Consider the following 72,089-nt stretch of genomic DNA (forward strand, 5'->3'; position numbering starts at 1 on the left):
ACATTACTGAATGAATTACTAACGCTTATAGAATTGTCAGATATTTTATTTTCCCTTGGTTGGAGTATTAGACTCTGAACTGTCTGTAAAGCTTCACCAAGCCAAACAAAAACAGCAGTGTGCTCCAGCAGATGTAACATCATTTTGGTGTAAGCTGCCACGTGACAGGACATTCTGGACATTATGATTCCTTTAGTTTTAGTCTTCATCTTTCACATCCTTCCCTCCTATGAAGTGTTCAAAGATGGAATGTTTTGTGTGTCTGCAGTCTGTCAGGCTGCCTGATCACAGAAGAAGGCTGTACTTCTCTGGCCACAGCTCTGAGCTCCAACCCCTCCTATCTGAGAGAGCTGGACCTGAGCTACAATCATCCAGGAAACTCGGGAATGAAGCTGTTGTCGGCCGGACGGAAGGATCCACGCTGGAGACTCGACATTTTGAAGTATTGAGAGAATGTCTGATAGAGGAGGAAGAGCTGGAAACATTTGCTGTGTCCTTCACTTTGTTTGTTTTTTATATCGATGTGAAATGAATAATAACACTGAAGAAATATTTTCAGGAATAGAAACACCAATCTATCTGAATGATTAAGATATTAATGTAGGGGAGTTTCCAGGGAGACATTTTTCAACAACAATAACTCTCTTTTGCTCTTCACATATTCACAATTTGCATAGATATCTGCATGTTTACTAGTTCAGCAAGAAGAAAAAGAAAGAAAAGAAAAATCATCTTCTGTTTGGCCTGATTCAAATTAGATTAATCTCTCTACAGAAACATGCTGCTGACAAGGTCACACTACAATAATACAAAATACAAAACCCAACAAACATATGACCCCCTATGAGCAAGCACTTTGGCGACAGTGGGAAGGAAAAACTCCCTTTTAACAGGAAGAAACCTCTGGCAGAACCAGGCTCAGGGAGGGGCGGGGCCATCTGCTGCGACCGGTTGGGGTGAGAGAAGGAAAACAGGATAAAGACATGCTGTGGAAGAGAGACAGAGATTAATAACAAGTGTGATTCAGCAGAGAGGTCTAATATTAAATGTTGAGTGAGAAAGGTGACTGAAAATGAAAAACTCAATGCATCATGGGAGTCCCTCGGCAGCCTACGTCTATTGCAGCATAACTAAGGGAGGATTCAGGGTCACCTGGTCCAGCCCTAACTATATGCTTTAGCAAAAAGGACATTTTTAAGCCTAATCTTAAAAGTAGAGATAGTGTCTGTCTCCCGAATCCAAGCTGGAAGCTGGTTCCACAGAAGAGGGGCCTGAAAACTGAAGGCTCTGCCTCCCATTCTACTTTTAAATACTCTAGGAACAACAAGTAGGCCTGCAGAGCGAGAGCGAAGTGCTCTAATAGGGTGATATGGTACTACAAGGTCATTAAGATAAGATGGGGCCTGATTATTTAAGACCTTGTATGTGAGGAGCAGGATTTTGAATTCAATTCTGGATTTAACAGGAAGCCAATGAAGGGAAGCCAAAACAGGAGAAATCTGCTCTCTCTTTCTAGTCCCTGTCAGTACCCTTGCTGCAGCATTTTGGATCAGCTGAAGGCTTTTCAGCAAGTTTTTAGGACATCCTGATAATAATGAATTACAGTAGTCCAGCCTGGAAGTAATGAAGGCATGAACTAGTTTTTCAGCGTCACTCTGAGACAGGATATTTCTAATTTTAGAGATGTTGCGCAAATGGAAGAAAGCAGTCTTACATATTTGTTTAATATGTGCGTTGAATAGTGATGTGCGATACCACTGATTTCTTTTCCGATCCGATACCAAGTAATATTCAGGGTGATATCGACGATAGTGATCCGATACCGATACTTTGTACAAAAACTTATTTTATTTCTTGTATCTCAAATTATAGCATCATAATGATTACAGGACATCAAATTACTTGTTCTTATCACTTAATAATGCAGAGTTCATCATATAGAAATAAAAAAAAACTGATGTTGTGCTCTATTTGAACACCTTGCCAGCCTGCAGCACTAAAGGACTCCGTGAGAGACATCTGTCTCGCCCTAGCAGCACCTGTCCCTCTCCTCCTCTTCAGTTCACCTCAACATACGCTCGTCATATTCTGTGATATTATTTACTCTCTGTTTGACAAGGTTAGTGATGTTGCCACAACCATACATGCCAACCCTCCCGATTTTTCCGGGAGAATCACAAATTTCAGTGCCCCTCCCGAAAATCTCCCGGAGCCACCATTCTCCCGAATTTCTCACGATTTTCCACCCGGACAACAAAATTGAAAAACCATATTGCAGAATTCATGTCTTTAAGACATTCCTGCAGTTTAACTAATTGGTGTGTGTTATCTGGCTTCATGGATAGATAGAGATGGGTGCCATCAGCATATCAGTGAACATTTATGCTATGTCTTCTAATGATGCTGCCTAGGGGAAGCATGTATAATGTAAATAGAATTGGTCCTAGCACCGAACCCTGTGGAACACCATAATTGACCTTAGTGTGTGAAGAGGACTCTCCATTTACATGTACAAATTGGAGTCTATTAGATAGATATGATACAAACCACTGCAGCACAGTACCTGTAATACCTACAGCATGTTCTAATTGTTCTAATAGGATATTATGGTCAACAGTATCAAACGCAGCACTAAGGTCTAGCAGGACAAGCACAGAGATGAGTCCACTGTCAGAGGCCATAAGAAGATCATTTGTAACCTTCACTAAAGCTGTTTCTGTGCTGTGATGAGCTCTGAAACCTGAGTGAAACTCTTCAAATAAGCCATTCCTCTGCAGATGATCTGTTAGCTGTTTGACAACTACTCTTTCAAGGATGTTTGATATGAAAGGAAGGTTGGAGATTGGCCTATAATTAGCTAAGACAGCTGGGTCTAGAGATGGCTTTTTAAGTAAAGGTTTAACTACAGCCACCTTGAAGGCACATAGCCGATTATTAGAGATTGAAGCATTAATTAATGGCAGGACTTCTTTGAACAGTTTGTAGGAATCAGTGTTGGGGAGGTTACTTAAAAAATGTATTCCACTACAGATTACAGAATACATGCCCCAAAATGTATTTTGTAATGTATTCCGTTACATTGCTCAATGAGAGTAACGTATTCTGAATACTTTGGATTACTTAATATATTATCATGCTTTTTACAACTACGTGAATGTACTATTGCTGTGTGATTAATAGCTATCACTGAAGGTAATATTCATTTGCAGTTCTCAAAGCAATACCACCTGCTTTTTAAATCTTAATGTAAAATGAGTAACAGTAGGGCGGACATTAGATAAGGCTGCACTTATTTCCAGCGATCTCATATAAAAAACTATTCTGCGTGTATATAAAACAGGTCCGCGGCTCCGAACCGTAGTAAACGGACCTTTGGCTAATATGTAGGGATCTGTGTCGGGGTCGTAGCCGAAAACTAGCTTTACTTTTTTGTCCAGAGAGAGGCATTGAAAGGTTGCTCCAGTGGAACTTCTTGTTTTGGAGGAAAACACGAAAAAAGTGTACAGTCAAGTCTTAATAGCTTACTTACAACTGGGCTCGTCAGGAACTCTTTTTGGCTGCAGTGGTGTTACTTATTACTGTTACTGAACGTTACTCGCCATACCAATACCAACTAGATGTTTAAATCTTAATATAAAACGAGTAACAGTAGGGTGGACATTAGGTAAGGCTGCACTTTTTGCAGCGATCTCGCATTGAAAAGTATTCCGCGCCTTCAAAAAACAGGTCCACGTCTCCGAACCGTAGTAAAGGGACCTCTGGCTAATACGTTGGGTTCCGTGTCGGGCTGGTAGCTGAAAACTAGCTTTACTTTGTTGTCAGGGTCAACTTTGCTAGCGAGAGAAAGAGAGAGGCGTTGAAAGGCTGCTCCAACGGAACTTATTTTTTCAGAGGAAAACACAAAAACAGCGTACAGTCGAGTCTTAATAGCTTACTTACAACTGGGCTCGTCAGGCACTCTTTTTGGCTGCAGTGGTTATTATTATTTTGACATGCTTCATGTATGCTATGCGATGTAGTGTTAATAATATTTTTTGAGTAATAATTTTAAAAAATATTTCTTCAAGTCATTATGCGAGCTGCAAGTAGAGGTGACATGGGCCGCGAGATGGAGACACAGACATTAGAGCCTCTTAATGTGTGTTTTGTTTGGGTTTCCACCGGCGTGGCATTACCAGAAATAGAGAGAGCATAGCCTAACATATGAAACAGGAAAAGACCACAATGTTGAACTGCTCCTTTATCAGTGTCTAACAGTGTGTGTATGACAGCCATGTAATGTCCATGTGTGCATGCTGAAAGAGACTGTGCTGGTCTCCTTTCAGGGTGGAGCCTGCTGGAGTCCGATGGTTGACACCAGGTCTGAGGAAGTGTAAGTGTGTTTTTATGTGATTCATGAAAACAAAGCAGCACAGATTCAACCATCTTCAAACTGTCACATCACTCATTCACATCTCTGATGTCAGGAATCATCCTTAAAGTGTCAATCAAAGAACAGATGATGGATCAATAACTGCAGCTGGATTGTGTTTGTTCTCTCCATCAGATCCTTGTCAACTCACAATCGACACAAACACAGTACACACAAACCTCCAACTGTCTGACAACAACAGGAAGGTGACACATGCTGAGGAGGTTCAGTCATATCCTGATCATCCAGACAGATTTGATGTTTATGAACAGCTGCTGTGTAGAGATGGTCTGACTGGTCGCTGTTACTGGGAGGTCGAGTGGACAGGAGATGTTGAGATATCAGTGAGTTCCAGAAAAATCAGAAGGAAAGGAGACAGTACTGACTGTTTGTTTGGATGGAATGATCAGTCCTGGAGTCTCATCTGCTCTGGTGATCGTCCTCGTTCTGTCAGGCAAAATAAGACAGAAAAATCCATCACCTCCTCCTCCTCCTCTTCCTACTCTGTCTGTAACAGAGTAGCAGTGTATGTGAACTGTCCTGCTGGCACTCTGTCCTTCTACAGAGTCTCCTCTGACACTCTGATCCACCTCCACACCGTCAACACCACATTTACTGAAACTCTCTATCCTGGGTTTTGGTTCAGGTCTCCTGGTTCGTCAGTGTGTCTGTGCTGAGTTGAATGTAAAGAAAGTCCTCCTGTTGGAGAAACACTCTGACTGTTGAGTAGTAAAGGGCGTGTGCAAACAGTGTGTAACTATTGCAGTGTTTACAGTGTGTTAGATGGAGGAGTTGTACAGGGAGATGGCTGCGGGCAGGAATGATTTCCTGTGTCGTTCAGTGGTGCTTTTCTCACTGAACATGCTCCTGTGAGTAGCCAGCATGTCATGGAGTGGGTGGGAGGTATTATCCAACATTGTTTTTATCTTGGACAACATCCGCCTCTCAGACACCACCCTAAGGGAGTCCAGCTTCATCCCCACAACATTACTGACCTCAACATGCTGCCCCGGCATGCAACAGCATAGAGGATAGCACTGGCCACAACAGAGATACAACAGGATATGTGTTTGAGCAGTTATGATAACAGGGACAATCTAGACATGTGTGACAATACTGAACATGTCACATGACACACCTTAGACGTCATGTGATCCACTATCAGTCTGCACTTTCATTCATGACTTCAACATGTTGAAATGAGCTTTGAAGAAACATTGAGTGAAGTAAAGTTTCCATCACAGGATTCATGTGAGCACCAGATGAACTTTACGAAGAATCAGTGGATTTATCTTCTGTTTGAGATCAACTTTTATCACTTAGAGCCATCTTAAGTCAATTTTTTCCACTTCTCACTCACTAACATCTCATATGATTTCAGATCCCTGCTGTCCCCCACCTGCCCTGTAGGTGGCCTCAATTTGTTTCCACTGTAAAAAAATAAACAAAAAACAACAAACAGAATGAAATGACCTGAAATCGCTTCAATCTGATGTTTAATGAAAACAGTTCAAAGTCAGCAGATCAAATGTTCAAACCGGAAATTTCTCTAAGTGTTGAAAAATTATTTTTTGATTTTTGATGCCAGCAACATGTTTCAAATATTTGGCTCAGGGCTAACAAAAGGCTGCATCCTCATTGGCCGACCTGCCCATGATCCTTTAATGTAACCTAGACACTACCATATGCATGTTTGGATATTAACCCACATAGCAGCAGGTCTGGCCTGGATCTGGTGTCAAGCTGGCACTGCTGGCTGACTTCTGGCATGGTAAGTGATATGTCATCCAGATATGGGTCAGATTTGGTGTAGATGGACCGTTTATGTGATGGCATGTCACATCTGGCCCGATTGTGGTTTAGTTATGTGGCCCAGGCTCATAGAAAACAGGTCTGGTCCGAATCCGGCATCAAGCTGGCACGTCTGACTGACTGGTGTCATGGCAGAGTGTATGTCAACCAGATGTGGGCCACGTCTGGCAATGATGGCACTATTTATGTTCCTATTTTCCTATTTTATTTGGATGTGCCAGATGTGTACCAAATGCCATGTTGCAATACCACTTCACTTTTTTGAGAAGAGATTTATTACCAGATATAAACCAGAGTGGATCCCCTCACAGCTCGTGGCGTATCGTTGGCGTTTTGTGTATTTGATAGTGACAGAGATTTGAAATTTAATGAACTGCTTCTTCATCCAAGCAGCCTAGCATAAAAGGTAGGTTTCCATCTCTATGGGAACATTTTGACATGATCACTCCCAACAAAACTGTCAGTGATGTTACTACTAATGTTTTATGTTTGCAATGCGATGTTCTGCAATAATAAGGGATGATGAATAAGGAAGATGTGTTTGGTGATAATCTATGACAGATGTATTAAATTTTACCTGCAGTGAAATGGCAGCACTTACAGCCTCTAGTATTTTTGACAAACTGTAGACAGGCTATCATGTGTCTTTTCCTGAGGTGTGGCTTCCATCTGACCACTCTACCATACAGGCCTTGTTGGTGGAGAGCTTCAGAAATAGTCGTCCTTCTGGAAATCTGTTTTCTCTCCATAAAGCAAGGCTGGAGCTCTGTCAGAGTGACCATTGGATTCTTGTCCACCTACACTCAGCTCAGCTTCTACCATTGCTCACATTGGTTTGGCAGCCAGCTCTAGGAAGAATCCTTCAGACTTCTTCTATTCACAGATGATGTCAACCGCTGTGCTCTCTGGGTCCTTCAGGGCTGCAGAATTTTTTCTTTACTCTTCCCCAGATTTTTTCCTAGATACAGTTCTGTCTCAGAAGTCTACATATACTGTAATTCCTTGGACTTCACAGCTTGGTTTGTGCTCTGGCATGCACAGTCAACTATGGGACATTATCAAATCATAATTTATACAAAATCATCACCAATCAAATGAATTTTCCACAAGTGGACTCTGATCAAGTTGGGAAAGATCTGAGAGATGATCAATAGATGCACCAAAACAGGACACATGTGAGCTCAATATTTTGTGCCACAGCAAAGGCTGTACATACTCACCTGTGAACAATTAAATGAATCCATTTTGTAATAAGGCTGTAACATGACAATATGTGGAACAAGTGAAGTGCTTTGAATACTTTCTGGATGCTCTGTGTGTTTTTGTTTATTGTTTTATCACTTTTAAAACATTTAAAATTATTATAGATGTCAGGTTAAAGTATAAGAATGTACAGAATACAATTGTCAGCAAAATTCAGTCTGTGACCAACAAATATTTAAATATTGTGAGACTAACAAGACAAATACATGTACAGCAAATATATTAAATATCTGTTTATCATTTCCTCAACCTGCGTTTTATAGTTATCTCTGTGTTGCAGCGCCACTCTGTGGAATGATGATGAACTTCAGTTAAGGCTTACTTTAAATCTCAGAGGTATATGTTGGACAGCAACAGGCAATTAAATCATCAATAAAATATATTCATGTGTTTAAACTCAGACTTTTCTGATTGTCTAATCATATTTGCCTCAGAGTTTTGTTTTTGTTTTGTTTTTTCGGTCACCATCAGCTCACAGTGAAGCAGATCAAAGTAGATACAAGCACCAACATGTGTGTTTGTCCCGCAAAATAAAAAAGCAAAACACACACACAAAACCACACTTTAATTATATTTATAAGGACTTTAATTAAGTGGATCAAAACACATCAAAAACATCACTCACCACAGGTCATAGTTATCAATGACCATTTTTAAAAGTCACAAAAGAACAATACGAGGCTGCCAAATCTCTCCTTTGCTGTTTATTGTCCATGTTGAACGATTCATTTCATTTCATATCATATCCATATTATAATCTTATCAAAGGTGCAGTGTTCTACTAAAAAATTACAAAACAAGCTTATATAGAGATTACAAGCAATTCTAGGATCAAACTTTTTCAGGGACTCAGTCCTCAGCCATAAGGTCATGTATTCACTGTCTTACCATTAATGGTAGTTGAATATGATACTTGCAAATGAATCCAACCTTAAGCACATAGAGGCAGTCCACCAAATCATCAAGCAGGTAAAACTGCCAATCCATACACCTGGACAAGAAACTGTGGCTAGTTCTAAAACTGGATTGTGGCAAAGAAATGCAGAATAAATGCAGTTTATGTCCTCGTCATGTAACACACGACCTGATCTTTATCCTCTCAAGAATATTTGAAGGTGTCTCAGAGTTTGCCCAACCGGTCTTTAAGTGTTTTATGGAATTGAAGAAAGCATTTGACTGTGTCCCTCGAGGTGTCCCAACTGCTGTGGGAGTATGGCTAAGCTTTACAGTCTATTGTAATGCAAACTTTATTGAAACATGTGTCTTGTATAAAAATTAAAGATGACCAGATGTGTAAGAGAGACACAGGTTTATGGATTTGTCAGCTGTTTCTGTGGAGTTGTTCATCATGTTCACCTCAAATCATTTCTCTTTAGTTCTGATCTCACTGCTGAGCTGCACAACAAACCAAGGTCAGTAACCTTCTGCTGTCACAGTTTAAACCTTATAAATGCTCACTGATATGTTTGGGTTCATGTTTCAGAATGTAAAGTATAACAGATAATCAGTTTTTCAGCAGCTCTCAGACTTTTAAAGGTGACTTTGTGTCTCTGAGCTGTGAGGAGGACGACAGCTCTGCTGGATGGACTTTGAGGAGAAACACAACAACAGACACCAGACCAAAGTGTGGAGCTGGGTTTGGAAAACCAGCTGGTTCTTCCTGTAACATCAGCTACATTTACACATCACACAGTGGGGTTTACTGGTGTGAGTCCAGAGAGGGTCCCATCAGTAACATGGTTAACCTGACAGTCACTGGTAAGCTGAGTGTGTGGAGTTAGTGTTGATGAAGCTGTGTGTAAATGGATGAAATGCTGTAGTTTGTCTCTGTGTTGAGGTGGATCAGTGATCCTGCAGAGTCCTGTCCTCCCTGTGATGGAGGGAGATGACGTCACTCTGCTCTGTAAAACAAAGACCACTCCCTCCAACCTCCCAGCTGCTTTCTATAAAGATGGCTCCCTCATCAGGAAGCAGCCTACAGGTCACATGACCATCCAGCATGTTTCCAGGTCTGATGAAGGCCTCTACAAGTGTGACATCAGCGGTCATGGAGAGTCTCCATCCAGCTGGATCACTGTCACAGGTGACACACTCACCTGTCTGTGTTTCTGCAGCTTTCAACATTCACAATGTGACGACAACTTAATGACTGTGTTTGCTTTATTTTAGAGGAACACACCACCACACCTCCACCTACATCCACACCTTCACCTACATCCACCTCTCTTCCTGGTTCCACCTCCATCATTCATCCTCCTTTTTTCTCTGTGTTGCTGTTTTTTGGGTCCATCTGTGTTGTGGTTCTACAGCTGTTACTGGTTCTGTTGGTCAGAAAACCTAAAGGTGAGACGCAGTCCTCTTGACTCTGATCTCACAGCTTGGACCTTCGATTAGGATAATACATTCTACAATCATAATAAAATTAATGTATATTTTATTAATATTTTTGTTAATTTTGGATCATTTTAGAAATTAAATTAAAATCTGGAGAAGATGACATTACACAGACTGCCATCAAAATAGCAAGTCATCAAAAACAGCCAATCAAAAAAAGAGTCTTTCATTTATGAGATCATAGATCTTTCATTAAAAATGTTCGTAAAGGTGTTTTTATTGTGAGGACGTGCTAATATATAAAGCCAACAGTTTGTGCCCCCTGTTATTGCAGCAAAGATGTATATCAGTCTATTTATTGTTTTTCTTGTATTGTTGTGTTTAGAACATGAACTAAAGTCCAAAAAGTTTAAAAGTCTGTTACTAATTCAATGTTCTGTTGTAGATGTGCAATACATAACTTCACAGTTCATACATACTGTAGTAGAAGTATAAAGTATTATATATGCAACATATGTATTTCATTCAAATCAGGCACACCTGCATTTTTTGGTACCTATTTGTCTTTAACAAACAAAAGCTCAGCCTCAGGTCCAGATGTCGGGTGTGTTGAGAACATTAGTAGTGTCACAACAGAGCAATAGCAGCCCTGATTGGACCAGCATGTGTTTAACGTCTTTTTTTCTTGGTACAGGTTATGTTATTCTCTCTATGAAACATTTAAAGAAACAGACTGAATATTGTTTTTAATATAATTAATAATCTTGACTGTTTTATTTAAGTTCTGCACGTAAAACCGCAGCATCGACTTCCTTTTATTGAGTTTCATGTGAAACAGGTGAACGTTGTCACCACACTGTGCTCTGGTTTGGCTAATAACAGTGTTCATGTTGTGAGAACCTTTTATTTTGCTTATGTTTTCTTGATTTCTGCAGGATCTCCCTTGCTTTTCTCACATGGTTCTGTGGGTTTCAAAAAGCTCTCAAATGAAAAACTTGATATGTTAGAGTTTGGGTGTGGCTAACCAACACATGACACTCTTCAGTGCAGAAAACGATGAACATTGAACCACAGGTGCAGACTAAAAAACAGCAGGGGCGTCATTCAGTGGCTGTACGATGCACAGAAAAGCTTCAGTACAGGATATGTGTGTGTTTGAAACTGAAGAGTTTATTTCTGCACTCACTTAGAAACCAGTGAGCAGCAGCTGACATAGTAAATACATGAATTTTTTATTGATAATTTCTTTTAAATTTTCAAAGTAAAAATAAAAAAAAACATCCCAAGTAGCATTTATTGCTTTTCCTGCATATGAAATATCCAAGTGAAGCTTGAAAATGTCTTGAATGAACCAGTGTCTGTTTCAATCTTCTAATAATCCTGGGTGTTACATCAGAGAACCTGCATTATAAATGTAAATAAATACATTTAACCTCTACTAGTTTGTCATTGAATTCATTTATGTTAAAGTTAGGTTTCATGTAGCTCACAAGCCAAATAAGGATTTTCAGAAGTTGGAGATGCTGTGTTACAAATCAGTTCTGTTATAGGACGGCAGTCCTACCAAACTCCAAGGTGATGTAGGACAGTGGGCACACGGCACATAGTTAAAGGTCTTAGGAGTCCAGCACATGGAGAGGTGGAGGTTTCATTTCAGGCACCAACTGAACGAGCAGACACTTCCCTTACTTGTGTAGACCACCAAAACACTCCCTGTAGAAATTACATGACTGAGACTTGGGTGAAATATAATCCTGCCATTGTGTGTGCAGTGAATTACTTCAGAGTTGACTGTGGAAGGAACATATACACTGTTAGCAAGGTCACTTGTAGGCTCACAGTCATCTTGTTGGGCTTCACAGACCATTGAATTGGTCTTCCTGTTTACAGAGACCGGAGGTTGGTAAGATGACCCACTGGAAGCACCTATAAGGTGAAAAATGTTAGAGCATCTGGCCTCATTTAGAGGTGCCGGGCTCTTTATTATAAATTAAAATGCTTAAATACATATTAGTACATAGATGTGTGCTTGTGTCTCATAGTGCTGTATGCATGTCTAACATCTCATTTTAAACTAGAAGAACTGCTGCTGCTCCCATCCTCAGGCACTTCCCCCCTCAGCAGTCTCCACCTTTGCTGCTGTATTTTGCTGTAATGCTCACATTTAGAGGCGATCAAGTCAGACAAAGCAGAGTGCTGCATTACCCAATAAGGAGATGCATCACAGCTACTAATTTAAACAGGGTGTTTCACATTGTATTATATTTATCTCAGTATACTAGCAAAATAGTTTTGGGATAGTCCACATACCATGAAGAGGCCAACTTTGAGTGGGTTTAGAGACTGATGAACTTCTTACAAAGTTCACCAAACAGTGAAAAGTGTATAAGGTTGTTTAGATAAGTAGGATGTCGGTGTCTAACATGTCTTAATAATGAAAATGTATGTCATTCAAAAACATACACTGCATTATGTTCAAATACTAGCTTGCTAGCCAGTTCTCTTAAGCAGTAAAGTCTAAAGTCTCTAAGGTCTCAAGTAAGATTTTTTATTTTATTTTATATTATTTTATTTTTAATACAGTTATGTAATGTTCAATTATGCCCAGAATAGCATCTCTTCGTAGTTATCCACACCAACCACACCACACCACATCCACACTGGCAGAAATTTGTGCCAGTGACCTGGAGTAACCCTCTTTTGAGGCGAAGCCATACCTCTGGGCCAATCACAGTTGTTCTAGGATCAGGCATTCTGCCCTCAGCCAATCAGCACTTTTGTATTTTTTCTTTCCCACTTCCTCATTGAGTTTCTCTGGGGTTTTTTTTTTTTTTTTCAGTCTTCTTGATCAGTGTTTATATCACTGGCAGCACTAGTTGCCTTGTTTTGGGTTTTGCCATTCAAGAAATTCTTTTTTGTCCTAAAGCTGTCCTGAGGAGTTTGGGAAGAAAAGCTACTTTCCATGTTTCTTAGATTACCATGACTTGGATGACTGACAACCTACACAGACATATTTCTCCTAAAGCTTTTGTCTTTGTGTCTTTTGAGTGTTTTTTTTTTTTTTAATTATTGTATGGTGTAAACTAGTCGTTCATTCACAAAGTAAACATTACAAGGAGAACTCCCTCATCCCCAAATCGACTGCTGATCATATTGTGATCAGACTTGCTGGTCCTGTGAGCAACACGAATCTCTGAAAAATATATATTATGAGCTCAGACAGGCCTAAATCTTGATTTTTAAAAAGTAAAAAACAAATAAAACTATAAGATATCCACCGTCAAACAAACAATTTACTTGAGAGTAGTTCTGAAAGTCCTGGATGAAGTAGTAGCATCGGTGAGTGGTTCAAAAGTGCTGAGCATTTTAAATTTTTGAAACCAACTGTTATTTTATACTCTGTGCACAATGGCAGCTAAAACAAACCTGAAATGATCGGAGAGGACAAAGGATTTACTCTGAAGCTCAGCCATCAGTGATTCATTGTTGAACTTCTTTCTCAAACACTAAAGTCAGGCTCCATTTCTTTCTGTATATTTGAGAGTAAAAATAAGTTTGATGGTGAAATGACTCATCACAGTCACGTTCTCACCACAAACTCAAGTTTGATTTGACAGAGGGGTCTTTGTTTTTATCACGCGTTCATTCAAAGAGAGCACAGTGTCAGAGGTCAGGGATTAAAGGTTTGGAGGAGGAGAGTGAGGAAAGGGTCAGGGTTAAGCTTAAAAGTGGCATGGAGACTACTTCAGCTACACAGAGCAGGAACATGTATAAACCTGCAAATGAATTTAGCTTGAATGCTAATGTTAATGTCCCTTAGAGAGGTTTTCCAAGTGATTACTGTCCTTTGAGCGCCTGAATAGGAGCTGAGAGGGAAGTTATCTGTAAAACACAAGAGCATGGTGCCTCACACTTTCTTTGATCATTCTTTTGAAATATATAAAAATGTTACAGTATGTTTTTTTAACTGTTTTTTTTAACTGTTTTGATGGAAATAAGTCACCGTTTCCTCTGGATTCATGATGAAAAGGCAAGACAGTTATACTGAGTAAACATTTACACAGAAGGACTGTTGCTTATGAGAATGTCTTTGTAGTGCATGTAGGTTCTCATCCATGCCATCATTCAAATCTCAGTGTCAATGACCTGGAGTAACCCTCTTTTGAGGTGAGGCCATACCTCTCAGCCAATCAGAGTGTGAATCGGAAACCCAGCCTCCACTTCCTCATTCACGTTCTCTGGCTCTTTTTTCATTCAGTGTTTTATGCCTTGGCTTTATTTATTTTGGTTGTCTGGTTTCTTTATCTCTTGTGCACTAACTAAAATGACCCTTGTTCTGATATAAAAATATATCTACTGCACTCTGATATTATTATTATTAGATTAGTGCAAATATATATATATTTGCACTAATCTAATAATAATAATAATAATGATAATATTAAACTTGCAATGACACAGATATGAATTCAAATTAAATTCAGACACTTTATGAGCACAAAAACAGAAAAGAAAAGTTGGAGATTGATTTTCTTTAATTTATAGGCTTTATTATATAGGTTTTATATAACAACAATAACAGTCATATCAAGGCATGTGATTTTTGTGGTATAAAAACACTTGTGGAGTAAAAACAGGGACGTGAAGGGGGAGAGCTTGGGTAGAAATAGCATCAACAGATCAGAAAGTTTCTGATAATAGAACCAGGAGGCTCATGAGTACAGAAAAAAATCCCAGTCATCTTCATCATTGCTAAGATTACATTCAAAGTGGACATTTGCAGGAGAGGGAATGGGAATATACTGGGCCAAAGATGTTGAATATGGAGCTGCCAGACAGGAGGAAAAGACCTCAGAGAAGATTCATGGATGTGGTGAAGGAGGATGTGCAGAGGGGTGGTGTTCCAGAGGAGGATGCTGGAGACAGAGTGAGATGGAGGTAGATGATCCGCTGTGGTGAACGGGAGCAGCTTAAAGAAGAAGGAGATGTTGATGTGCTCTTTAACAGTACAGGTAGTGCTTAGAATACATAAATAAATAATAGCTTCATACAATAAACTTTGAATACTCTGAATTTAAACTATTTAAAATGTAAGTACAGCCTCTCAGCATTCTTTTTCAAATATGAGGATTTCCAGCTGGTGTTCATGAAGCTCATTGAGTAGACAGTGAAGAGCACTTTGGACCATTTTTCAGATATTTTACAAATAATGCTGTTATGGAATGTTCAAACTTTAAACCTGAAAATGTTCGCTGGACAGATCATTGATGTTTTGCACCAAAGAAAAAAGAAAAGTTAAGCAATTATTTAAAATTTCTTTTGGGATGAATAAATCTTTAGTTTAAGTTCTTTAGCGTGCCTTAAAGGACAGGTTGAAGTCTTTCACAAAGATGCTGAACACCAAATACACAATGTGATGGATAATTTCAGTCAACACTGAGAGGTTGAAACACCATTAAGGTGTAAAAACCTCTCAGGCATTTCAAACATGCTACAATTTATTCATCATTTCTCTGTTGCTGTCTTCTGTACATCAAAAAAACAACAAGAGCAGTACCAAGAAGCAAAGCAGAAACTGACAGACCAACTTTCAGTCCAACAGATCCATCCTTCTTCCCTCCATCCTTCTTCCCTCCATCCTTCTTCCCTCCATCCTTCTCCCCTTCATCCTCCTTCCCTCCATCCTCTGTGTGTCCTCCTGTCTGACCTGCAGGTGAGAAACAGGTGTGAGGTGTCAGCTGTCAGGTAGGTGATGAGTGAAGAACAGAACAGAATCCATTTCCTCTTCAAACTGCTGTCAGACATTATCTACTGCACTCTGATCACATCACTCAGACCAGCTGCTTTCTACAAAGTCTCATCAACAACATCTTTAGAAACAAACATCAACAACCAGGAAGCAGCTTCACCTCTGATCACACACACACTCAACTCTACTCACTCACCTGGAGGATCAACAACACTCAGAGTGATGATGCTGATGGGGTGAGTCTTCAGATGAGCTCTCTTCCTGCGGCTTGTTCTTCTCTGAACAACACGACATTCGTATGTTCCAGTGTCATTTATCGTCACATTCTTCAGAATGAAAGAAACGTCTCCATCCTTCATCTGTCTGTCCTGCAGATCCACCCGGTTCTTAAAAGATGGATGCTGGTCCTCAGGATCAAACTGCCCATCCCGGTAGGAAAGGACATAATCATCTTCCAGGTCAGCTCTGCTCCACTCTACAACTATGATGGGAATGTCCTTGTCTGGAGCTCGACATGGCAGAGTGACATTCCCTCCAGACTCAGCTGGGATGACTTTCTGGTCTGAAAGAGGGAACACCACACAAGCAGAGAGGTTAAAGGGATCAAGTGTTCACTTCTACAGCAGAAAATCACAGCGAGGATCAGAGAGAGAGAGCACTAGTCTCTGGTTTATAGTGGTTGAATCCTTTAAACCTGACCATCAGACCTGATGCTGACCAAAATCTCATATACTAAGTACAGAACACAAATGAATGAAACTGAGCTCCAAAATAGCTCCTAAAGTCTGCAGTAAAACTAATGTAAAAAATACATATTTCAGGCCAAACGAAGTAGCTTCATGAACCTTAATGAGGACTTTTTTTTAGTATGCACTCTAGATATAAGAGTGTGTAAAAACAATACAGACAGGAAAGTGTTACAAAGTTTCCTGCCTTTAAACACCTTTGTGAAAATGTCTTAGAAATATATATTTTTTAAAAAAGGTATTACCTGTTGCGCGTGAAAAGAGTTGATAAGCACACAGCAGGAAAATCCACACTTGAAATGATCTTCGAGTCATTGTGTGAATGGATTAAAAGCCTCTTGAGGAGTCTTTGTAATGCTGATGCAAGGAGGTAGAAGTGAGAGTGCGACTCTATGTTTTGATACTGTAACGTTATTAAAGTTCACACACGCTGATCATCAGACGATGTGCTGATTGGTCAAGCCCCATTTGCCGGAAGCTGCTGATGTTAGTGGGGCGTGACTTTCCTTTTTTGTACGTGTGGTGTGTTTGTGTGTGATACAATCTGGGTCCCGGGTTGCATCACACACGTTCACGTTTTATCGCCTGTCTGGACGTCGAGTAAACACCGGCGGTGCACGCGCGGAAATAGCGGAAGTAGGAAACTGATGAAGAGTGCGGCTAGGCTAAAGAATACAACCACTCCACACCAATGACTGTGGAAAACACACACACCAGATCACAGGTAAACTCGAAGGACTGGAGCTGCTGATCGCTGATCGAACAACTTTATCGTGAGCTGCAGTGGTTTAGTAGAAACCTGCTAATCCCAGACACCACCGTAGAGCTAACAGACAGGGCTAGCTACCGACAGGACAGTAGTTTAGAGGAGTTGGTTATGCTACCGTCTATCCTCGACACAGCGAGGAGTGTATCAGCCGCTGGATCGTAGCCAAACATGGATCCCAAGGCTCTGGTAGTTGTAATGGTCAGTACCACCAGTTGCTAATGCTATCACTGAGTCGTTGAATCAGCACGCAGCCGTCATAAACAATCAGCTTCTAAGCATGACTTGGACCAGGTGTCATCAGTGACGGTGAAGGGCCAGTACTGGACCAGACACAGTTTGATAGATAGATTTGACAACTTTTTAATTATCAAATACGTGACGCTCTGGCGTGCCAGGAGATCAATGCACAGACAGCTGGGTACAGTGCAAATATGCACTGAATGTTCATATTCTTATAACGACAATGCAGGAAATGTTGGTATTAAGTAAAATCGATACCTCATTTAAAACACCAAAGAAATTTACAGTGGACAGAGAGATCACATGTTCATTTCCTTTGAAAAAAATAAGCTAAAATAAAAATAATGTAAATACAGGGTTCAATTACCCAGGTTATTATGCTATGCAGACCAAACGGCACCTTATTTTTTATGACTCAGGTATTACTCTCACATCTGGTGTGAGGGACACGAGCACTCCTCTGATACAATTGCGGTCAAATCAGATTTGGTGTACTCAAGAGTGCCGCCTGTTGGTCAGAAAGTGACATTGCATGTAACGGGACGGGAGGGACATTGAAGGTAGAATAACAAGGAACCAATTTTGCTCATTATACGGGATGTCCCGGCTTAAACAGGACAGTTGGCAACTCTAACAGACAGTGACAGGATCCACAGGGATGCAGAAAATATGATTCCAAGGCTCAGGTGCAGCCACATGGCCTGCTGCTGGTTTATTATGTGAAATGAGGAGCTGCACAGTAGTTTAGATTGTCAGATCAATGTTTTCAAAGTGGAAAAAAGTAGTTGGAAAGATTTTTTTTAGCAAATAATTTTACATCACATTACCACAGGGGTGGAAAAGCGCTGACAGTCAAAAGCATTAGGAAGAGAGAAAAAAACACATGAGATCATCAGCAGAAAAGTTCAGTTTCTTAATTCAAACTGAAAATCTTTTAAAATCAATAATGAAATGATGGAGCTGACCAGTTTAAATGAAAATGATGTAAATAAACAAGTCTGACTCCATCAGTACATTCATTCATGCAGACTGTGTGAACATGTGGATCTTTAGTGTGTTGAATTAGCAACAGGAAAACATGGAAGAGCTGAGTTTGTGTCTCACAAACTCAGCTCTTAGAGATTTTTCCTTTGTTATAAGCCTGGTGTAAAAAAACTGTGATGCGTTCACTGACATGTCCTCATGCTTTGCTGTATATAAAGAGAACAGAGAGGCTCTGCTTTGTGCTGATATTCTCCTCCTGTGTGTTTGTGTGTGCAGAGTTTCTACCAGAGCCAAATGTCATCTACTCCTCACTGAAGTCGTCCACCAGTCCAACCACTGGAATCCAGCTGCTGCTCTCTAACTGGTCCACACAGCAGCTCAGACCTGACACATTCACTGTAAACACACTGGTTTATATTCTGTTTGTTCTCCTCATGAAGTTAAATACAAGCAGAGCTGAGAGTCGTCTGCTTATCAAACAACTACACATCTTATAGGAACAGGTTTTATGGACAGAAATCTAAAATCTGTGAATCTGAAGCTCAGGAACAGATTTTCCTGCATCTACAGGATGGATCACAAATCACAGTAAAATATGATTTTTAACCTTCATGACTGAAGTGTTCAGCCGCAAGTTTCCATAAAGAGTAAAGTAAAAAGTGTGACTCAAATTCGTAAAGTGTCTCAGAGCAGACACCATGTTTAAGAAAATCTTTAATGTGCTCATTTAAAGTTTAGAAAAGAATTAAGTACTTTTAATGAATGCGATGTTTGCCTGTAAGCTCTTAAAACTGTCTGTTTCACTGTGTAATTTAATAAACAAAGAAATTAACATGATTTAAGACCTAAATATTAAAGTATTACTTGTGAAGCAGCAGTACAGGTCATTTGTAATCATGTGTTCATGTGGATTTGTTACTCAGATTAGTATCATACAAATTCACCTTTCAAGGTCAAACTTATTTTAATGAATGCAAATCATTTTTTGATGTAAAGGAAATTCTTTGCAGCACTAATAAACTTCCTTTATGTACAATGTGTTTGATTTTCTCACATGAACTCCTGTGATGCATTCCTCATAACAAAACTGACATTAAACACATCAAAGGCACCTCAGTTTTAACATTCATTATTTTATTATTATTAATCTCACACTGGTCTTGAACTATAAGGCACTATTGTGACATGTGGACAGTAGACTAAACCATAACTGTTCTCCTGCTTCTGTTTCTCCAGTATGTAGCCCACTGCACATGCTCATTAGTGTTTGTCTTCACTGAATTTTAAATCATGATGTCACATAAAAACACATCACACTTTCACAAACATCCATGGAATTCATAACACTGTAATAAGTCTAGTTTAAATAGTATTTTTTTAAAGCCTATTCTTTAATCAGAAGCTGATTTAGCAAAAAAAGTGAGTTCTGGATTTAGTTTCAAGTTAGTGCACTGAAGCTCATCTTCTCTTAACCTTCAGACCAATTGTTAATGGAATAAACTGTTCTCTTGCTGCCCTCTACTGGCACTGGAGTGCTACAACACTCTCCAACTCTGAGTCTGCGCCACTGAAAGTGTAAAAACTCCACTTTATGAATGTGCAGCAGCTGTTTCACATCTGATATGGAGGAAACTTCATACTAACAAATACAAGCTTCATAAAATGTCTTCTGTAAATACTTTTTACAGGTTTGTTCACACCTGATGTTCACAGCTGGTCTCACATCAAGTCCAACCCGCTCAGGGACATCACACAGGATCAGGAGTGCTCAGCTATTTACAATAAAAGCCTGTTACACATGATTTTTACAGACACTGAATGCAACTTAATGCAACACATAAAAGCAGAAACGTGTTCAGATTTTTGATCTATCTATGGTAATGTTCATTGTTAGCCACTTTATTAGGTACACTTTGCTAGTACTGAGTTGGACTCCCTTTTGCTTTCAGAACTGCCGACCAATGATCAGTCCAACATCAAAATATAGTAGAAAGATAGTCTCTAAAAATAAGAAATTATTAAACAGAAAAGTACTAAACAAGGTCAGTTTACCAGTTGCTGCCCTCTATTGTCCATGAGTCAGAGGGCAGCAAAATACAGAAAAAGAAAAACAACAAAACTCTACAGCCCTCTTCTAGATACAAAGAAACCTTAATGTAATATAACTGCATCACTCTACTATGTTATTTGACTGAACGCACAAATATAAACAGTATTTCTGGAATATTAACTTATTTACATAGACAGTAACAATTTAAGAGACGGTGTATACAACAAATACAACTCTAAGCAGCTGTTCTACACTTTAGACCTGACCTGCACTGCTGTGGAAGAACAGCTATTGGACAATAAATAACAAAAAAACAAAAAAGCCAGAGAGATAGCTCAACATAAAACCAATCCACCTTTACTGAAGGCATTTACAGCAGAATCTGGAAAGTTGGACCAGCAGCGGGAGATTGCAGAAACAGGTTGGTATGAACCTCCGTTCTGTGGATTACATTTTCTGTAAATCATGAAACTAGCAACAACAACAAGAAGTGCAGCAGAAACTGAGAGACCAGTGATCAGTCCAACAGATCCATCCTCCTTCCCTCCATCCTCTGTGTCTCCTCCTGTCTGACCTGCAGGTGAGAAACAGGTGTGAGGTGTCAGCTGTCAGGTAGGTGATGAGTGAAGAACAGAACAGAATCCATTTCCTCTTCAAACTGCTGTCAGACATTATCTACTGCACTCTGATCACATCACTCAGACCAGCTGCTTTCTACAAAGTCTCATCAACAACATCTTTAGAAACAAACATCAACAACCAGGAAGCAGCTTCACCTCTGATCACACACACACTCAACTCTACTCACTCACCTGGAGGATCAACAACACTCAGGTAGATGATGTTTGTTATGGCCCTGGCCATAATCTGTTTTGGTGGCTGTTTCTTTGTCTGTGTCTTTAAGTCTTTGCAGGTCCCTGATTGGATGAGCTGACGGCTGCTGATTGGTCCCCTGATCATGTGGTCGCATTCAAAATCCCTCTCCAGCAGTTTTCCGGGGGCAGCCACTGACAGCAGCAGCAGACCTGACCCTGGCCTCCAAAACCTGTGACATTTGTGACTTTCTGAGTTCTGTATATAGTGTGTACATTAGTTTTCATTGTAAATAGCACTGGACCAGAAGGGGTTAGCTGCCTTATTGTTTTTCCTTGCACTGTTTTCTCCTGTTTATCTCAGTTAGGGAGTTAGGTGTAGCGCTTGTCTTTTGTTTGGTTTTTGATTTCACATAGGGTTTTAGATAGCACCTCCTCCTGACTTAGCTTGTTTTGTTTGTTATTTTGGCCTTTGTTCACCCAGGAGCTTCATTTTTCAGTGTAGAAAAATAAACCACCGTTCACTAAGAAATTGGTTTTCCCTCTGTGTATGGTTTTGGGGACCAGGGCGGGGCAATCTTTTCAACTCTTATGTTGCGCTCCTGTACCCCTAGACTGGGGCGTAAAAATGTTGATTAGAATCATAGGTCCTTCCACTCCCTGGACAACAAGGCACTCGTATGTTCCAGCATCATTAATCGTCACATTCTTCAGAATCAGAGACACGTCTCCATCCTTCATCTTTCTGTCCTGCAGATCCACCCGGTTCTTAAAAGATGGATGCTGGTCATCTGGATCAAACTGCTCATCCCTGTAAGTAAGGACATATTCATCTTCCAGGTCAGCTCTGCTCCACTTTACATCAATGATGGGGATGTCCTTGTCTGGAGCTCGACATGGCAGAGGGACATTGTGTCCAGACTCAGCTGTGGTGCTTCTCTGGTCTGAAAGAGGAAACAACACAGAGCAGAGAGTTTAAAGGTCAAAGTACAACTGTTCATGTCTACAGCAGCTAATCCGAGTGAGGATCAGAGTCACTGCTCTCTGATTTATGGTGGTTTAATCCCTCTGTAGTTACCACAGCTCTACACATCACGCTTGTTCTAGAAAATCAGTATCTGCAGGATCATGTTTAAATAATCTGCTAAAGGTCCAATGCCTTCTCTCCAAGACATATTCATATCTCCACACTTATGTCATCTGAATCTTTCCAGTCTTCATCCTCTTCATTGCTACCCTCATTTCCTCCTGACTAATCCTCTGCACTTCTGATTCATTAACTGTCCCCCTCCCTCCATCTCACAACCTTGCAGAGGTTACATCTCTATCAGTGGCGACATAGTACACCTTTTACATCCTTCTCACTGCTAGAAGGCCTGATTCAGGACAGAAGAGAGCTGCTATTATTATTAGAGGTTAATCTGCATTAAAATAATGTAAAGTCTTTAAAGTGATGGACAGAGTGGCTGATACTTTACGTGTGCGTTCAGGTTTTAGACTTCGAAAGTGTTTAATGCCTGGTTTTACTGATTGACTACTTTGTAAGTGGACAGCCTCTTTGACTTACTGCAAAATAATTCATGCACGTGTCTTTGCATTTTAATCCAACAACATTTGATTCTCAAGTATTTGAATTAAACGTTTATCTGGTCTTACTTTTTCCATTTATGAACTTTCTTATGTGCCTTGTGTACCTCACTGCAGGCTTCACATGTGATGTTTGGACACTTGATCCATAGTTTATAGGAAGGAGTGGCGACCTCTGGGTACTGGATGTCTCCATTTTGATTTTTGGGCTGTGCTTTGTTCTGTAGTCTCTCCTTCCTTATCCATCACACAGCTTCATTTCTTAAAGTTATTTTTGCTTTCTACACACTCTGTCACTCTGTCAAACACATAGTCTTTATTTAATTATGTTTTGTAAATAAACTATCCTTATTTCATAATTTATGAACCAGGCTGTGGCGATGAACAGCACCAAAGTGACTTCGTACCTTTAAGAACAGTGTTTTTCCCTGCTGCAGATGAGAAGAGCGGATAAACACACGTCAGGAAAATCCACATTAAAACTGATTTATGATTCATTGTGTGGATGAAATAAAATCCTCTTTATCATATGAAATGTCTTTTGTATTCCATGATGATGTCGTATTGGACTCCAGTGGTGCTAACGCCCAGAGCAGCCGGTGCTGGTGGTGGTACGTTTTGTTGACCACACGACTCCAGAAATGTGTAATTTTATATGTTTTAAGAGTTTCATCAGAGCTTTGAAGAGTTTATCCTTTTCAGTCATCTGCTGATCTGCTGTGGGTCTTATTGGTGAAGCCCCCAGTGGGTGTCATGTTGCATTTCTGACCCTTGTGAGTATGTGCACGTCTGACCCATCTGGCAGCTATTATTGGTATTGGCTCAGCGTGTACTGGGAACCCAATATGTTCTACTCATGTGGGGAAAGCACATCTTCCACTTCCTTCCTTCCACAGCCCAGGACACGAACAGCCGGACCGCGATCTGGATGCGGATGCAGATCGTTTCTTTTTCACTTGAAGCAACTTTTCTCGTATTTACGGTAGAGTGATTCTAATTTTTTTTTCAGAATTTTTTTCTTTGGTTTTACGATAGCCGATGAACATGACACAAAAGCCCAAAGGAAACAGACCAATCCCGTGCACTGTAACTATGATGTTACTCAGCCAGTCATATTATTTATCCAGAGTGCGTGTGAAAACCGAAAGCCCAGTTTGTTAAAGCTGAGATGAGGTTAAATATGAAATGTAGGCTAGTTAAGGAAAAAGAGAAACAGAAGCTCAATCTCCATTTTTTTCATTTATTATTATTTTTATAAGAAACCACAACTTCTTCAAAAGCTCCTTTTTTAAATTTTATGAATGGAAACCTCATCTTACTTAAATGAAAGAATGACAGATGTTTATTATTTTTTTTATTATTACAGTACCTTTATGTTAATTGTAAATAAAATGTTGTGGTTGTTGTTCCTGTAGCTTAAAACTCATGCCAAACATATTACCATCAGTTTGTACATCTAAACATATCTATGTTATCAAATTAAATTAGGAATAATTAATTCATTAAAATTGTCTACACACACACACACACACACACACACACACACACACACACACACACACACACACACACACACACACACACACAAATATTTTATAAATACCAGCATGTCTCTAATGGCGTGTCTCTAATGTTGTTAACTACTTTTGGAGTTAGTTAACTAAATAACTGATGTCAGTCGCCTAATTAGTTTTTTGGATTTTCAAAAGGTTTGATACACCTATCCATAATTTGAGGGGTTTTTTTTTTTAATGTAAGAAGTTGTTTATTGAGCCACTCCAGATCTAATAATTCTGTCTTGTGCTTCATCACCCATATTTGAGATTAAGAGTGGAATTCATCGGGCCAAGTTCCCAACCTTATATTAACCCATTGGTGATTAAAAGGTAATAAAAGTAACATAGTTAACTGATAATGCCACCTCATTTTCTTTTATTTTTTTAGCAAATAAAGATGAACTGTCCCAAGCTTTCTGTCATTTTAGAACTTTTTAAAGTTTCTGGGTTAAACATCAGTTTAAATAAATGTAAAAATTTTATTTTTAAATGCACTGCTCAGTGTGAGCCATGGCCTGTTGTCTAATAATACTTTTTATTTTCAATACACTTTGTTGCTAATCTTTTGCACCAATTTACATTTCATTTTAATGCTGGATGTTTGTTTGCTGTAGGGGAAAAAAAAGTGTGTTGTAGCTGCTTTTAGTTCCCTCATTTCTGCAGCATCTGTTTGGGACCTACACGGTGGCCCTGAGAGGTGAAATGCACTGCAACGTAAGAAAACATAAGCAAATAGAAAAAAAAAATGCTGCATAAACACACGAGTGAAGTGATTTAGGGGAGACAATAACGTGGTGGAACAGCTGTGCAAGTGACAAAAACCGAAACATGTGAAGGAGCAGAGAGGCTCACTGAAAAGAAGCCGGGGATTTGTTTGTGTTGTGAGGGAGAAATAGATGCAGATAATGTGTTTTCTAAATACGAGATTCATTTGTTTGTTGACCTTTTGCTTTTCTCAGCTTGCAGTGGATTTGGCCTCTCAGGGCCACCATAGTTAAATGCTTTAATCTAATTTAAACATCACAGCACAGTGATTTATCTCTGGACCAGGTACTTCTACTACTGGACGTCTAACCATAAGTTATGAATATTAGATACACAAAAATGAATAGTAAAAGCTTCCTATATTTCAAGCGAATGACATTTTAGTTTGTGTGTAAAGTACATGTGAGTTGTTCTGAAAATAAAACTGTGCTGTGAAATAGTTTTGAATTTCTAACCTCACATATCTGTAGTTATAAATTGTGATTCATGTTAAGAAATTTGGAATCTAAGAAGAAATGAGAAGGAATAATGTGATAATCTCAAACAGTTTGTTCCTTGTGCATCAGAAAGATTTTCTTAGATAGTTTGTTGTTATTTGCATTTTTGTTTTCAGAGGTAACACAGTGCAGGTGTCTGCATTTCTAAAGGGAGTTCTCTGAACGCAGCATCATTTTCCACCGGTGCCGATTCATCAGAAAGTCGTCCTTCACGTCATTACAAGCAAAAACAAGTCAAAGTAATCAGCAACTATTAAAATATAAAAAATATATAATTGAAATATAAAATTAAATGTCTCTTGATTTGCTGGTTCAGGGGATCCAGCGACTGGGCAGTGAAAATGCTAAAGGTAAATTTATCACAAAGTTCCGTGTCTTGTTTAATGACGAGCGATGTGCCAACATCTTATGAAGCGCTGGTGGGCACTCTGACGGCCACTAGGAAGAAGGTGATTGACTTCCAGGGGGAGCTGCCTCTGCAAAGTGTCCACAACAACGTTGACATCATCCTGCTCCAAGAATGAGAAGCCGGTGCTGGGATAGGACAGCCTTCTAGCAGCTCTGGGTCTTTCCTTCACAACACTAAGTTTTAGAATTGAACTCCAATCACCAATCGGATTTGACTTAACACCGACAGACTCAGCTGGCATTTCTGCATAGGATTTTTTTGCTTTTTGCTTTCAGTGTGACAAATTAAGTATTTTATGCTTTAGTCAAAGGAGTTTGCAAAGAAAAGCGTCTGGACTTCTTTAAGTTGCTTGAAGACGTTTCACCTCTCATCCGAGAAGCTTCTTCAGTTCTAAGGTCAAATGACCGAGAGTCCCAGATTTAAACCCAGTGGGAGTTTCCCCCCAAAGAGGGACAAAGGACCCCCTGATGATCCTCTAATCACATGAGCCAAGGTGTGAAAGTGGGTGTGGGACCTAATCAGTCAGGGTTTCGGGTGAGCTCATTGTGAAACCTGGCCCCACCTTGTCATGTGAATTCCTGAGGTCAGATGGCCCAGGATGTGAGTGGGCGTTAAGGCGTCTGGGGAGGGAACTCAAAACTGGATTATAGATGGCAGACAGTTGGTGTCGTAAACCACCGCCTCTGTTCAAAGATGGTCGCTCACAGTGGACAAAGATGGCCTCTTTCACTCCTCTTTCAAACCATCTGTCCTCTCTGTCCAATATGATTGGACAGAGAGGACAGATGGTTTAGTGATTTTGACCACAGATCAGAAATATAATACTTTTTGCTAATGCATTCACTTGCCTCTACAGTTTATTATCATGACCCTAGATGACCCACAGGGCAGCATGCTCACTAGATTTAGCAGCTTTAGCAAACTACTGTACACTTTCCATTTGCTCTCTCTAATTGATTGTGATGTATATCAACTTGCACTAGGCTAATCCTCCCTTTGGTAGTGGGAGTTACGACCTCATGACTTGGTGAGTGCTTCTGCTTTAAAATTTTGTGCAGCTCTGTGACAAAGGGTAGCGTGTGCTCTCCAACTGTGCCACCAAACAGCCTGATCAGGGCTTTGGAAATTCAAGAACACCTCCATGAGACAAATGAACTAAATGACAGCTCAAGTGCATTTAAAAAACAAAAAGACTTTTTTTTGTTTAGTGTATAATTACAGGCTGATTGGTGTCAAATGCTAAAGGTGACTCAGGACCAAAACAAAGCAACCATTCAAAAAAAAAAGAAAACTCTAACTTACAGCCTTACCACACTGAGCACACCTAAACTTGTTTGATCCTAAAAGCTAAGCTGGGTCAGGACTGGTTAGCACTTGGATGGGAGACTGCCTGGGAATACCGTGTGTTGTAAGCTTGGGGTTATTGTAGAGCATGTTGCCTACTAACATGAAGGATATATGTATATGAGCAATGCTCAACTTCACTTTCAGGACAACCTGAACACAAAAAGAATCATTTTACTTTCATTGGGTAACATGGCACACTGCACTTTCCATGTGAGTCAGTGTCACATGATCCACAGCCACAAAGACAATAGGGCCATGCTGAAATCATGGGATCAGCACCTAAATGTGAAACTGAGGGGTTTTTTTTGTTTATGTTTGTTTTCTTTTTCTTCTTTTTTTCTTTTTTTTTTTTTTGCAAAATGTTCAATTCAATGTAGTCAATATAATTTTATTTATATAGCACCAAATAACAATAAACAGTTGCCTCAAGGCATTTTATATTGTAAGGTAGACCCTACAATAATGCATAGTGATCCATTGCTTGTTAATGTATTCCATTACATCACATAACATGTGGGGCTAATATTCTTAAAGTGATCTCATTTGGTTACAGTAACGTTATGAAAACCTGCCGTTGTGACAGCCCTAATTGAGCATAGGGTCAGCCTAAAAACAGTCTTTTCTCCAGTAACTTCAGTCTTTAGCATGGAAGACAAATCATGTTAAATTCATCATGTTCATCTTCTTTTTAAGACAGTAAAAAAAAAGGTCAACATGTTATTTCAGGATATTTTTAGATAAGAAAGCAGGACTCATGGTTCACCTTTCTATTCCTGCAGAAATGATATTTTTAGAAACTGAAACTGATTAACTAACTGAAAAAAAAGGTTTCAAGGGCACAAGTCAGACATTTAAAGATAATTTTGTTATTTATTTTTCTATTATTTTGTTTTAATGGGGTTCTGTATGGAGTAACATGACACTCATGTCAGTGGCACATAATCCACAGCCGCAGTAATGAATCTGTTGACACAGCAGTACCATAGATGGAATTCAGTCTGACAAACGTTGTTTTATAGACTAAAATGCATAGAGCAGCTGCTTGTTTCATGCACAGCCAAAGTTAACTAGAAAAGTAGAACTAGAGCCAGTAATTAAATACTTGGCATTTCTCAGCATGGTGTGTTCCTTTACACACAGTAACTCAAAAATGAACACACACGTTTCTAATGACACGATCAGACCCTTTGAGTGAAACTCTGCAAGAGTTACAGTTTTTCTTCTCCAAAAGTTGATTCTGTTCATCTGGATGTAGTGTTTTCAGTGGGAAAAACGTTTCGTCACTCATTCAAGTGACTTCTTCAGTCTGACCTCCCAGCTCATTGTTCCTTCAGTGGGCTGGTTTCAGTCATTATGCAAATGTACTGTTTACAAGATTGGGAAAACCTGCAGTCAGCTGAGACTGAAGAAGTGTCAACACGTTCTCACTGACAAAGCGGGTGTGTTAGGCCGCAATGTGGTGGAGCAACAGTTGTTTATCGTTTAGTTATGACATAAAATAGATGTAAACGGAGCTCCCACTGGAGGCATTTGTTTTGGAGTTTTCGGTTTGTATGGAGTAAATAAACGTTTTTCTTTTTTACATTCACCTCGTTTTTGCTACCGAAAGGCATACAAGCCATCCAGCAAAGCACGAGTCAGAAACTTTACGTCCAGCAGAAGCGACAAAGGACCGAAGATTGCCGCTACACTAATAAATGTTTCATGAAAATCTGACACTTTCAAAACAGAAGAATACACGTTTTATAAAAAATCACGTTCTTTGATGATCATATTACACGTGTCACATTTTAAAAGGAATATATACTTGGAAAACTGTTCAGAAAACAGTTTTAGAGAACGCAACACGCCTTTACTTTTCCACAGTGCATGTACGCCTCTTCCAGAGTTTTGTGTTTTTTACTATCAGACACAATAACTCACGATTATCTAAGACCTGCCATCAAATGTTCGTCACGTCTTCACAATCATTTGTGTCCGCTGCTCTCCTAAGGTGTGCTGGGTCAGATGCAGAGGCGTCTACTGTGGGGTAAAAATGGCTCTTTGGCAGTTTATCAAAAAATATCTTAATGATTTTATTAACGGGTCTGGGAGGAGTTCGAGAGATTGCCATTGTACCCACACTGGCTGATGTGCGAGACGAAACACACTATCTCGTGGACTCTTGCTCCTGTGCGACCGACTCATGCAGAGGTGTGGCGTGTGTAAGTCTACCTGTGCTTCCTATGTTCCTTGTTTCGGATTAATCAAAAGCAAATAAAACGAAATAATGTTTCCAACGGGGCGTGCAGCCTCCATCTGCCCCATCCTCACTGCTCTCTGTTGTTAAGAAGCAGCTGTTTTTAAGAATAACCTTTTCCATGTCTAAAAAGGTTTCATTTTTTGTCAGAAAAAGTTAACTTTTAGTCTAAAATTAAGAAGGGCACAAAATAATAATCTCGTTCAATAGTTTTCATTTCTATCACACACATTATATTCAATTGCAATATGTTCATGGTCATTTTTGGGGGTCATATGATTATTGATTATTACCGAGGGAGAAAGAGCTGAGTCATGATGGACTGAAAACTGAACTGAAAATCAGTGCAAAGAAGTTATTATAGAGGAAGAATACATTTGGACATTCAAGTTTTTTTGTTTGTTTGTTTGTTTGTTTGTTTGAGGGTTTTTTTTAACCATTATATAGCTTTCACGGACTCGTGATTTTTTTTTTTTTCAGTTTTACGTTCTTTTCCTTCAGCGGATATTTTGTGGTTGGTTTATGTTTATATTCACGGGCTTTCTTAGTTTTTTACTTACTTAGTTTTACTATCTAGTTTCTGTCTATTGTTATACTTTGTTTATATTCCTTGATTCACTTTATTCCTCCCGTGTGTGCTGTTGTTGTTGAGTCCGTGTCACTTTGAAAGGTGTTCTTGCGTTTTGTTTCCCTGTTTTATGTTGGTTATCTGTTGTGCTTTGTATATAGGTTTGCTTTCCTCGTCTCGTTCCTTTGATTCGGTTTAGTTCCCTTGCTGTGTTTTCCCACTGATAAACGAGCAAAAAAAGTAAACCGGCGAACAGCACGAAAGACAGTCTCCTCCTCTCACCACGAACAGCAAATAAGACGAAAGTTGCCGCTTCCCATGCAGTTTGGCATGTCACCACCGCAACTCAGCTGTATCACCACGTGATTTCTTCTAAAACGATTTCTGCTGCTTTACTCTACCTGACTTGTTTGTTGCCGTCTTCGTGTTTTCCTTCTGTAGGTGAGATTTATTTATTTTTAATGAAACAGAAAATATATTTAAATTTTGTTTAAAGAAGTGGTAGCCTATACGTTATATTTTTTTTTATATTGATTCAGTATGTACGAGTATGTGGATAATGGATGCTTGTGTGGCGGGTTTATGAAGCGCAGGTACTCCGAGGTGTGATTCAAAACACCCATGTCACGTAGAATGATTTAAAGTTTTTGTGTGTTTCACTCCAGCTCCAGGATTTTTTTTTTTTTCAAAGTCCCTCCTGTCTCATATTCCTACTCACTTTGTTTATGGATGAGGATTGCTATGGACTTCGGAAAAGAGGAGAACCTGAGAACGACCTTACAGTTAGACACTGTTACTTCGCCACAGCTTGTTGTCTTGGTTTAGCTAGTAAAGAGACTCAGTGTAGGTTTTCTGACTGACAGTTAGTTTGAACTAGATCTTAGCTTTATGGAATATGTATTTGTAAAAGTTTCACTTTCAGCATAGCAATCTGTCTCTAACAGGGAATGAAATGTTATAAAAATGTTCATTTAGGTTTGCACAAAAATTGCAGGCAACTTGAAGCAAATGTGATTTGGCGCTCTCCATATCTCCATATCCATATCTGTCCACAAATAAATAAATTGAATAGAAACGTCCTCCAATATGTCCTCCAATATGTTAAGTAGCTAATTAACGTAAATTAATATTCAGTTAATATGTCATCCGTTTGAGTAAATTCCCATTATTTTTGAGGAACGATTGGTGGGGCTCACTTCTAAACACTCAGTGTGAGGCCTAAGAGAAGAGTTTTTGGTAATGTCCCCACAGTTTTGAGCCATCCACGTAAACTATCGATTACACACATCTTCTGATTGCATCTCTCTTCCTAAAAATTAAAACTCCTTGTAGCATCTATCACAACCACAACAAGCACAAGATATGATTTTTTAAATTCATGGCATTTCCAGTAAATTGTGTGCCACAGGCTTTCACATTTGTGCGACTCATTTAAATATTCTCCTCCTGAAAGGGAAACTCCTACAAATGGATATGCAGTAAGACCAGCCTCAAAAATTCTCCTGTTCATAACTTGCTGTCACAAAATTGGCACTGTGTCTCTTTAGTAAATCTAAAAGCTTTTTAATGTCAAAATAATTTAAATCTGGACCTAAACATTACTTTAAAATTCCAACCTTTCCAATAAAAGATATTTTTCACAGGATATTCTCATTTTAGAAGACACCGGAGTAAAGATATGGATTTTGTAGTCCATGTTCTGCATATTGTAAGTTCAACATTCAGCATCACATTGTTAGTAATGTTCCAAGTCTCGGCACATTGCTCTTCTCTTTTCTTAGTATCAATCTTCCCATCTGCCGTTACTTGACCTCAGTGACATTTCCATCAAGATCAAGGAAAAGAGGTTAGGAAGAGGAGATAGGAGGGACGTTTGGAACGCACCCAGTGTTTTGAAAAATTTGTACTTTGTCAGCTCAACACAGTGTCAAAATGTCAGTTTCAAGCATCCCATCCCCAATTCTGAGTGAGTTTTAGATTTTTGGATTTTTTGTGTTCTCTCAGTTTCTTCCTGAACTTTCTAAAACTCTAGATGAATGGGCATTTTTTAGACTTCTGTCCTTCATAAAACATTTGTATTCCACACAGTAATAGCAAGCAATGAGTGAGAGAGTGTTGCGAGGTGGTGAGTTGTTATGCTTCTGCTGTTTGTATTCATCTTCTTGATAGCATTTTATACATTAATCTCTGTGTAAACCTGTTTGTGTCTCAGAATCTGTGAAGTGACAATGGGACTGAGCTTTGTGCGAGCTGGAGGCATCGCTCTTTTTCTTGGCCTAGGCCAGGGTCTAGGCCAGGGTCTAGGCGTAGGCCTAGGCCTAAGCCTAGGCATCATATACCAGTTATACCAGGTAAGGAATCAGCAGGAGAATCCTCACAGGCAGGTGCGAGGGGAGTCAAGATTTATTGCAACAGGTTTTGTCTTCAGATGTTTTTTTTGTCTCACCTTAATGTGGATTAATTCTGATTCTTTCTCATGTTTAATCTCAGATTTGCTGATGTGCAGTTCTTACCTGATAATTTCAGAGAATATATTAATTTTGCCTTTCTTTTCATTTGTAAAGATAATGACATTTTTAGAATTATACTTTAAAAATATCTTGATTAATAACTATACAGAACAGGCTTTTGTGCAAACAAGCAAGAAGACAAGAGATTAATGATATATTTTCCACAGTCAGCAGATGCACTAAAACTCTGAATAAATCAGTCTGAGCACAAATATCCAAACTAAATGGATTGAAGCTGCTGATAATCAGATCTGCTAGGAAGGTTTTACAGTAGGATGAACATTTCTAACAGGATTTAATCAAAAATCTGTAGGTTCCAGAAATCTGTCCTATCTCCTTTTCCTAACCTTTTGTTCTTTCACCTCGATGAACGCATCAGATGTAAAGGAAGAGGGTAGGAGAATTTGTGAGGATGTAGGCAGTGAGTCCTGCACTGAGAGTCTGTCGGATTGATGCTATTACTGTAGTGATGTGGACACTGTACTGGGCCATAGTGGTGAAAAGAGAGCTGAGCATAAAAGCAGAATTTTCAGTTTACTGGCCGATCTACGTCCCTACCTTCACCTATGGTGACGAGCTTTGGATAGTGACCAGAAGAACGAAATTGCGGATAAAAGCAGCAACAATGAGCTTTCTCCGAAGGCTGGCTGGCCTCTCCATTAGAGATGGGCTGAGGAGTTCGAACATCCGGGAGAAGCTCATTGCTTATTCTCGACTATAATTCTGTCTTTTCTTTATGGTGACATTTTAACTATCATCCTGTAGACTATGGCACAACTGCTCTTCCAGTTACTTTTCTTTCCAAGCTCCTTAGATTGCGATGACCCGGATGACAGAGAACCTACACATACATTTTTCATCCTGAATGTTTTACAGGAGAAAATTGTCTCCTGCTGATGATTCTGACATAGAGCACAGGCTGAGTCTTTGATTTATCTCTGCTTTTGTGTCTTTCAGGCAACGAGGACAGGTCCAAATAAATCTAAAAATGTTAAACTCTCGGTGTATGAACAGCGCATTGTCACCCACCGGGTTGACCCGCGGACCATGCAGGTAATGCCACTTTACATGTTGTTTAAACTGAAGCTGTAAATATAAACGCCAAAGAACTGACAGCACCCAGTACTGACACAAACAGGAAGTGTGGGGTTTATTTTCCTTCATCAGCACGAGCAGGCAATGTTCATCCAGATTTCTTCCTGTGTGCAGATCACATGGAGGGATATCGCAGGTCTGGAGGAGGTGATCAACGAGCTAAAGGAGAAAATGATTTTCCCCGTTCAGAAAAGACATGTGTTCAGGAAATCCCGGCTGCTGCAGCCGCCCAAAGGTCAGCAATCATAAACTGTTGTTGTTGTTCAGGATTAGCATCATTAGCATCAGCCTTTGCCTTAGTTATTCTTAGATGGGATACAAAATTGCCTTAATCAGGACACCCACAGAAACTTTAATCTCAATCTACAAAGGATGCAGCTTTTAACCATTACATTACATCTGTATTAGATATAATCGATCAACAATAAACATTTCTTGTTTGCTGTAATTTCTATTTTGATTATACTACCATTTAAATTCTTTTACTTTAGTTTGTTTGTAATTGGTTGATTCTCTTCTTGTGTCCCTGTATGTGTGTCCAGAGAAATCGAAGTGTTTGTCACTGTTTATTTAAGGCATACAGGTTGTGAATTAGTTTTTAGTTTCCGACAGAGTTTAATGCACCTTATGCTATTGTTTGCTTGTGTGTATTGATTGTGAAAGTATTTGTTTAACAAATGCTTAAACTTTCTTTAGTACTCTGGTAACTATAATTGATAGTTTCATCATATCATAGTGTCAGAGTTTTACCCCTGATACTGGTGGATAAACAGAAACTCACTCAGGAACGAGGTCACACAGAGCTCAAGTTTTCACTCGCGAGAGGGAAGCAGTTGTCTCCAACCCACTTCAACTTGCTTTCCCCCTGCAGGTTGTTTTTATTGGTTACACACATGAATATTCATAAAGCTTGTTGCTGTATTACCTATGAGAAATTACTATAACTGGTTACAAAGTGTGATTGTGCTGTGCAAGCATGATTATACAATGTGTGTGGTTATTATGATGGGAGTGCAGCTCTCCCAGGATGTTGTCGGTAGAATCTGTTCTTCTCAAGACTGCTTGTTCCCCTTATCAAGGTCGTGCACGTAGTCATATGCGTGGGTTACCTAGATAGCAAACAGAAGCTTTCTAGCTTTTTAAATGGCAACCTACAACACATACATTAAACCTAACACATAGCTTAGCAAATAAGTGTGTCTTGCATGTTGCGTGTTTGCTGTCTACAACTCTTAATACTGCAGGTGCTCTGAAAAAAGCCTCAAATAACAAGTACTTGACTCCCTGACATATGCAGTAAAGGACTAGGCCACCTGACTGCAGCGTAATCTGTAATAAGAGAACCAGAAGTAAGTTCGGCTAAGAACCCTGGGTGCGTGAATAAGACACAAACAAAAGAAATAGAGCTCATAAATGTATATATTATAGTGGTGTGGACTTTGTCACTTTGTTAAGGCATATGTTCAGACAGAGGAAAAAAAGAAAACTATTACAAACAACAAAAACATACTACTACTACTACTACTACTAATAATAATAATAATAATAATAATAACAATAATACAGTTTTTCTCGATTGGTTATAGTGTTTAAGCAATCTTGTGAACCCAAATTTCAAAACCATAATGCCACTTTCCAAAAAGCACACCCATTTCCCTGAACTGTAGACACTATGCCCCTGCTTTACCACATGAGTCAGATGTGGTGAACCGTTACTGCAAAACTCTACACACAAATTCCTACATTTGTCAGTGCTGACACCATGTTGTCACTTAGAAAGCACTAGCAGTCAATAATGTTAACTCACATCAGCACAGCTTTAGCTCAGTTACTACACAATTAACGAAGTGGAAAAACCAGGAGTCAAAATGTATCGCACACCAATCAGAAACTTTGATGGATAGACAAAAGGGCCAAAGTCAGCTCATTCAGGTTTGAAACAATGGATCCAAAGACATGCAAAGGAAGAGGTCGAGGAGGAGGAGGAGGAGGAGAAGGAGGTCTAGGACACCAGGGAGAAGGAGGTGGAGGAACATAAATGGCCATCAGGCTATTGTAAATGTCCCTGGTCAGCATGGAGGGAATGTCACTTTGTGAGCAGCCATCAGCCAACGAGGGGTACTCCACTGCCATGCCATTCTAGGACCCCATAACACTATGCTTCTCCTTGCTTTTCTTCATGGTCTGAGACGACATATGTTCAACATAGGGAAGCAGCACAGCCAGAGCAGCCTCACTACGTTGTTGTTTGTGATAACATCAGCTTCCATTGCGCTGCTCTGGTTCATGACTGGTTTACCAATAACCCAAGGTTGACTAACATCTTTCTGCCTGCATACTCTCCCTTTCTAAACCCGATAGAGGAGTTATTTTCGGCATGGCGGTGGAAGGTATACGACAGAGAACCTTATGTCCGTGTGCACCTCCTCCAGGCCGTGAAAGAAACCTGCCTAGACATATCAGTAGATTCATGCCAGGGGTGGATCAGGCATGCAAGAGGATTTTACCCCTTCAGCCTGGCCAGGGCCAATATAGCCTGTGATGTGGATGAGATTCTCTCGCCTGAGCCAGAACACACACAGGATGCTGAGGTGGAATAATGTTCTTGGTGTGTGTTGTACTGTATGGTACATGAATACAAATGTGCCACTGTATACATTGGTTGCGTATTTTGTGTTCATCATGTGAAAAGGTTTTTGAGGGGAAGAACCACAAGCAACATAACTTGCCAGTTTTGGAAACATTGTTTTTAATTTATGTTATGTGTTAGACCATGTTGTAGTGTGTGTGTTTTTGAGGGCTTGTGTGTGATGTCTGTGGGCAAAGTTTGTTTTTTCATCTAGACTGAAGGGTTTTCTGTGTAGAGCTTCATTTTGACCTGAAAATGTGATGTTTGGGAAATTGGGTGAGACGTTATGGGTTTGTGTTTACTGTTCTGAGAATATAAGGCATACTTTTAAGAAATATGTTTAAGCAATCGGGAAAAACTATAATAATAATACAAAGCAAAAAATTTGGTTTCCTATCTAAAATCTCTGTTTTCTACATTATTCGGTTGCTTATTATCCACCAGTCTACTGTTGTTTACAGCGCTGTCGGTCGCTGTTTGTTTGTTGTTGTTATTTTTAATTTAAATACCAACAAGAAAGCCTCATTTATGCTATTCAGTACTGAAGAAACTTTTTAAAAAATTATGCCAAATTGCAAAACCCTTAGCTTTGTCTCTAATGAAAACTTCGGTCTGCTTCACTTCAGCAGCATCAGGTAATGTTCATATGTTGATTCATGGTTTTCTTCAGTTTTTGTTCTACTGCAGAATATTTTTAAGGTTGTCTGCTATAAACAGCCAGGCCAGGAAAATCTCCTTCATGTTTTTCTGTGTTTTATCCTCAGTTACTTTGACACAAAGGCATCTGCTGTGATGTTTACACCTCTGATGAAAACTCACAAGTGTCAGCTTTGTTTTTATGTAGATATAAAAAAAATGATATTTCTTAAATCTATAAATCTGTAGCTTATTGTATTGTTAAATAGTCTAGTCTGTTACTGTCTTGGAGCAACTGTAACCCACAAAATTTCCTTAGGGATTAATAAAGTATTCTGATTCTGATATGTACTAAAAAATTATCAGAATTATAATATCTCTCACTGTCTGAGTCAACCTGAAATGAATTGAATCTAATCAAATTGAATCAGGAATTGGGATAAATCGGGACCTTGTGAATCGAAATCAAATCAGTCATAGAAATCAGAGCTGATACCCAGCCCTAGAGCTGTGTGTCCACTGCATGTGTGAGAGTGACGAGCTATTGCCATCAATGGGATGTTTGAGTCCATAGGCGAGCAACAAGCTGTTACTTTCATGGTAGTTTGATTTCTAGCAATCGGCAAAATAATATAAAATCCCACTGTCTTCACATCAGGTGTGCTGCTGTATGGGCCCCCAGGATGTGGTAAAACACTCATCGCCAAGGCAACAGCAAAAGAGGCGGGCTTTGCTTTCATCAACTTGAAGCCGAGCACGCTGACAGACAAATGGTACGGAGAGTCCCAGAAACTGACTGCTGCTGTGTTCTCACTGGCGTCCAAGCTAGGCCCAACAATCATCTTCATCGACGAGATAGGTGAGCAACACACACACACACACACACACACACACACACACACACACACACACACACAGTTTATCTCTCTCTGTTAAAGTGGAAATCATTTTGACAAATTAAATTTGAAAAATAGTTTTTTGGTTTTTGTTAAACTGTGTGTTTTGCTTACAATGCCCACTTTATGTCATGAATCAGCTGTGTAGTGCAGGAAGGAAAGGATCCAAATGCAGGCTCATAGGCGGGATGTTAACTCAAAACAGCTTTATTGTATACAGTTTTATTAGCTGAAAGGAAAATAATACAAAACTATACTGGGAAATTATATGAACTAAACACATGGAGAGACATATAAGAAAACACACAACCTTGAGGGAGATGAGCCTTGACCTCCCAGTCAGCTATCGAGCTGGTGGGTAACAGAAGTCTCCGAAAACGTCGGAGCGCTTTTGCAAATATGTGATGTCTTGATAAATTGAGCAGATATTTGAAGTTTACACAGCTACATTCTCACCTGAAAATATCTTAAAAGTTAATTTTCTCACCCAGAAAGAGTAATAAGAGTAATATTAAAACTTAGTAGCTAACGCCATTGTTGGAAAATGTAATTGGCTGGGCCACGCTATGAATTCTGGGATAGGTTGGGCCACAAAGGATACACCCGACCCATCCTTCAAATCCAGGGAAATAAAGGACGCATTTGTCGGCTGCATTTGGAGCGGCCGACAAATGCGGGACAGGCTTCATCGCTGGCTGTGAAGTAATCAGCCTTCCCCCGGCCTAGGTTTTGGGACCCAGCTACAGAGACATGAGACCTTCACAATAAAACAGGAAATGGAAGAACATGATGGAGAGGAGAGGCAGACGAGAGGGAGTGATGGAACACGAGCGAGAGGAGACATGACGGGCTGGGGAAACATAGAATGGAACACAAGGAAGGAAACAAGATGCTCATAGAGAGGGGCTCATACAACATTTATAAAGACACACAGAGAGAGAGACAGCGGCACAGAGGGCAAAGACACAAGAGGGAATATAAATAATCAAGGAGCTAAACAGAACCACCTAGGCAATATAGGAATTAACTCAAGACTAACTAAACAAACTTAACCATAAACCATAACACAAAATAACATGAAAATACAAAAACACAAAACACTGGTTCAAATGACCCAGGATCATGACACTGTAGGATTATACAATTTAATTGGGAGGGGAAAGAAAACCAAATTCACTTGACTACAACCTGCTAACAATTAGTGGCATTATTTTCCATATTCTACCTTAAAATTTAAAAATAATAAAATTCAAAACAATGGTACGTGCTTTTAAAATAAACAAAATCAAAAACATAAATTTAAAATATAAAGAAACTGATTTTGCTTTCAGTGAATTTTGTCTGCACAACCGGTTCAAAGAGAGATGTGAATGTATTTTAATATTTGGTCTTAGCTGTATACATTTCGACAAATACCACAGAGGCAAAAATATTGAACTGAAATTTACACTAAAACATTTTCAAACAATACAATCCTAACTGAAATGATAAAATTATTCTGTGTGTTTGAACAGACTCATTTCTGAGGAGTCGATCCAGCAGAGATCATGAAGTCACAGCTATGATGAAGGCTCAGTTTATGAGTTTGTGGGATGGACTCGAAACAAACCACCAATGTCAGGTATGCACACGTCTGAATTGCTTAGGTTCAATATGGAGTCTTGAGATATTCACTGACCTGTGGATGTATTATGGAGAAGAATTTGTCTCAAAGGGGTTGCAAATGCATAAAGTGTGATCCGCAAGCATAAATTGATTTGTCCTTCTTTTTGTGATTGACTGTAGTTTTTAGCCATTTTTGCTCCTAGTTCAGTTAAACTTGCATCAATTTTTTGCAGTTTCAAAATAAGATGTTTGCTTTCAGCAGCCAACGGCATGTATGAGTAAATGATCTGCGTTTTATGTCTACATCTTTTTAGAGAATCCATTTACCTTGTCTTTAATCGTTTGCTCTTTTAACAGTTTGGAGGTTGTTAAAATAGTTTTGTGAGCTTTAAGCTGAGATTCTGGCAAAATATATTTATATTTAAAAATCGATTTTAGGATTTAATGAATCAGTATTGGATTATTCAAATTAAAATCAATTATCCATCCATCTATTTGCTTCCGCTTATCCTTTTCAGGGTTGCGGGGGCCTTTGAGCCCATCCCAGATGTCAGCTGACCCCACACAGAAAGACCCTGACCTAAAATCAATTAGAATTTTGATTTTTTTTAACCCACACCTATTTGCAACCCTTTTGAGACCAATTTCTCTCCATAATCTATGCAATATATGTGAATCCTGAACATAAACAATCAGATGATCAATAAAATGTTTCTTCGAAGTTTCGGTCTGTATGTAAATCTGATTAAAAGTTTACTTTGTCAGGTGATCATTATGGGAGCAACCAATCGTCCTGAGGACATAGACCCTGCCATCTTGAGGAGGATGCCCACCAAGATCCACATCAAGCTGCCTGTATGTCCTTTTCAAAATAAGTCTGACTGTTTTTTAAAAACAAACAAACAAACAAACAAATAAAAAGCATACTGAACGCAGCAGTATACCCTCTGCATTGGTCGGTTTGCTTGCCGTGGCAACATCATCACACATTCATTTCTATTTTTGCTGCAGTATTCTCCTGAATGGCAGGTGTTACCACTCACATAATATCACCACATTAGAAGTGATAAGGCAGAGAGACATCAAACCTAAAGAAAAGCATCCCAAGAAGTCTTGTGTTTCTCTAATGATATATCATTAAAATGGCAGCAAAAACTGACAAAGATCTAACACTCATGTCTTCATCTGCAGTGGAACAATGGAACAATGTGCCAGGTTACAAAAACAGAGTGGTGCATGACCAGCCGAAGTGACACCGGAAAGGCGGCATGCACCAGCATATGAGACATAATGTTTGGCGCACACCACAGTCAGACAGGAGTGTGTGGTGAGGATAAAAACAGTCTGACAGTGTGTTTGTTTCTGCAGAACACTGAGCAGCGCGAGCAGATACTCAGACTGATCCTGGAGAATGAGACGGTAAGTTCACAGCAGAAGGGAAAAAGTCATGTGACTGAGATATTAATCCTTATGATCTTACATTATTTTACCAACATGGTTCTTCTTCTGCTCTTTTAATGTAGTTAGCACATGAAGCCAAAGAAAACATTAAATCCACAATAATAAAAATGAGTGAAGAAAAAGAAAGCTTTAGTGAAGGTCACAAATGATCTTCTTATGGCCTCTGACAGTGGACTCATGTCTGTGCTTGTCCTGCTAGACCTCAGTGCAGCATTCAATATTGTCGACCATAATATTCCATTAGCGCGATTAAAGCACGCTGTAGGCATTACAGGTAATGTAATGTATCAGATCTGTCTAAAAGACTCCAATTTTTTCATGTAAATTGAGAGTCCTATTCGCACACTGAGGTTAATTATGGTGTTCCACAGGGTTCACTGCTAGGACCAATTCTGTTTACATTATACATGCTTCCCTTAGGCTGTATCATCAGAAGACATAGCATACATTTTCACTGCCATGCAGATGACACCCAGGTCTGTCTATCTATGAAGCGAGATGACACACACCAATTAGTTAAACTGCAGGAATGTCTTAAAGACATAAAGACCTGGATGGACTTTAATTTCCTGGCAGAGCCTTCACTTTTCAGACCCCTTTTTTATTAAACCAGCTTCCAGTTTGGATTCGGGAGACAGACACTATTTCTACTTTTAAGATTAGGCTTCAAACGTTTCTTTTTGCTAAAGCATATAGTTCGGGCTGGATCAGGTGACCCTGAATCCTCCCTTAGTTATGCTGCAGTAGGTGTAGGCTGCTGGGGGGTTCCCATGATACATTGAGTATTTCTTCTTCTTCTTCTCACTTAATATGAGAAAATAGGGGTGGGCTTAAAGTCAACACACCTGAATTAAATTAATTAGTTCATTACCAGGCCTCTGGAGAACTTCCAGACATGTTAAGGAGGTCATTTATCGATTTAAATCAGCTGTGTTAGATTAAGGACACATCTAAAACCTGCAGGACACTAGGCCTAGAGGCCTGAAGTTCTCCCACCCATGGTTTAATAGAAGACTCTACATTGAATCATTAGTTGCTATTAATCTCGGGCTCTCTTTCACAGCATGTCTTTGTCTTGTCTGGTGCTGTATGAACGAAACTAAATTGAACTGGAAAAAAAAAAATGTTTTGAGAGAGGCAATGAGGGGGAAATGAGAAGGAGTCAGGAAATGTAAGGGAAAATGGACTAGAAAAGCGTATGACAGAGGAAAGGTGTAAGGAACAAACGGTGGATGAGGAGACTGGAAAAAGAAGCTAGGAAAAGAAGATGAATAACATGTAATATTAGTCCTTTATTTATCGAGGTAAAAATCTCAGTTCAAAAAGAGACCTGGCATCATGGCAGCAAAAGTCAATAATACATGTACCACATAAAAATAAAAATACAATACAATATCACGTAAAAAACATGTAAAAAAATATACAATAACAGATCAATTAAGAGTGGCATTAAAAAATCACACTGACTAAAAGAGTTATTCTCTCATTCTGTTACTCAAGGTAACCATTTCTGACTATTTCAGTTCCTTCTGCAGATTATTCCAGAAAAAGCCTATTTAAAAGCCTAACTCCTAATTCTGTTTTGATTTGTGGGACAATCACTTGTATGATATTGTGAGAACAAGGGCTGTATTGTTATGATTTTTACACATATAAACACATAAATAAGAGGGAGAGATTTATAGATAAAGACCAACCAATGGGAAAGTCTGTGAATATAAGAGAAGGACATGTAGCAGCAGCATACACAGAACAATAATGTAGACGATTTCCATAACCTCTTTAGGTAGTGGGCAGGTGCATTAAGAAAAAGCAGGTCACCATAATCCAATAAAGGTAAAAAAGTTGCACGAATCAAGTGTTTCTCACTTGGAGGCAGAAACAGGATGGATTTCTAAACTTAGTTTTAGTTTCAACTTAGACACAAACCTTTGAATGTGAGTTTAAATGGCAAATTCTGATTTACAATGATACCTAGATTCATTGATGGATTGATTCTGCCTCTGTAGGTGGATCCACTGATTAACCTCAGCCACATCGCCAGGGAAACTGAGGGGTTCTCAGGAAGTGACCTCAAAGAGATCTGTCGTGAGGCAGCACTGCTGTGTGTCCAAGAAATCATGGATTCTGACACGTAGGTGTTTGGTATTTCCAGGTCAGAGTGGGTACAGTGACAGGACGTTTCATGTTTTAAAATGGACATATTGATCAAAGTCAGTATTTTGACAAATAGGTATTATCAATTACTAATAAAATGAAACTTCAGAACTGATGATATTTATTCACTTTTTTATGCTAATTAGGACAAATACAACACACCTGAAAATCATCTTTTTTTTTCCTTTTCACTCTCTCAGTGTGCAGGCACTTTTTATGATTGAACTGAGTGATGCAGAGCTGCTCTTATAGAGTTCAGAAGTTCACTTGCTGTTTGCTAAAAGTCTGATTTCTTTCTCTCAGCCTTTCAGATGACTGCATCCCTCCAATTAGTCAGGATGACCTCCAGAAGGCCACAACAAAGATGAAGGAGTCCAAGAGTCTGGGTGGCCTGACACTGGATGAGGCATTGTCATACTATTCATAATGTAATAACTGAAACAACATATAGAAATGAATAAATAAACAAGGGGAACCTAGACTATATAGCTGCTCTTGGAAAAGTAAAATGTGTTCGGAACCACAGCATTCAGATCCCAATTCTGATTCCAAAAGCTGCCAGACAGGAGAGGGTTAAAAAAAAAAAAGATTTTCTAGATATGTAGTTTGGCAGCCTTTTCCTTTGTAGACAGTGCCTAACTAATGTCATTCAACCTGACCTGCAAGTCTGGAAAATCAACCTAGTCAGCTCAAGAACTGGTTAGCAGAAATCTAATCATTTGCGTGTACATGAACTCGAATTGTCATATGTTTTCCAGGTCAGTCAGCATGAATTTGTGAGCAATATATTTCAATAGGAAGAACACACAGTGTGTACGTAACGTTTCTTGACTTTTGCTTGATACTGTATATATACTTATATATATGAATATATAAGATGGGGCGCACCATGATGGAGGGCCAGGAGTGACAAAATAAATAATTAATTAAATGTTTCATTAATTAATTATAATTTGATTTAATTAATGACACATTTAATTTATTAATTATTTATTTAATTAATAAATTATTGACACATTTGACACTAACGACGTCAGACTTTAAGACCGCATTGTTTTAGCCGAGAATGTAGTGGCGTAGTCTTCACATGTCAGGTTGTCAACACAGTTTGTTTGCAAGGGTGCTCCGATGTTCTTAGCAATGTTGCAGCTTAGCTACCAGTCAGCTGACAGAGTGTACTGAGCTCACAGCCCCAAATTTCCACCTGGTCACGTGTCTGTGTTTCTGTAACATAAATAACGAGCTGACATTTTCCTCATGACACCGGCAATCAGCTCGACGACCCTCAGTTTACCTGCATGTATCCTGTTCATCTGTCAGCTGTTTAACACCTGCTGCTGATTCAGGAAACATGCCCATGTTACCTGGTGATAGTCACAGTTTAACGTGGTCAGCTGCAGCTCGATATAATGTAATGTTGGTGCAATATTGTGCACAAAATATATAAATGTAATTTGTTTTCTGAGCGCAGAGCTGCTGGAGGTTGTGTTTCCTTCAGAGTGATTGATCAGGGTTAAAGTTGACAAACAGGATTTAGAAGGAGGAGATGGACACTTAGAAAACTACAGAGCACTTTATAAGTGAACCCACTTTATCAGCTGATGTCCAATCACTGGCACACAGCTTTAAAACCTTTATCTCTCAGTGTTTAAACACTGGACTTAATTCACTCAGGTTCTGTCTGTCAGGTCACGTTTACTTCACTGTTTTATTTACAGCTGAGCAAATCGGTTTGACTCAGATTAAAGTTACATTTCATAACTGCATAGTTTTACTGAAGTTTAATGTCTCACTGGAGCACATGTGTTAGACTGATCAATTCGCTTTTCTTTATTATAACATGTTCATTTGTGCTGGATTTCTTTTTAAACTGTGAATTTTGAATTAAAATTAACATATTTTTTTTTATTTACAAGGAGGAAAGAGAAAGTGCATTTCCACTGAGAGGAGCAGCATCTGAACCACCATGTTGATCATGAAGACTGCAGCCTGTACATAAATGATTACATCATCTCTTTTTAATATTTATTCAACTGTATTCTAAGCACCAGCTATCTGTTAGAATTTTTGGAGTTTACTCAAATAAAAATAAATAAAGTAACATCTGATTTGTGTGGGGTGGATTTATTTATTTATTTTATGTTCATATTTCGGTCCTTTAATTGTAAAACGCTTGCTACAGACTATGAAACACATCACAGACTTCTGGATCTTAAAAGAAAACTAATACTGCTCATGAATGAGACTAACAGAAACAGCATTAGTGAAGGTTACAAATGATCTTATGGCCTCTGACAGTGGACTCATCTCTCCTTGTCCTGCTAGACAGTGCAGCGTACAATACTGTTGACCATTATATTTTATTAAAGTGATTAGATGCTATAGGTATAACAGGTACTGTGCTGCAGTGGTTTATATTGTTGTCTCGTATGAAATGGAAAAGCCCTCTTTTCCATTTCATACGAGACCACTGACCAATTGAACAATCAAACAATTGACTGTGACATGAACTACGCTATGTTAGTTTGACTTCCTTGTTGTACATTGGAAAGCCACAGCAAAATATGCAGAGTGTCCTCAGCAACCAGAACAAGAACATCACATCAAGAAGGCCCTGAGTAAATGTGGCTATCCCAGCTGGACTTTAGTCAAAGCTTTGACATTTGTGAAAGGAAAGAAGAGCTACCTCGTCAGGCCAGGACTCTGCAGTCTATTCACACCTACAGGCCAGTGGACACTCTTTCAATGATGAGGATGTACACATCCTGGACAGGGAGGAACGCTGGTTTGAGTGCTGAGTCAAGGAGGCCATTTACGTGAAAAGGAAAAGACCATCTCTGAATCAAGGAGGGGGCCTAAGGGTACATCTGTCACCATCTTACATAATGCTGTGATTGCAGCCATTCCCCAACTCTCTGTGAATGGGACTCATGGCCATTGATCAGTGGTCTTTGATTAATGGTCATCCGAATTTGCATATTAATAATCAAGGAACTGACCTCATGGCCCATTGTTCTTTCAGTGGACTGGTTTCAGCTGTTGCGCAAATGTACTGTTTATAAGATTGGGGAAACCTGCAGTCAGCTGAGACTGAAGAAGTCACTTGGATGAGTGACTGAAAATGCTACATCCAGATGAACAGAATCAACCTTTTGGGAAGTGGCTGTTTGGTTTCTTCAAGGTAGAGGTCTGAGCATTCCTCGCCACACTGTACAGCATATACTACGTTGTTAAGTTTGTGTTTGGGAGTTTTGCCCTTAGAACGAACCAGTTTTTGTCTGAGTGTGTTGCTGTGTCTGAGGTACACTGGGATGTCATGCTTGGAGAAGATTCTCCTGAGTTTCTCTGATAAACCTGCTACATAAGGGATGATAATATTGTTCCATTTGTCCTTCTGTTTCTCCTTAGTTGATGTCTGACCTTATTTTCTGTCTATCTTTGCTGATTTGAAGCCCAATTAGGATAACTATGTGTTTTAAGAGCTTCCTTTACATGCCTGTGTTCCCTCTTTTTGCCTTCAGGCTTAGAGGGAATATGTTCTGGTGTATTTTCTGTTGTAGGGTCCCGATTACTCCAAGTTTGTGTTCCAGGTGGTGGGAGTCAGAGAGGAGGTACTGGTCTGTTTGTGTGGGCTTCCAGTAAACTTCACTGTTGAGGTTAAATCTGATCTTGATTAGCATTTAATCTCTGCTGCCATCTACTGGTCAACCTAGTGTAGCTGCAGATCGTTTCAATTGAAAAGGTTAACCTTAGATGACTTACTAACAATGTACTTAATACTGGAATAAAGACAAGCATAAATTCTTTAATGACTTTAATATTTCTTTATTTCTCTCACATGTTGTGAATCTTAGATATAAAACAAACATAAACTGTAAGAGCCACTTTTTATCATTTGTTTTAGTTTTTTTTTCTCTTTATATGTTTATGTTTCTGATAAATTTCATTTTAACTTTAATTCAGAAAGCCCCCACCAATTTATTTTTGTGCAAACGAAACAAAAGAACAACCCAGTGTTCCTACACTCACAAAAACTTTGAGTCTTTAATTCGGAAGCACTGAGGTGCAAAACACAGCCTCCTCACTTACCCCTACATCTGAACTTATCAACTGAGCTTTAATGTTTACTCACAGTGACCACTGTGTTTTATAAATTATCCAGCAGGTGGCAGCACAGGAGCTTCCAGCGTCACATGATGTTGGAAACGTCTCAGGAGCAGGGCCGTGCAGAGACGTTTAAAGGGGCGGGTGCTCAAAGCTAAAAAGGGGCACATTGAACCAGGCTGAATAACAACAACACACATTCATCAAGAATCTAATATGGGATCGCATCATACTATATCACTGTTGTGAGGCAAAGCAAACGTAGCCTATGTTTTACCTGATGGGTACAATATTGCTGTTGAGGGGTTGCTGCTGCTCCTGCTGCTGATAGTGCTGGAGGGCAGGGCTGTGTTGATCTGAGACTGTAGACATTAAAAAGTCCACAGGAGAGATGGTAGCTGATTAAACAAGTGTCATGAGATAATAACAAAATGCAAAGATTGGTGACAGCGCTTGGAACCATAAGGCAACAAAAAACTGAGAAATAAATTAGGCTCTGCCTGTGAATCACTCTTTGCCTCTCTTCCTCCTTCCATCCCCTCATCTCATCTATCACTCTCCACTTGCTGTCCATCTGAGAACAAGGCACAACTTGCTATTGCAATAAACTATTATTTAATTATCCACACTTAACAACTCTTACACTTAATCTATAATAAAATGATGACAGAAAAATGTTATAGAAGCAAAACATTTCAGTTGTGCTTATTATTATTTTTATACTGGAATACCTCTCCAACAACTGGTACATGTGTTAATGTTACCTGTGCTCTTTGTAATCCAGCTGCTGAGGGATCCACTGCCTTTAGTAGCCTCACACAGCTCCTACTGTTTCCTCCTCATGTCCTTACCAGCCATGTCTGGACAATGTTATATTATGAGTAATAATTCAAAAATTCGTATACATAAAACACACACATGCACACACAGTGACATTTCAGACCTTCTTCAGAATACTGTATATACTGTGGGCACAAGTTTCCATCATGGTGCTGATCCAGAATCCTTCCCTTATTATTTATTACTAGAGCTACAATAATAAAGCAATGAGGGAAAAAAAGTAATAAATTTATAATAATGTATTTATGATGATTCCATTTGTTTCACTATCCACTCTGTGCAGGAAGAAAGCTTATTACATTTTTAAACTGTAGAGATACAATAATTTTACTGCTGTAAAATCAGCATTTTGTCTTATTTAAAATATAAATCTAATATAATCTGTTTCTTAATGTATGTTCTTTAAAATACAGCGTGTTTTATAAATATTATAATTATAATAATCCATTATTATGTGGACATGCATATTAGATCATTTTAAGTGAAATATAATCCCCCCAGAAAGGCAGGAAAAGCCCTGTAACTTACTTTAAAGCTAAATATGTTCCCTAAAACGGTGGACAGAGCTACAGACCCATGACAGCCTTACCCAGTGAGCCAGCAGCTATGACCAGCACTACTTGTGCAGTTAATAAAAGGACAGGTAAAGTTTGTCGCGCTGTTACACACACAGCACGCTCATTTGTTTCAGTTCGTCAGTTGTCACAAGACAGCTTACCAACGTGTACATAATAAGCTAATACTGCTGTGTGCTTTAGACTACAGTGTGCGCTGTACACCTACTTACTGGTTTTGTCGCATCAGTCTGTGTCTCTGAGTTAATTTGTGTTTCTCCTACAGCTCCGGATCGCAAAAAATGCGCGTGCACTTTGTGAGCTCGTTCCCGGCTCGTAACCAGCGCGTTCTGCCGTCAAGGGCGATCATTGGTTAATGGTGATCATGTGACTGATGCAAGCCAGATCCTTTTATTTAGCAAAAATGTGATTAATAGTTAAATATTATTGTTGAGGGGCACAGACAGGACTCTGCACGCACACACACATTTAAAAAAAAAAAAATTAAAATAAAAAAAAAAATTTGCCTCAACAAAAGGGCACTTTGGGCACCCATCAGGAAAGGGGCGGGTGCTCAAGCCCCTTCCGCCCCCCCCTCTGCACGTGCCTGCTCAGGAGATTGAGATTAAAGGCTTGGTGATAATGTGCTGTTGTTGTTAATACTCAAGGTCACATGAGGCTGGTGCTTTCATCGTCTTAATCACAAAAGAAAAAAACATTGAAGTTTTGAAAAAGCTGTCAGGTTTCAGAAAAGCTGTCAGCTGGTCCATTTGGGAGCAGGATGGTGGGATGAATTTGTCTTTTTACAGTTTTCTACAAACAAAACAGCAGCCATCACAACAATGAGTACAAGAAGTAAAAAGCCAGGAGCTCCCAGTCCAGCTCACAGTACACACCAGTTCAGGCATTCCTGTCGGTTAGTGCTCTGCATTTATTAAACACACTTCAAGAAAATCAAAATATGATTTTAATCATGTTGGAAATCGAAAAATAAATGACGGTCATGTTTATAGGAGCAGCATCGCAGGGTGTTACATTACACCTCTGACCTCCAAAGGGCCCCAAAGCTCCACCTGTTTCATTTGTTGGAACTGATTCACTGTTTTTTCTACAGAATCAGTCCAATTCAATACTGTATTGTCTCTCAAGCAAAAATTAGTTTAGCAGGAAAGGCAACAATAAGATTAAGGAAAACAATGATAAACAGCCACAAGACAGTTATTTACTATTAAGAGGACATGTTGCAGTAGGGATAAAGGAAACCTGCAGTCTTTTGGTCTTCTTCACAGGTAGAGGCCAGCAAGTCAAACTCACTGTGAAGTGGATGTTTAAAACTATTAACAATAGAATGAGCCTTCCTCAGCACATGCTTGTTAAAAATGTCCAAAAGCCCATCTTGCGAATGCCCTGAGACTTTGCTGGCAGTTTTTACCAAAAGTCCAAACCGATTCTTCAGATTCTTTTTACCAAACCAAGCAGCAATACAGAAAGAAATAATGGATTCAATAAAACTTCTGAAAAACAAGGACAACGTGTCAGATGATACATTAAAAGATCTAATTTTCCTTAAAAAGAACAGGCTTTGGTGAACTTCTTTGTTAGTGGCATCAACATGAAGCTCAAACACAGTTCAGCAGCAAAGCTTCTGTTAATCCATCAGAGCCACACACACATTGATCTTTATGTCATTAAAATCTTTATAATGACTGAAACCAGACAGGAAATGTTGGGAACTTCCCACCCGGCTGTTAGACTGCTATGTTGCAGCAAAACAGTGAAATCTTCTGTTTCTTTGTCTCTCTTGGAATTTTGTTAATGAACAACAACTTATTAATAAATGAAATCATGTGAATCCAAAACAGCCTCAGCGTGACTCATTTTGTGTGTTTGCTCTGAGTTTATCTACACAGTAGCAACACACAGAGGAGACTGTGTACACATCACATGAGAGCAGGAACTTGGCACTAACATACATACAGAGCTGGTTCTGACCGGTCAGAGAGCTGATTTGATATCTTATCTTCTCCTGTTCTTTCTGTGTATTCATTTAAGTTAGTGATGCAGCTTCCTTTATCAGCAGCAGTTGTTCCCTTTTCTTTTAAGAAGAACCATCTGTTTCCTGTTTGGCTGAACTAAATTATTTCATACTATGCATCATGACAAGAAATACTTTTATGAAATTAAACAGAACAAGATATGCAACAATTGGCACGTTATTTCAAATCTCAGGCCTGAGCTGTGGTTAAAATGTCACAAAACAAAAACATCCCTCCTTTGTCTTTGATTAATCATTTTTGCTTGACTTTGAAGAAAAGTTGTTTGCTTTTTTCTTACCGGGCTGCTTCATAAAGTGGTGGTGGATGTTTTTTATGAGGTTTAACCAGGATGAAACTTCCTGAAGTTGAACTACTCATAATTCACTGATACGCATACTGTGCTGTTTCTTGCACATCATATAAACATGTACCTATAATCTCTCTATAGAGGTTAAAAAAAATACATACTTGTGTTTTCCTCTCCCTGCGGATTCACTTTATCCTTTTCTATTTTAAAGCTTCAGGTATCTCTAAAGTCAAATGAGTGAATGAATCAACCGCACCCTATATTTAATCATCATCATTATTAATATTAGTAATATTAATATTAGAATTTGTCAATATGGGGTAGTGGGTGTAGATTCAAAGAAAGTGAGAAAAATTGCAACTGGTTGGCAGTGAGGAGAGGAAGACAAGACAAAGACACAGTGTGTAAGAGAAACAAGTATTAATAATAATAACTAATAATTAAATGCAGAGGGGTGTGTGAGAACAGAGTGAAACATTTGACTGCAGAAGAAACACTCAGTGCATAATGGCAATCCCCCAGCAGCCTACACCTTTTGCAGCATAACTAAGGGAGGATTCAGGGACAGCTGATCTAACTATGTGCTTCATCACAAATGAAAGTTTTAAAACTAGTCTTAAAAGTAGAGATAGTGTCTGTCTCCTGGATCCAAGCTTGTAGCTGATTCAGCAAACAACATAACTCATGAGAATAAAGTGAAGGTGGAATATGTGTTTCACATGCACACTGTGAGTTGTGTTTCCTTTCTAAGCTGTACTAAGCAAATTTTTCAGTAACTGATCACTTGACCCCACAGCAGGATGAAGATGTTTCCTGACACAGAGGCATCTGCACAGGCTCAGTCTGTCATAAAAACCTCTTATCAGTGCCTCATCAGGCAGCCAAAACATTTTTTTTACCAAACTAAACTACAACCTGCAATCCACAAAAGTTGGGACATTCTTTAAATTTGAACAAAATGAAAACTAAAAGACATTCAAATTATATGAACCAACATTTATTAGAACACAAATAACATAATACATTTAAAGTGAGATATTTTACATTATCATCCACTGAATGAGCTCATTTCAAATCTGATGCCTGCTACAGGTCTCAGAATAGTTGGGACAGGGGCCTGTTTAGCAGGGTGTAGCATCTACCCTTCTTTTCAACCCAGGTTGTAGACATCTGAGCATCAAGGTTATGACTTTCTGGAGTTTTGCTGTTGCTTTAATATAGATTTCAAGCTGCAGAAGAGTTTGAGGTCGTCTTTGATGATTTTTTTTTTTTGTTAAATGATGCAACAAATGTTCTCTATAAGTGAAAGATCTGGACGGCAGACAGGCTGCCTCCTGGCTGCATGCCAAATATCCTTGGGCAAGATGCTAACCCCATGTTTGCCTACTGGTGGTGGTCAGAGGGCCCGGTGGCGCCAGTGTCCGGCAGCCTCGCCTCTGTCAGTGCGCCCCAGGGCAGCTGTGGATACATTGTAGCTTGCCATTGCCAGTGTGTGAATGTGTGTGTGAATGGGTGAATGACTGAATGTAGTGTAAAGCGCTTTGGGGTCCTTAGGGACTGAGTAAAGCGCCATACAAATGCAGGCCATAAATGACTGCATCTGTGTGGGAGGGTTTATTGGCACCTGTAGAATTAATTAATATGATCCTCTATGAGCCTGATGTGCAGCTTGTAAGCAGAGCCTGGCTCTTTAGCTTCATAAGACTGTCACATGTTTGTCTTTGGAAGGAGATGCATCTGATAGAGTTGTAGTGGGAGGTCTTTCAACTCTTTTTGCTCACAGTGAGGTTGATGCTGTGAAGTATAACTTTGCTTCCTTCCCCCCTTCATGAAGCTTCTTCTTCATGAAACACAGTGAAGAAGGCCTTAGATAATGGAAACAGCTGCTCGTTCTACTCTTCTCGGACAAAGTCATGCTGTTGTAATAGCTGCAGTATATGGTTTTGTGTTGTCCTGCTCAAATACAAACAAGGCCTTCCCTGAGATAGACGTCATCTGGAGGGGAGCATATATTGCTCTAAAACCTTGAGCATTCATAGTTCCATCCAAAACATGTAAGCTGTCCATACTGTATGCACTTACACACCTCCATACCATCAGAGATGCTGGCTTTTGAACTGAACTCTGATAAAACCTGAAAGGTCTCCCTCCTCTTTAACCCAGAGTAATGTGGTGTCTATGTTCACCAACAGGAATGTCAAATTTGGACTTGTCTACCCACAGAACTTTTTCCCGTTCAATGAGTGTTGGGACTGTTGGCCCACAGGACATGACGGTACTTCTGTTGCATGTTTAAATACAGTGTTGGGAAGGTTACTTTTAAAATGTATTCCACTACAGATTACAGAATACATGCCTCCAAAATGTATTTTGTAACGTATTCCGTTACGTTACTCAATGAGAGTAACATATTCTGAATACTTTGGATTACTTAATATATTATCATGCCTGTTACAACTACATGAATGTACTATTGCTGTGATTTATTAATATTACTGAAGGTTACTTGCAATACCAATACCAACTACATTTTTAAATCTTAATATAAAATGAGTAACAGTAGGGCGGACATTAGATAAGGCTGCACTTTTTGCAGCGATTTCGCATTGAAAACTAATCCGCACGTATATATAAAACTGGTCTGCGGCTCCGAACCGCAGTAAAGGTCGGAAACGGTGGGTTCCGTGTCGGGCTGGTAGCCGAAAACTAGCTTTACTTTGTTGTCTGGGTCAACTTTGCTAACGAGAGACAGAGAGAGGCGTTGAAAGGCTGCTCCAATTGGACTTATTGTTTCGGAGGAAAACACAAACACGGTGTACAGTCGAGTCTTAATCGCTTACTTACAACTGGGCTCATCAGGCACTCTGTTTGGCTGCAGTGGTTATTACTATATTTACATGCTTCCAGCTCCCGTTTCTGGTACTTTTTGACTTTCCTTTCTCTCCCTCCCTCGCTCACAGACACATAACGTGTATGGCAGTCCATTCTCCTAGCAGCACGGACTACACTGCCCATGAGGCTACATTCTTTAGGGCTATGCCTGTAACACTCTGCTATTATATTAAATCATTTTTTGAATAATAATTTCAAAAAATATTTCTTCACGTCATTATGCGGGCCGCAAGTAGAGGTGGCATGGGCCGCGACTGTTTCCACCGGTGTGGCATTACCAGAAATAGAGAGGGCATGCCCTAATATATGAAACAGGAAAAGACCGCTGTGTAATCCATTTATTTCAACAAAGTAACTATTCTGAATACCAGCATTTTAAACGGTAACTGTAATGGAATATAGCTACTCATATTTTGTATTTTAAATACATAACGCCAGTACATGTATTCCGTTACTCCCTAAAAAAATTAAAAATTGCTTCCTTTTTGCATGATAGAGCTTTAGTTGGCATCTACAGATAGCACAGTGGATTGTGTAAACTGACAGAGGTTTCTGGAAGTATTCCTGGGACTGTTGAGCAATGTCAGAGATAAAATCATGCCGATGATGCAGTGTCATCTGAGAGCCTGAAGACCACGTTAATCTAGTAAAGGTCTTCAGCCTGGTTTCTTACACACCGAGTCATCTCCAGTTTCTCTGAAAATTTTAATGATGTGAGTTGGAAAGCCTTTGCAATTTGATGTTGAGGAACTTCTTTTGAATTATTCCACAATCTTTCTATGCACTCTTTCACAGACTGGAGAGCCTCTTTACTTCTGACTCTCTGCCTCTGTAGAACAACATCTTTGAGACCTACAGAAGGCATCACGTTTCAAACGAGCTCATTTTGAGCATAGATTTGGCAAAGGTTTTAACGTTTATTACTTGAGAGTCTTACTTTTCAAAATTCCAGGGTTATAAAAACTTCGTCTCTATAGCAATTGTAGTTAACTTTTAAAAATGTAAATTAACTTTTTTCCCCAAGTTAGTTTGTATTTTAACCAGAATGTTCTGGGTTTTTTCCCCACATCTAGTTTTAGTCAAACTAAATAACCGTGGATTCACTGGTTAAGAGGTCTTGTAGTTCATAAAGTCTCTTAGCTCACCTTCATTAAAATCTATATCTTCCTCATGTTTCCCTGCACTTCCTGGATGTGTCATCTTTCTATTCAACTGCAGTATAAACATCCTGGTTCTCTCTCCCTCGTATTCTCTGGTGTGACAGAATAGCACCAATAACCAGCAGCCAAAGGGTTAACCACTGATAATCTGAGTTACTGATACCAGAGAGACCAGACACACAGACCAAACATGCAACAAACAGCTTTTATTAACAGTTCTGCAGGACAGAAAACCAACCATGGCTCCAGTCACACTGATCAGTCCGTATCAGGATCACACAAAGTACTGAAGAGAAAAAAAACTTTTGCATCAAGTTCATTTTAAACAACAATCTGATTCCCAAACTGCTGCTTTCAGTGCACAGCAACAATAAAACATAAATAAAACTGTACAATAAATGCCATTAGAAGTATTTTGATTCCATCTTTTAATGGCATAAACATACAAATCACCTGATAATAAACACAGTAATAACCATTAGCATCATTATTGTTTTTTAGATGCAGTGAACACATAATTTAGCCTGAAGTGTCCCAGTCTATAGAAAGCTGTTTTACCTTCAGTGCTGTTATTATGACAGCTGAATTTACAGGATACCTGATACAGATTTGACGTGTAAACAGTAAAAAAGAAGTTGTGTCAGTAAATTCAAATACTGTCAATACAATTATATTTAAGTAACACCAGGTAACAACAGAAGCCAGCTGGAGTACTTGTCCTTTGCATAAAATGTAATTGAGCTACTCATCTTTGATATTTGTATGAGTACATGTTGTCTTTACCTGGTCCACACCAGCCAACATGTTGGTGTGTTCACACAGAACTCTGTGGTCTCGTGTTTCAAGTCTAACTCATTTTATTACATTTAACAGTTACATATTGTCCTTTCATTATCACAGGTTTTTATAATCCGCAATCATGTCTTAGGTAACACTAAGTCGCTAAATCAGATTTAGCTGTTGTCCACATGATTGGTACAAACAGGACAATGTTTTTTTGAATTGCTCTCAGTCTGGCTCATCACCTGGGACCTGTTTGTCATGGGAGACCCTACCAGGAGCTGAACGCTCCAGACAACTCAGCTCCCAGGATCGTCTGAGCTCACAAACCCCTCCACCACGATAAGGTGGCAATTCAAGAAGGGGGATGAAAGGGGAAGGGGAAGGGAAATTATATTACTGCCGATGTTACATGAGCCCCTGCTCGTCTACAGAAACAATGTCGTATCCGTTTCGTGACAAGATGGAACAAGAAATATGTTTTGTCTTTTCGGGATTTTTATAGATGAGACAGGCCACAAAAATCAGCACAGCTGACAGACCAACGATGACTCCAATGATCAGTCCCACAGGTCGATTCTCTACTGGCGGACCTGCAGGTGAGAAACAGGTGTGAGGTGTCAGCTGCTTTCTACAAAGTCTCATCAACAACATCTTTAGAAACAAACATCAACAACCAGGAAGCAGCTTCACCTCTGATCACACACACACTCAACTCTACTCACTCACCTGGAGGAACAACAGCTCTCAGGTAGATGATGCTGATGGATTTCCATGAGCGTGTTTCTTCCATGAAGACACGACACTCGTATGTTCCAGTGTCATCAGTCGTCACGTCCTTCAGAATCAAAGACACGTCTCCATCCTTCATCTTTCTTTCCTGCAGATCAGCTCGATTCATAAAAGATAAATGCTGGTTGTGTGGGTCAAAGTGCCCGTCACGGCTTAAAAGTACATATTCTGGCTTTAAGTCAAATCTGCTCCACTCTATGGCTATGAAGGACATGTTTGAAACTCGACATGGCAGAGTGATGTTCTGTCCAGATTCAATTGTGATGTTTTTGTGGTCTGAAAGAATGAAAACAAAGCAGAGGTTAAAAATGTTTTAGCATAGAAAGGCTTCCAAGCTCCGCTGAAGCACAGGAGGCAGAGTTGACACCGACAGTGACGTTTGGCACACAATTTGATACCAGAGAGAGACGCCGCTCTCAAAGAGGTATCAGCTGAAAACATTGCGAGAATTCAGTAAAAGCAAAAAGGGAAATTTTCCCAGTAACAAAGAAAAAAAAAAAAAAAAAAAGGACCCAACCAAATGGAGGACAAAAACATAGAAGTGAAAGGTGTTGCTGCTCTGAGGCACAGTGGCGGTCCAGGACAGTGCTCTTGTTTTTCTTTGCTTATTCTTGGTTGGAGCATATTTCGGCATCTTTTTAAAAAAATTAAAGTTGTCTCACTCAACATTCACTTAGATTGAAGCTTTATATATAAACTTGCAAAATAAATAACAGGAAGTTTCTTTTTAATGGCATTTGGAGCGAGAATAAAGATATAATATACGTATACAGGCAATTTCACATGGCTCTCACTTTGAAATCCAAAACCAGACTGACATTAATCCAGGAGCACTGTTATGTGTACTGTTGATTTGAAGTGAAATTAGTCTGTATAAACAGGACATTCTGAATTCAAAGAATGGCTCATAAGCACGTTCCAGGGGCTCTTATTTTGAAATATAAAAATCAGACTGACTTGATATTGCCATAGTAGTTCTGTGAAAATGTGTACTGTCCACGTAGGGTGAAATTAGTTTGTGGAAACAGAAAGTTCACTTTTAATATCATTTTTAAATAAGACGGGGAAAAAAAATAAAATAAGGCGAGACCCAAGGGCTTTTATTCTGAAATATGGTGTGGGTTTCTCTTACCACAATATCTAGTACACACACACACACACACACACACACACACACACAAAAGCTTCTCGAAGCTGAGGCTTGCAGCTCACGCAGTTTCGTGTCACCAACAATAATTCACACGTCTCTGCTCGCCTTCTGGTTACTGAGAGCTAAAAATAGTTACAAAAATAGTGACTAAATAGTGAATAGAGACTCTGCAAATCCAAGAACCAGCAGGCCGTTTACAGAAACTTTTACACAGAAAACAAAAGCCTTCTAACTTAAACATGTGGTTTCTACTTACCTTCGTGGGATGAGGCAAGGGTCCATAGCACAGCCGTAAAGACTGTGCGGATGATGTCATCCATGTTCTGTGCGTACACAGAAGGCTGACCTTTTAGTCTTAATTTAGTGGAACAGAGGCACTCTCCGAATCAGTCCGATAGTTTAGGGGCAATGTCTCCTGATTTGATCGTGTAGACGAGCTTCGGGTTTTATGAAAAAAAGACTACGCACTCAAAATTCAAGACCAAACTAGTGCAACCTTCAGTTATACACACAGAACACAGACGGAACAGCAACAGTCTGTTTCTGGCGCTCCTGCGGTTTTATACCAGTCTGCGGATTGATATTGAAACGTCAGATCCCCACACCGACTGCGCATGAGAACTATTTTCTTTGATTTTAATTACAGTTATGAAAATAAATAAAATGAAAAGCAACTAAACGAAAGACTAAATTATTTTCTTTTCTAAATATAAAAGAAAACCCAAAAGAGATAATGTCTTAAATTATTATAAGCGAATTCTGACCAACACGACTCAGAGTCAACAAGTAAACTTTATCCGACTGTGTTTGTTTTTATTGTGCACTCCTGTGGATGCCGTGTCTTATGTGCATAATGACTTACTCAGTGTGCGTGGAATCTGATCAAGATATTAGAAGATCGATATTAACCTGAGCTAAATATGCATTTAATTAAAAATAGAGGACACAATGATGCCAACAGGATCGAGTCTAAATAGTACCTGATACACAAACTATTTCTCCTTTCGTTTATTTGCCAGGGAATTTATAATAAGTGGGCCATTTGTATACATTTTCGTTTCAGAGACTTAGTAAAATAGCCAAGACAATAGATTAAAAGTAAAAAGAACAAAATCTAGTGAGAATGTTGTTAATATGACTCCTCCGTAGAGCAAATAGCTGGTATCTCAATGAAGTCCAGCTTTCTTTGAGTGCCTGGCAGGCTGCAGACATGGCGGCCAAAAATACTGTTTCTAAGGTTGGGGAAACCTGCAGTCAGCTGAGATTGAGTGAGATTTACTTACCTGGATGATTGAGCATGCATCAAGAAGTCCTGAGTCACAACTTTTGAACCAATATTTGGTCAAACTAACCCAACTTACGAACCTACGGCTTTTACCCAGGAGTTGAGTTATGAAAAAAACAGCATTTTTAATGTGTAGGTTTGGAGAAAGTGAGAAAAACTGTAACTGGGTTGGGATGAGGGGACTAAGACAGGACAAAACCACAGTGGTTAAGACAGCCATGTATTAATAATAACGAATAATTAAATGCAGAGTTGTGTGTAAGAACATTGAGTGAAAAACATGACTGAAGAGTAAAACTCTCAATGCATCATGGGAATCTCCCAGCAGCCTGCACTTTCAGGGTCACCTGATCCAGTCCTAACTATATGCTTTATCACAAAGGAAAGTTTTAAGGCTAATCTTAAAAGTAGAGACAGTGTCTGTCTCCCGAATCCGAATTGAAAGCTGGTTCAGCAAACAACATAAAACTAATGACAGTAAAGTGAAGGTGGTCTGAATGCGTGTGTGTTCACGTGCACACTGTGAGTTGTGTTTCCTTTCTAATCTCATATTTCCGCAGTACTAAGCAAATTTCTCAGTAACTGATTGCTTGACCCCAAAGCAGGTTAAAGTTGTTTCCTGACACAGAGGCATCTACACAGGCTCAGTCTGACTCACAGTTGTAATAAGTCAGTAAACACTCCCATCAGTGCCTCATCAGGCAGTTAAAACATTTTTACCAAACAAAACTACAACCTGAATTCTACAATAGTTGGGCCATTCTTTAAATTTGAACAAAATTAACCAATGTTTTATTTATTTTATTTAACATGAATAACATAACACATGTTTAAACTGAAAAAAATTACGATTTCATCCACTAAATGAGCTCATTTCAAATTTGCTACAGGTCTCAGAAGAGTTGGGACAGGGGCCAGTTTACCAGGGTGTAGCCTGTCCTCTTCTTTTCAAATCAGTTTGAAGGTGTCTGAGCATCAAACTTATGACTTTCTGGAGTTTTAGTGTTGCTTTGATAAAGGTTTCTAGCAGCTGAATAGTTTGAGGTTGTCTTTGATGAAGATAAGTGCAGCTTGTAAGCAGAGCCTGGCTCTTTAACTGGATCAGACCATCATAGCTTTGAAATGAGATGCATCTGATACAGTCATTGTGGGAGGCCTTTCAACTCTCTTTCCTCACAGTGAGGTTGATGCTGTGAAGCATAACTTTGCTCCCTTCCCCCCTTCATGAAGCTTCTTTTGAAACACAGTGAAGAAGCCCTTAGATAATGGAAACAGCTGCTCGTTCTACTCTTCTCGGACAAAGTCATGTTGTTGCTATAGGTTCAGTATATGGTTTTGTGTTGTCCTGCTCAAATACAATCAAGACCTTCCCTGAGTCATCTGGAGGGGAGCATATGTTGCTCTAAAACCTTTATAGAACTTTAAGCATTCATAGTTCCATCCAAAACATGTAAGCTGTCCATACTGTATGCACTTACACACCTCCATACCATCAGAGATGCTGGCTTTTGAACTGAACTCTAGGTCTCCCTCCTCTTTAGCTCGGAGAATGTGGCGTACGTGATTACCAACAGGAATGTCAAACTTGGATTTGTCTGAACACAGAAGTCTTTCCCACTTTGAAACAGTCCACTTCAAAAGTGTCTTTTGAGGGTCTCTGCCTGTCTAAAAGAACATTTTTGAGACTTACATTAGGCATCAAATTTGAAATGATTGGATTGTAAAATTTCTCAGTTCTAACATTTGTTATTTATTTTCTGTTGTGAAAATTTTTTTGGCTCATGTGATTTGAAAGTCTTAACTTTCAAAATTCCAGATTTTTTTTTAAAATTTAGGGTAATAAAATTAACTTCCTCTGTATATCTATTGTAGTTAATAATAATTTTTGAAGTTAAAAAAAGAAAGAAAACAGATCACTTTTATTTTTTCCCCCCAATAGTTTAGTTTGTATTTTAACCAGAATGTTCTGGGTTTTTTCCCCACATCTAGTTTTAGTCAAACTAAATAACCGTGGATTCACTGGTTAAGAGGTCTTATAGTTCATAAAGTCTCTTAGCTCACCTTCATTAAAATCTATATCTTCCTCATGTTTCCCTGCACTTCCTGGATGTGCCATCTTTCTATTCAACTGCAGTATAAACATCCTGGTTCTCTCTCCCTCGTGTATTCTCTGGTGTGATAGAATAGCACCAATAACCAGCAGCCAAAGGGTTAACCACTGATAATCTGAGTTACTGATACCAGAGAGACCAGACACACAGACCAAACATGCAACAAACAGCTTTTATTAACAGTTCTGCAGGACAGAAAACCAACCATGGCTCCAGTCACACTGATCACAGTCAGTATCAGGATCACACAAAGTACTGAAGAGAAAAAAACTTTTGCATCAAGTTCATTTTAAACAACAATCTGATTCCCAAACTGCTGCTTTCAGTGCACAGCAACAATAAAACATAAATAAAACTGTACAATAAATGCCATTAGAAGTATTTTGATTCCATCTTTTAATGGCATAAACATACAAATCACCTGATAATAAACACAGTAATAATCATTAGCATCATTATTGTTTTTTTAGATGCAGTGAACACATAATTTAGCCTGAAGTGTCCCAGTCTATAGAAAGCTGTTTTACCTTCAGTGCTGTTATTATGACAGCTGAATTTACAGGATACCTGATACAGATTTGACGTGTAAACAGTAAAAAAAGAAGTTGTGTCAGTAAATTCAAATACTGTCAATACAATTATATTTAAGTAACACCAGGTAACAACAGAAGCCAGCTGGAGTACTTGTCCTTTGCATAAAATGTAATTGAGCTACTCATCTTTGATATTTGTATGAGTACATGTTGTCTTTACCTGGTCCACACCAGCCAACATGTTGGTGTGTTCACACAGAACTCTGTGGTCTCGTGTTTCAAGTCTAACTCATTTTATTACATTTAACAGTTACATATTGTCCTTTCATTATCACAGGTTTTTATAATCCGCAATCATGTCTTAGGTAACACTAAGTCGCTAAATCAGATTTAGCTGTTGTCCACATGATTGGTACAAACAGGACAATGTTTTTTTGAATTGCTCTTAGTCTGGCTCATCACCTGGGACCTGTTTGTCATGGGAGACCCTACCAGGAGCTGAACGCTCCAGACAACTCAGCTCCCAGGATCGTCTGAGCTCACAAACCCCTCCACCACGATAAGGTGGCAATTCAAGAAGGGGGATGAAAGGGGAAGGGGAAGGGAAATTATATTACTGCCGATGTTACATGAGCCCCTGCTCGTCTACAGAAACAATGTCGTATCCGTTCGTGACAAGATGGAACAAGAAATATGTTTTGTCTTTTTTCGGGATTTTTATAGATGAGACAGGCCACAAAAATCAGCACAGCTGACAGACCAACGATGACTCCAATGATCAGTCCCACAGGTCGATTCTCTACTGGCGGACCTGCAGGTGAGAAACAGGTGTGAGGTGTCAGCTGCTTTCTACAAAGTCTCATCAACATCTTTAGAAACAAACATCAACAACCAGGAAGCAGCTTCACCTCTGATCACACACACACTCAACTCTACTCACTCACCTGGAGGAACAACAGCTCTCAGGTAGATGATGGTGATGGATTTCCATGAGCGTGTTTCTTCCATGAAGACACGACACTCGTATGTTCCAGTGTCATCAGTCGTCACGTCCTTCAGAATCAAAGACACGTCTCCATCCTTCATCTTTCTTTCCTGCAGATCAACTCGATTCTCAAAAGATAAATGCTGGTTGTGTGGGTCAAAGTGCCCGTCACGGCTTAAAAGTACATATTCTGGCTTTAAGTCAAATCTGCTCCACTCTATGGCTATGAAGGACATGTTTGAAGCTCGACATGGTAGAGTGATGTTCTGTCCAGATTCAGTTGTGATGTTTTTGTGGTCTGAAAGAATGAAAACACAAAGCAGAGGTTAAAAATGGTTTTAGCTTAAAAAGCCCTCTTAGCTCCCTGAACCACAGGAGGCAGAGTTGACACCGACAGTGACGTTTGGCACACAGTGATTTTTGTTATCACAGAGAGACGTGGCTCTCAAAGAATTATTGGCTAAAACATTGCGAGAACTCCGAATGAGTAAAAATGGCAATTTTCCCAATTACATCTACAACATACTAGACATACAAGCCAATCAAGTCGTTGCTCTGAGGCAAAGAGTACAGTTTCAGCTGTTGGGGGTAAGCACTCTTTTTTTACTTGGCTTATTCTTGGTTGGAACATATTTTCTGCATTTCTTTGATAAACTGAAGTTATGTCTCACCTAACATTCACTTAGACTGAAGCTTTACATATAAACATATAAACAGGAAGTTTACTTTTAATGGAATTTGGAGGTGAAACAAATACATAATATATGCATTCTGGCAATTTCACAGGGCTCTCATTTTGAAATCTAAAACCAGTCTAACTTTACTCGAGTATCACTGTGAGGGTGTGTACTGGTGATCTGAAGTTAGGCTTTTATTCTGAAATTCGGTCTCAGTTACTCTTACCGTAATATCTAGTACACTGTACACACACACACACACACACACACACACACACACACACAGCAAAAAAAAAAAATAATAAATAAAATAAAAATAAGACAGTGATTCCTAATGGAGGCAAAAAAAAATGCTAAAATTAACACTGAATCCTTTATTTAAACAGGTTGTCTCACTGAGATTTTTTTTTAAAATAAACATTGGTATGTGTACCAATAACTTTCCTTTGCACCAGAGCAAACCCAGAGCAAAAACACTTTAAAGGAAACATAAATACTGTTTCACCAATTCTTCTGGTGGTTGTAACAACACTTACAACCTCACTAACTTTCTAAAAACATAATTAAAAATACTTCTGAAAGCTAAATTTCGGCTGGCGTTGATTTTCTGAAATCTGATTGGATTCGAAGTATTAAAAATTAAACAAAAACGAACTGAAAACGTGTAAAATCTAACAAGTGTTCAAGAGGCTCTGCAGCTCGTAACAAGCAGCAGACTGTCTGCAAAACGTTCAGTGAGAACAAACAATTTAACTCTTAGACGTGTTTTCTACTTACCTTTGTGGGCTGAGGCGACAATCACGCAGATCACGTTCCACAGCATAGCCGTAAAGGCCGCGTGGGTGATGTTCCACATGTTCTGTGTGCACGCAGAAAGCGCTTCAGCCGCCCTGCCAGCTCTTAAATTGGTGCAACAGGCACTCTGTGGATCAGTCTGATTGTTTTCACGGGCGATGTTTTGATCCCGAGAACCTGTCTCTGGTTTTACGAGATCAAACACTGTTAATCTAAAAGTTAATCTAAATAAAAACCTGCTGAGGATTTCTGAGGACACACAGAAGGTTCTGGAACAAGGAGGAGAGAAGGGAAGGAATGGTGTTTTCGAGAAGGTCTCCGTGGACTGACAGTGTTTTATACCCGCCCTGCAGCGCCTCGGGGACGGCGCAGAGCGATGAAGATGACGCTGAGTCCGCTGTCGAGCACCTCTCCATTTTTGGAACTTCGGCGTTTTGGCGCTTCCTCTGTGAGTGGGTTGAAGACAGGAGTGGGAGACTGTCTGTTTAAATTATATCAGTGCGGAAGCTGAGAGAGTCAAACTCAGCAGTTTCTTTGTTAAAGTTACCTGGAAGAGCAGAGGATGTAGATACTAAACAGCTGATTTATAAGTTTCTGCTCTGAACTCAAGGCCGTGGAAATCAGAGGTCTTGGAAATGTAAAAAAAAAGTTCATAAACTGTTCATGTCGTCATTTTTCTAAGTAAAGTGTGATATAAAGTTTTAATAAATAAGTAAAAATACACAATAATGATTGTTTGTCTTTAAATATCACTGATCAGCTAAGACCTATACCACGAGCACTAACAGCACAGCATTATTTTTTTTATTGTTAAATATCAGCTTATAAAGAAAGCACAGCAGGAGGCCAGCACATTAACGAGCTTCAACCTGCTGAAGACTAAAAACTCTGGTGAGCTTTAAATGATCTTGACTCGCATTTAATCTCTGCTCTGGTCAAACTGTGGTAACTGCAGATTATTGGGGTTAACAAAAACGATTTACTAGCAATGTACATATTACTGGTCTTTCTAATAATGTGCTTAATAAACAGTTTGCATCTATTTTGACAATGTTATGGCACTTCATAGACAGAATTACATTTACCAGAGTGAAGAAGAAGCATAAACTCTTTATTGACTTTGTTTCTGTATTTCTCTGACACGTTGTGAATGTCAGATATACAACAAATATAAACAAGTTTTGTTTCAGTTCAGTTTCTCTTTATATATTTGTGATATATTTCAGCTTAACTTTAGTTCAGAAAACTCCCAACAATTTTACTTTAGTACAAATGAAACAAAAAGAAAAACGATCCGGTGTCCCTACATTCACAAAAAACTTCTGTAACTCTTTTATTTGGTGGCCCTGAGGTGCAAAAAACAGCTTCCTCACTTACACTGACATCTGAATGAATCCAGTGAGCTCTAATGTTGACTCAGAGTCACTGCTGTGTTTCATAAATAATCCAGCAGGAATGAGATTAGGTCATCCAACATCACCTGATGGTGGAAATGTCTCAGGAGGATGAGATTTAAAGCTTGGTGACAATGGAGAGTTAAAAGTTGCGCTGCATGAAGCTCAAACACAGTTCAGCAGCAAAGCTTCTGTTAATCCATCAGAGCCACACACACAGTGATCTTTATGTCATTAAAATGTTTATAATGACTGAAACCAGACAGGAAATGTTGGAAACTTCCCACCCGGCTGTTAGACTGCTATGTTGGAGTAAAACAGTAAAACCTTCTGTTTGACTTTCTTTTTTGCTCTTGGAATTTTGTTAATGAACAACAACTTAATAATAAATGAAATCACGTGGATTCAAAACAGCTGCAGTCGGAATCATGTTGTGTGTCTGCTCTGAGTTTATCTACACAGTACCAACACTCAGAGCAGACTGTGCACACATCACATGAGAGCAGACCTGGTTTTGACCCGTCAGAGAGCTGGTTTAATAACTTATCTTCTCCTGTTCTCTCAGTTTTATCCTCTGTGCATTCATGTATATAAACGATGTAGCTTCCTTTATCATCAGCAGCAGCTTCCCTTTTGTTGGTAAAAAGAACCATCTGCTTCCCGTTTGGCTGAATAACCATCCATCTTCTTCTGCTTATCCAAGACCAGGAAGCAGGTAGAATGTCCAAGCAGAGAAGCCTAGACCTCCCTCTCCCCAGCCACCTCCTCCAGCTTGTCCGGCAGGCCAGCTGAGAGATATAATCTCTCAGCCTGTCTTGGGCCTGCCCCGGGGCCTCCCTGTGGGACAAGACCAGAATACTGGCACACAATGCAAACTGGAAACTGGTTCAGCAAACAACATAACTCATGCCAGTAAAGTGAAGGTGGTCTGAATACGTATGTGTGTTCACGTGCACACTGTGAGTTGTGTTTCCTTTCTAATCTCATATTTCCGCTGTACTAAGTAAATTCCTCAGTAACCGATCACTTGACCCCACAGCAGGATGAAGATGAAGTTTCCTGACACACAGGCGTCTGCACAGGCTCAGTCTCACTCACAGTTGTAATATATACTGATTTATTTTTATCTTCTTTTTTCATTTATGTATTTATTTTATTGTTATTTATATGTATTTCTTTGTCTGTTTATTGTATGGTTTTTAAATTTTATTTATGGTTTTTAACTAATGTGCAGCTTGTAAGCAGAGCCTGAGCCAGAGCTCTTTAACTTCATAAGACTGTCACATGTTTGTCTTTGGAATGAGATGCATCTCACACAGTCAGTATGAGTTTGGGAGGCCTTTCAACTCTTTTTGTGAAGCATAACTTTGCTCCCTTCACCCTTCATGAAGCTTCTTTTGAAACACAGTGAAGAAGGCCTTAGTTCTACTCTTCTCTGACAAAGGTATGCTGTTGTAATAGCTGCAATATGTGGTTTTGTGTTGTCCTGGATTTATTGTTGTGTTATTATTTGTCTCACTGTAAATAAACACATTCATCAGAGAGTCCTGCATTTGTGTCCTACTTTCCCCACAACTCCATGGTCTGCCACCGCTGACCTTGACAATAACATGCTGGAAGGTCTCCCTCCTCTTCAGCCTGTACAACACGTTCTCACTCCCAACTCGTCAAATGTGTGACGCATGGTCAGGCTCCCTCTGCTTCACTTATCGACGCGCAGGGTACCCCCCTCGCGTCGAGAATTGACGTGCAGGGTCCTCTCATTGAATACTATGCTGCTCCCTAAACGTTGTTTATTGCCGCCGAAGAGCCTGTTGTCCGTATATTTATACATTTCCGAAATCACATTGTAGTGACGTGTACTGAACACAATATATTATATAATGTAAGCAACTACCTGAGAAACAGCAGATACAGCAGATAAATTAATTATAGGCCATTACTTTTGTATCGTTTATTGCATTTATGGAGGGAGAGGTGTATGCTGGGTAATGGCACAGCTAGCTACCGGGTGACTTTATTCACCCGCTTCGGATGTTCAGTCCATCAGGCGTTATTAGCAGAAATCAGTCCCATAGATGTGGGCCATCTCCACCTGCTAGATTGTTTAGAAGGTTGTTATCATCCATCCAGATGGAGGATCACTAACAGGAGCGTGGAAGACTCCAGAATCCACTCTGGCTGGAATCCGGTGGATACAGCAGTGTTACAGGTAAGACCATTTAAACGGACAACATTTATAGATGACTATTAAAAGTCAGCGAGTGTCAATAATGTTAATGTGGTTATGTTAGTAATACACCGAGTGCTAATATAACAGCTTTAAGATGCATTTGTAGATATTATTACGTGTTTTACCGTCTTTATGGTGCTAGCTTAAAGTTACGGTGTAAACGTTAGCTTATATTGTAGTAAAGCTGTTACTGTTTAAACGATGTTAGCACAGAAATATTAGCTTCTGTCATGACTGATGAAGTTACTAGTTAATAAAGTTTCCAGTAAAGTGATTAATCGCAGCCACAGATTAACAGTAAATATCCCGATTAGCTTCAATGCATCTGTTATAAATATGTGCAAGTTTCAGTGCTTCGTTTAAACTGTATGATACTTATACTGACCCAGGGTCAGTGTAAATACAATCCTAGCTGTGTGAACAAAGCCTGGCTCCTTTAATCCTGCATGACAAACCTCAGGATGCAGGTTATTATTACTCTTTCCTGCTGGCACACCTGTCACACCTGAGAGTCAGCTAGAAGCTTACAGTGACGTGGACATCATGCAAAGACTGACAGACTCTGTAATACTGTAAATGATCAGTGACTCAGGTTAACACTAAACTTTAAACAGTCCCTCTGTGTCTCTGTGTGTGCTGAACATTTAGGATAAAGTCAGGCTGCATTGACTGTGGGACTTTAATGTGTTAAAAGCAGGTTGAAGACGGCTCAGAAACATTTGAAGATTAAAATTTAGCGTTATGGCTGCTGGTGGTGTGTAAAGCTATGTTTGTTGTTGTTTAACACAGATTTCAGAAGAGCAAAGATGAGCACTGTTGCTTAATCCTTAATAGTTTAAGTGGATTGGAAATAAAAAAAATTCCAGATTTTTCTTCCACAGAAGTTTCATTTGTCAGTGTGAAGAGGGAGCTGCAGTGAGGACACAGCCTGGTCACTGAGGTCAGAGGTCAGAATCTGAAACAGCTCAGGTTTATATTCTAGGGGTTATAAAAAAAAATCGAAATGTATTTATAAAGAAACCTTTAAATAATATTTCAAATAATAGTCATAATTATGATTATTATTATTAGAAATATCAAACATTTAAGTGGATTTTCTGTTACACGTATTGTCTTAGCCCTGCGATAACTGGCAGCCTGTCTTTGTCCTGTATCAGCTGGGATAGGCTTCATCCTCCCGCGACCTTGAATTGGATACATGAATTGTATTGAATTGTATCCCAATTATGTAATCTGATCATTTACAAACTCAAGGTATCTAATCAAAAAGTAAGTAATAATGATAAAAATGGGAAAGCAGAAATAAGTGTGACATGAATGTAAATGTGTGAGCTGGCATAGAGGACAGCTACATGTAGTCTGAAAAATCTTTGTTGTCAAGTTTGCAGGTCTATCACGAGACATTCTTACATAGAAGAGACTGTTAAAGTCTCTAACTCAGTGAAGCATTATTGGTCCAGTCTGTTTGGATAAATATAGTAAGCTGATGTTTGTCCATTTATTGACACATTTTCTTAAGTGCTTATCCAGTTCAGGATCACAGTGGAGCTGCAGCTGGATATGTTCAGTAAAGAAACCTTACAAAAGTTAACATAAACCTGCATCTCTGTACGTTGTTGTCCACAGGATGAGAAAATCAAACTGGAAGACTGTGGAACATGTTAATAAATGTTTGTATGTTTATGCCTGTGTCTTTCACAGGAGGCGCTGGAAGGTTTCCCTAATAGTTCCTGGTGAATCAAAGCAGAACCATAAAGGTTGCTGGACTGCATGATGGCCTTACCCCTGAGCAGTCATCCTGTTAAAGGAGGAACCAGTTAGAAGCTGTTTTCAAAGTAGCTGAGCAGATTTCATCTCAAGTAAGCGATTAACTGTTTGTTTGTTTGTTCTGCCACTTAAAGAGCATTTAAGGACGTCTTTTGAGTGTTTAGTTGAATTAATTCTACTGGCTCTCATGGTCATTTGTGATTATGGACATATTTTTCATGTTCATCCAGCTATTTAGTAAATTCTATCTATTTAGTAATATCTGTCATCTATAAAATATAATAAAAATATCTAAATATCTCCTGCTCCTTATATTTTAATGATGTAAGACCAGACGTCTGTTATCGTGTTACATTAGCATTCCTCACATATCAATGAGATGCTGTACAGTACAATCCTACAGACACAGCAGAGGGATAACAGCGGCTATTCAACATCGTTACACAACACATTCGAGCTGCATGATGCAGACAAAGTGACTAAATCATCTTTTTTGTGGTTTATTGTCTTCAAACCAGCAGACAAAGCCGATGGCAGAAGATGTTTGGAGAAGAACTTCAGGTCGTGGACTGAAAAGGTATTTTTTTCTTGTTATCAAAAGACATTTGGAGTGACGACTTCTACAACTGTGCTGAAGTAAAGCTTACAGTCTAAGAAGTCACAGTGTTGATATTCAGCACAAAGAGAAAAGCTCACTTGTTTGAATTTATTTACAATCATAGTTTTTATAAATTCTGACTGTAAACAGCTTTTACAGCTTTGATATTGTTTGACACTCGATGTCAGGTGATGGTATCTAATATAAAGGTTTCTATGTCCCAATGAGCCATTTACACTGACCAGTGTCACTTTAACTGTAACACATTCATTATTTAGATCCAAAATTTCTAAGAGAAACAACTGAATGTAAAAAATGGCAGCTCTCAGGCCAGGTTTAATTGATAGAGATATATGCATGCATTATGAAATTTATGTATGCCAGATAATTGTTATTCATCTAGTCCTGGCAGACCCACCCCTTCCTCCCAAGTTAACTGCAACCCAAAAGAACTAGTGGGGCTATTTACACACAACCAGTGTGGGGTAAAAAGAGCCATCAAAAACCTGTCAGCCTGCACAGCTACAGATGTGCTAAAAGCTATAACAGTTAGAAGCTCTGCTTATGGAGAAACCCTTGGAGAAACTTTCTAAGCCTAACAGGGGACAGGTACTCCTGCCCAAATAACATGATATAACCTCACATACAGCCCAGCCATAAAGTGAACCAAGTCATTTAGTTAAAGACAGCATGGGAGCAAATGCATGTAACCAGCCTGCACCAACCTGACATTTCTTCCTCCTGAATTAAATGGATGAATGGATGAAAGTTAAATGACTACAAACCTAAAGTCACTAGTTCCCACACTGGAGTTCCCTGACACTGTGTTTTAACTATATTTAGCTTGTATCAACAGTTGTAACAGGCTAAGCTATGTGAGACACTGCATTGAATTATTGTTTCTATCTTAATGGTTTCAGCTCATATGTTCTGCTTTTTCCTTTCAGTAGATCAAAGCAGCTCGTGCTCTGTCTGCTTCCATTCTGATGGCAAGAAGAAGAAGAAGAAAAATGCTTCAGCGAAGTGGCGTTCATGGTCACACACTGCATGTGGTTTTAAAAGCAACATTGTTCACCACAACAATGGAGATGTGTAATATTAGTGCAGCTACGGTTTGTTCTTGAACATCAGTTCTGTTTTCTACTTTGACCACTTAGACCAAAAAAGTGTTGTTTTCAGATTCTTTCTTTTTAAATCTATAAATCACCTGCTCATTTTTTATTACAATTAGTTTCACATAAATGTTAGTGTTTCCTTTATGATCTTTTAATGCTTACACTAGACTGTACACGTCTACATTAGAGACATTTCTGTTACCTATTTATGAGACTGGGCTGCTTGACTACGATTTGGAAATGGATGCAAACTCACACGGATCGTGCTATTGTTTGTTTTTTAATATGATGGACTGAACACAGGAGGTATCTGACTAAGCAAAGATTAATCTGAGCCCATTTCTACCTGTCTCTACTGTTTCAACTGTAACTGTCAGGATATATATTTATTCCAGCTCTCATAGGGCAAAGGAATGACTCAGACTTGTCAAATGTTCTTTGATTAGATACACAATATGAAGTTCATAATTTTCTTACAAATAAAACTATAATGACAAACATGAACAGCTGTGCCTATTTCTGAGACATGAGTTTTTTTAATGTGTTCATATTTAGACATTTGTATGCTGAAACTGTAATGGTGAACCTGAGGTGATGGTCAACAGAAGGCAAATATATATAAATATAAAACAATATTGAAGTAATGTCTTTACCCTCTGCAGCGTGTGGACGCTGTGCACGCAATCACCTTATTCACTGTAGTAAACATGCACCGCTAGCTCACGTGACTGACTGTCTCCATGGTTACATCGTATATGTAAACAGCTTCCAAAGATACCGCCATAGCTCTCTGCAACACTTTCACGCTTTGCAAATCATTTCACGTTTTTGATAGTTATGAAGACAGAATATGT

At 39.2% G+C, this 72,089-nt stretch overlaps 3 protein-coding genes, 2 long non-coding RNA genes and 1 pseudogene across 8 annotated transcripts; 4 read left to right on the forward strand and 2 right to left on the reverse strand.

The window, feature by feature from the left end:
* Nucleotides 1-14,337: 14,337 nt before the first annotated feature.
* Nucleotides 14,338-16,740, reverse strand: LOC116335105. Its single transcript, XM_039607897.1, has 4 exons — nt 16,561-16,740; nt 15,766-16,131; nt 15,378-15,527; nt 14,338-14,789 (listed from the first exon to the last, which is right to left on the reverse strand). Exons 1-4 carry the CDS (start codon nt 16,628-16,630, stop codon nt 14,683-14,685), a joined length of 693 nt encoding a protein of 230 aa, XP_039463831.1. The 5' UTR covers nt 16,631-16,740; the 3' UTR covers nt 14,338-14,682.
* A 115-nt stretch (nt 16,741-16,855) lies between these two features.
* Nucleotides 16,856-19,419, forward strand: LOC120437352. Its single transcript, XR_005611051.1, has 2 exons — nt 16,856-17,039; nt 18,585-19,419. It is a non-coding gene; the product is annotated as an uncharacterized LOC120437352 (long non-coding RNA).
* Nucleotides 19,420-25,867: 6,448 nt separating this feature from the next.
* LOC116326023 lies at nt 25,868-26,099 on the forward strand (annotated as a pseudogene).
* A 3,401-nt stretch (nt 26,100-29,500) lies between these two features.
* On the forward strand, nt 29,501-45,228 carry LOC116326025 (ATPase family AAA domain-containing protein 1-B-like). 4 transcript variants are annotated; one of them, XM_039607928.1, is made up of 11 exons: nt 29,501-29,535; nt 32,351-32,489; nt 33,606-33,701; nt 33,858-33,978; nt 37,667-37,867; nt 39,419-39,525; nt 40,275-40,364; nt 40,878-40,928; nt 42,980-43,104; nt 43,431-43,555; nt 45,044-45,228. In XM_039607928.1, exons 2-10 carry the CDS (start codon nt 32,367-32,369, stop codon nt 43,552-43,554), a joined length of 1,038 nt encoding a protein of 345 aa, XP_039463862.1. In that variant the 5' UTR covers nt 29,501-29,535; nt 32,351-32,366; the 3' UTR covers nt 43,555; nt 45,044-45,228. The 4 variants fall into 4 exon arrangements, with proteins under 4 accessions (XP_039463862.1, XP_031602976.1, XP_031602977.1 ...); XM_031747116.2 differs by lacking the exon at nt 29,501-29,535 and adding an exon at nt 30,449-30,579; XM_031747117.2 differs by lacking the exon at nt 29,501-29,535 and adding an exon at nt 30,470-30,575.
* Nucleotides 45,229-61,294: 16,066 nt separating this feature from the next.
* LOC120437353 lies at nt 61,295-64,720 on the reverse strand. Its single transcript, XM_039607901.1, has 3 exons — nt 64,111-64,720; nt 62,616-62,954; nt 61,295-62,482 (listed from the first exon to the last, which is right to left on the reverse strand). The coding sequence occupies exons 1-3, from the start codon at nt 64,187-64,189 to the stop codon at nt 62,280-62,282; spliced, it is 621 nt and encodes a 206-aa protein (XP_039463835.1). The 5' UTR covers nt 64,190-64,720; the 3' UTR covers nt 61,295-62,279.
* A 3,948-nt stretch (nt 64,721-68,668) lies between these two features.
* Nucleotides 68,669-70,087, forward strand: LOC120439015. Its single transcript, XR_005612323.1, has 3 exons — nt 68,669-68,702; nt 69,457-69,614; nt 70,041-70,087. It is a non-coding gene; the product is annotated as an uncharacterized LOC120439015 (long non-coding RNA).
* Nucleotides 70,088-72,089: the final 2,002 nt, after the last annotated feature.

Source organism: Oreochromis aureus, linkage group 3 (assembly GCF_013358895.1).
Source record: "Oreochromis aureus strain Israel breed Guangdong linkage group 3, ZZ_aureus, whole genome shotgun sequence".
NCBI classification, from domain to species: domain Eukaryota; kingdom Metazoa; phylum Chordata; class Actinopteri; order Cichliformes; family Cichlidae; genus Oreochromis; species Oreochromis aureus.

Bases quoted from the DNA above. Each gene is read 5' to 3' on its own strand.
- LOC116335105 (XM_039607897.1), bottom strand. From the start codon at position 16,630: ATGACTCGAAGATCATTTCAAGTGTGGATTTTCCTGCTGTGTGCTTAT. The intron at 16,132-16,560 runs GTAATACCTTTT...TCCCTCTTTCAG, and splicing joins ACTCTTTTCACGCGCAACAG to ACCAGAAAGTCATCCCAGCT. The intron at 15,528-15,765 runs GTGAGTGAGTAG...TCTCACCTGCAG, and splicing joins GAGTGTTGTTGATCCTCCAG to GTCAGACAGGAGGACACACA.
- LOC116326025 (XM_039607928.1), top strand. From the start codon at position 32,367: ATGGGACTGAGCTTTGTGCGAGCTGGAGGCATCGCTCTTTTTCTTGGC. The intron at 33,979-37,666 runs GTCAGCAATCAT...TCTTCACATCAG, and splicing joins GCTGCTGCAGCCGCCCAAAG to GTGTGCTGCTGTATGGGCCC. The intron at 43,105-43,430 runs GTAGGTGTTTGG...TCTTTCTCTCAG, and splicing joins GAAATCATGGATTCTGACAC to CCTTTCAGATGACTGCATCC.
- LOC120437353 (XM_039607901.1), bottom strand. From the start codon at position 64,189: ATGTGGAACATCACCCACGCGGCCTTTACGGCTATGCTGTGGAACGTG. The intron at 62,955-64,110 runs GTAAGTAGAAAA...TCATTCTTTCAG, and splicing joins TGTCGCCTCAGCCCACAAAG to ACCACAAAAACATCACAACT. The intron at 62,483-62,615 runs GTGAGTGAGTAG...TCTCACCTGCAG, and splicing joins GAGAGCTGTTGTTCCTCCAG to GTCCGCCAGTAGAGAATCGA.